A 72,089-nucleotide genomic window follows, 5' to 3' on the forward strand; every position below is an offset into this window, starting at 1 on the left:
AAAGAACACAGTTTGGAGAAACAGCCATACCTCGGGTATGGAGGATATAGCCTAAAGGAAGAGAATCATAGATGAGACGGTAATTTACAGATTTTGGAAGACTATCCACAAATGAAAGATGTAAAGTAAAGTTTAAAGTTAATGTGTGGATAGACTCGTTCAACTTTGTTTTCTGTAATTTTTGTAAGTAAGCACCCATAAAATTGTTTAAAATTGAAATTAAGAATGTCCACCAAAGGGGCCTGAACGGTAGATTCGAACAATTTCACTGCCTGAACACATTGTTGATAGTACAATGGAAGCGTCTCAGAGTGAGGAATGCGAAGTGATAAAAAGGAGGGACAGTACAACCGTAAGGATAACCCTACCCAATATTTTGCGAAATACGTCCATTTTGCTGAACTACTTTTTATTAAATTCCGAATATGTTTCAGTTGAAAACATTCTAATTTCGACTTGATATGAATAACACCAAGACCCCTATCCAAAATGTGCTTACAAACAGCAGAGTGTCTAATTGGTTCAGCATTGGACTGCCAAATAAATCTAAAAGTCTTTCTTTGAAAGAGATCAATTTAGTGATTTGAAACTGGTGTTACTGCTCCATGGTACCACAGTTTAGATAACCCCAAAACATTGTACAGTACAGTTTTACCAAAAATAGATAAAGTGCGTCCTTTACAACAATTTAGAACTGTACGAAATTTAGTAATTAAAGAATGGAATTGAACTTCCTCATTGACATTTTTGCCTGTTATAATTCCCACTATTTTTGACTGGTCTATCCACGAAATTCAATAAAAATACCTTTCGTCTTTGCCATATTTAATTATGACCCAGAAGCCTTTCCAAAATAATTATGTGTTTCTTAAAGATTTTTGACTGAACCATCTGATGTACTAAAACCAATACCATCATCAGCAAACGGGGATTTTTTTGCTGAGTCATCAGTACCCGGAATTTGTATAGCTTTTATGGTTTGATTTTTACGAATTTTATGAAGAAGAGGTTCCAGCGATAGTACATAGAGGGCTGGGGATAAACCGCAACCATGCCTGACTGACCTCGTAACCGGAAATGGTCGAGAAATGTGCTGATTGACAATTACACTGCTGGAAATGTCAGAATATAGAATTTTAACCCACTTTTTAAACTTTGGACCAAAGCCAAAAGCATCCAATACACGAAAAAAAAACCGCATTGTAGACCCTATCAAAGGCCTTTTATTGGTCTAAACTAATAAAAGCACATGGAATATCTTTTTGTTCCACATATTCATGCACATTACGAATTAGATGGCAATTATCCTGAATAGACCGACCTGGTATAGCGCAAGACTGGTCCAGATGAACATTATCACCAATAACTTGACCCAAATGAGTGCATAAAATTTTTTATATTAATTTGACATCAACATTTAGTAATGAAATAGGACGCCAATTCCGAACATTTTCCGAATTGTTGGCATCCTTACACAGAAGAGTAATATAGGAAGTTTTAGAAGATTCAGGCAATGAACCCTCAGAAAAACACAAATGGACAAGACGTAGTAAAACATCACCAAGTAAGTCGAAGGTAAACAAATAAAACTCCTTGGTAAGGCCATCGCGACCTGGAGATTTACTATTCTCCATATCATTAAGGGCTTTTAGATTTTCACTTTTTGATATCTCACCTTCTAGTAAGTCCGAATTAGTCGAATCAAGTTGAGGAAGACCAGTAAGAAATTCGTTACATATTTCATCATCAATGGGTTCTTCAGCCAAAAGATCAGAATAAAAATCAACAAAAACACCCATGACGTCATGAGAGGATTTTACTGAAGCGCCAGAAGGGTCTTTTACCTCTCTTGGTCTCGTTACATAAAAAATAACTAGAAGGCTTTTCTCCATTTTCAAGGTTTTTTCCTTTAGAGCAGATAACATGTCCTTGGAATTCCAATATTTCTAAATCATTAAGCTGTTTTTTGGTTTCACGAATTTGGTCAATATACAATCCCGGATGACAGGAATCTGCATGACATAGATTGCGATATTGGACCTCTAGGTCTTTACGAAGGGATAGCCGGTCAGATTTTCTTACAACTTGCACCAAATTTAAGAACTTTTGAATTTTGAGCTTGAAGGTATCCCACCATGCCAAGTCAATTTTTTCCAATGGGGGTATATGAGTTTTACAGAAGCCACGGAACATGTTTTTAAAAGACTCATTAAAAATGCTATTATTACATTTCCAATAGGAAGAACCGAAATCTATGCCTGCAAAATCCTTAATTCTTACCGACACATAGTCGTGGTCAGAGAATGAGCAGGGGGAGATTGTCGAAGTGTCGACAGCGGATAAGTAGAATCGATCAAGTCGAGACCCAACACCAGACGCATTACGCCAAGATACCGCCACCAAATCTGAAAAAGAAGAACGAAAAATATCAGTTAGAGAATAGTCAGAGACCCATTGTTTAATAATATTTCTACCAGCCTGATTACTATATTGATTCCCTCCGATTTTATCTAATCTAACATTAAGGACACAATTAAAATCCCCACCTATAACTAATAACCTACTGGTGACTAAAAATTTAGACAGTGAGTTATAAAATTCAACTCTATCAGCTGCGATGTTAGGGGCGTGTACGTTGATAAAACGTATTTTTTTTCCATGTATTGTTATGTCTAATAAAATAATCTCCCATCAACATCTAACCGAAATTGGTTTACAACAAAACTGACATGATTATTAATAATTATTCCTACTCCTCTACTTCTATTGTTTCCAAAGGACCAAAATCCTTTTCCTTTAAATTTTGATTCATAAAATGTTGCTAATTTTTGGTTATATACATGGGTCTCTTGGAGAAAAAGAACATCAATGCTTGAATTAAATTTTTGAGATAAAATGTTAATTTTTGATGGATCATCCAGCAATCCATTGCAGTTTATTGTGGTTATATTATACATATAGTGAGATATTATACATCAAATGTAATAAGAAAATACCTCCTCTTTGAGGATAGGTGTGAACGTTTGTATTGCCATTATTCTGTCTCATAGTCGAGGGGCGTTGCTTAAGTCGTTATAGGATTCTAGTTGAACAAGTTAGTCTATACTTCCCCCCCACCTGCGTCAGACACCACTTCTGAATAAGATTTTTCTTTTTCTTTTGCAGAGCTCCGGGTGTGCATACTGGGGGTTTGTGGACTCTGGCTCTTCCCCCTCCTGACTTTCCCATTGTCTTTCCTGCTACTTTGTGATCTATTTTTTCTCTTAACAGTTTCTGAAGGTGTGGCAAAGGAGGACATATTTGAATCAGTACTAGTGTCCATTTATTGGTGTATCTCAAGGACATTTTGGGAATCTTCTGTACTCATTTCTTATACAACCTGGCACTCATGAAGAGCAACCTCCTCGTGGTGAGTGCTGGGTAACGCTAATAGCTCTTCCCCCGTGTGGAACCGGGGTAGAATATTTCCACAGCCCCCCATTGCTGGTCGTATGAGGCGACTAAAATGGGCAACCTGTTTGCCGTGGGTTGCGTCCCTGTGTCGGCGGAGGACGGGAGTCTGGTGGTTGAGGGCACTGGTTCCAGGATTAGCGTTCCTTTGCCCAATACACCACTTCGACCCTTACTTCGCCTAGACGGGTGGTAGGATGGGCCCGGTCCTATCAATCGGCTGGTCATGCCGAGCCCTGTGCATTTATTGTATTTGCACAAATTATAATTTTGACTTGTATTTCCACTTTAGGTCTTGGCCAAATTTGTTTATAAAACACTTTTGATTTTGAACTACGTGTATATTTTGAATTGCCTAGAGTCTTATGCCCAGAAGGCGGTGGCTCATGGGCCAATCTGGTGGATTGATTAATTTTTAATTAGTCTGCTTGAGTATACCATCTCAGTATCCTTGGTGCTGCCAGCTGGAGATCCACTGGTATTTAGCATTGTCTTTATGATACTCCATGGTGGGTGGGGAGCTGGGATGGCGAACCTTCTATAATCAACCATGGCTCAACAAAAAAACAAAAAACGTGCATTGGATGAATGTTTGTCCTCTGATGAAGACAGTACATTGAACAGCTTTACTGATAGTTGGAGTAGATTTTTGGTGGTATCCTCAAATAATGGTGAACCTCTAAAACTAAACCCTTTTGCAACATCAAAAGCAATTTATGGTCTAGTTGGTGATGTACAAGCTGTTAAGAAAATTAGGTCTGGCTTCCTTCTCATAGAATGTAAAACAGCAAAGCAGTCTGCCACTCTATTAGCCACAAAACAACTCGCCAATACTGCAGTTTCGGTTTCACCACACAAGTCTTTGAACAGCAGTAAAGGCATCATTAGAGACAGGGACCGTTGGCTCTCTGAAATGAGTGTAACTGAAATTGAAGCTGAATTACAAGGTCAAGGCGTAACTAACGTCAAACGGTTTACTTCCAGGAGAAATGGTGACATTGTGAAAACAAATACCTATCTACTTTCTTTTTCACAGCCCAAACACCCTAAATCTATCAAGGCAGGATATTGTTATATCGAAGTGGAACAATATATTCCAAATCCACTTCGGTGTTTCAAATGCCAAAAGTTTGGCCATGGTGCCCAGTCATGTAGAAATCATATGACATGCTTCCGTTGTGGTGCAGCTGCCCACGACGGTACAGATTGCCTGACATCTCCCAAATGTGTCAATTGCTTTGGTGAACATATGTCTTCATCGAAGTCCTGTCCCATCTGGCAGCATGAATATGAGATTGTTAAACTCAAACTTCAACGCAATCTTACATACCATGAAGCAAAACTTGTACTAAAAGCATCCTCTCCACCAACAGCCGGTAAGTCATACTCTACAGTTGTTTCTCGCCCTTTAACCAAATCGGTAAAGTCTGTTACATGTCAGACCGATATCACCTGGGTTAATACAGAGACTTATTCAGTCACCACTCCAAGTTCACATGTAGAGAATAGTGTTTCATCAGAATCACAGACTGATCCTATACCAACAGAGTCATCTCCCAAAGTTAAAAATGCCAGTAAGAAAGTTGATTACTCGAAACAATCTGATCGAGTCCCCAAGGGTTTACGTGACCCTGTGCAGATATACAATAAATTCCAGTTACTGGAAGACATGGATGTTTCCCCTCATCCCCGTGCGCGCAACAGAAGTAAGTCGCCTCGGACAGGGAAAAGTAGATCCCCTGTACTTCCACCTCCTATAACATGAATAGTACAGACACACTAATTCAGTGGAATTGCAGAGGTCTAAGGACCAATCTTTCTGACATTCAATTATTGGTACAAGATTATAAACCATCAGCAATTTGTCTTCAGGAGACGTATCTCAAACAATCAAATACATTTGACCTCCGTCAGTACAGTTCATATCATTCATTTTCTCCCCCGGGTGTTAAGGCTACTGGAGGGTCTTCCATCCTGGTGCGACAGGGTGTGATTCACAGTCCTGTATCCCTTAATTCCAATCTCCAAGCTGTTGCAGTCTGACTCACTTTGCACGTTGCATTTACACTGTGCTCTCTATATATTACTCCTACTTCTACTCTTCAGCCCTCTGATCTACAATCTCTCTATGACCAGCTTCCTAGGCCGTGTATCATAATGGGTGATTTAAACGGTCATAATCCCTTATGGGGTAGCAACAATATTAATTCCAAAGGGAAGCTCCTTGAGGAATTTAACTAAAATCTGTGATACTCTAGTTATTGTACTGTCCTTTGTCGACAGGTTTTATAGTTCATTTTTTGTGTTTCATGACTATATAACTTGATTTAGTCACGATATGGCTGAAATATTGCCGATGTGACTATAAACCATAACTCACTCACTCACTTGAGGAATTTATTTCCAATAATAACTTTTTTTATTTTTAATGATGGTTCACATACGTATTTACATCCTGCTACTGGGACGTATTCTGCGTTAGATCTGTCACTATCAGATTCTAACTTGTTAAATGAATTTACTTGGTCAGTTCATGACGATTTGTGTGGAAGCGATCATTTCCCTACAGTTCTGAAAACAAATAACCCATCTGACGTTCCGCCCTCATTCCGGTGGAATTTTAATAAAGCCAACTGGTCTGTGTTTCAAAACCTCTGTACTGACAAGTTAACACGTGACATTTTCGAGAACGCTCCTGATCCTATTAAGTTGTTCTCAGATCAACTGAATGCAATTGCTGATGACACGATACCAAAGTCCTCTGCAAACCCACACATACGAAAACCATGGTTTGATCATACATGCAAACAAGCTAGAAAGATACGGAAAAAGGCAGAAAAATATTTTCGCCGAAACCCTACTGTTCATAATTTGAATCATGTTAAAATTACAAATGCTAAAGCACGACGCACTTTTAAACTGAATAAACGTGTGTCATGGAGAAATTATGTCTCAAGGATCAATTCCCGAACCCCTATGTCCAAGGTTTGGAATATGATTCAGAAGATTAAAGGAAAAGGTTCCAAATCTAGTATTCACCACCTAAAAGATGGTGATCATATCCTAACCAATAAAACTGATATCGCAAATAAATTCGGCGAAACACTTGCTAAACATTCTTCATCAACAAATTATGTTCCACAGTTTCAGAAATACCAGAAACTAGAGGAAAAGAAAACTATTAATTTTACCTCAGATAATGGTGAAGATTATAATGAAGTGTTTTCACTCCATGAGTTACATACTGCCCTTGGCCAAGCTCATGATACTGCGACAGGAGATGACAATATACACTATCAGCTCCTGAAGCATTTGCCTCAGTCCTGTCTTGAGATACTTTTAGACATTTTTGATCAGATTTGGACTTCGGGAAATTTTCCTCCATCATGGCACAATGCCATTGTAATCCCCATACCTAAACCTGGACGGGATCATTCTGATCCATCAAATTATAGACCAATATCATTAACTAGCTGTGTTTGTAAAACTATGGAACGCATTGTCAATAATCGTTTAATATGGTACCTGGAAACCAACAACCTCATTACAAATATTCAGTGTGGTTTCCGTAAAAATAGAAGTACCATTGATCATTTGGTACGTTTAGAATCGTACGTCAAAAATGCCATTGTCCACAAACAACATGCTGTATCGATCTTTTTAGATCTTGAAAAAGCATACGATACGACTTGGAAGCATGGTATTCTTAAAGGCCGGGATCCAAACATGAAAAAAACCCATGGGTTTCCAATTAGCATCTGATTGGCTACTTCTCTGCTGGGAAGATCTTATCTGCCTGTGACAGACAGGACTGTAACGGCTATTGGAGCCAGGCAGGGTCAAAGGTGAACCATGGAATTTACTACAAAAGTAAACACAAGTGATTCATAGTAAATTTTGAAATGTGAACTAAAGACTAAAATCCCATTTAAAGCATACAGCATTAAGGTTTTCAGTAAAAATGATAAGGCTAACACAAATCTCTGCAACATATCATCTTTTATATATTTAATACAACATATTAGAGACTATATACACTTTTTACATGAAATACCACACGTGAAATACCTCAGACCATATAATACATAAAACACTAACAAATGGATGTGTGGATATAGTATATGACCATACAAAGAAACATTTAAATATTTAATATTTATTAATTCAACTGTAACTCTCTCTGTAAAGGGGTTACCATCAATGTCAGGGACTAGTGTTCCGATGCTTCTCCCATCGTCAATAGTTGTAGAACTATGAATGCATTTTAAAACAATTCTCCACAGAGTACAACTGACAATAAATTACAATAGACAGCTGCCATAAGGATGGCAATAATTAAAAGTCTGACAATTAGAACAAATTTCCCACATAACGGCTCCAAATATTTCCTCGGTAGTGATAGGTGACAGATTTATAATTCTTCTTCTGCCTGGTTCGAAATCTTGGTGCCCCAGAGTTACTGGCATGCCATTGTGAGGTAAAGTCCCGGTCAACATTCTCATTCCAATGACACACGGCTAACTGAGAACGCATATTATAGATAGTGTCCGAAAATGATAATCTTTTGTCTTGGAAGACATTCATCACATTATTAAAACTTTCAACATAAAAGGTATCTTTTGCCAAATTGAAATCATCCGGATATTTGTAGACAACCGAATTTTCAATAACTCTCGTCAATAAAGCCACAGCTTTTTGACTGGTCAAGACAATCCGTGATGGTTCATAATTTTGATCCAATTTACATCTGGAAGATGCATCACAATCGGAATGATTGTTCTTGTAATGTTCCACAATATTTGATAGTGAAGACCTCAGTTTGGCACTGTCACCATTACAATTCCGCATTGCAAAATGAAAATGAGTGGTAATTGGTTTGACTTTGTCTGACAGCTGCTCATGCCAGGTGCTCCCATGTTTGTAGCGAGGCCCAGTGGATACAGCAGTCAACAATTTGGTAACAGATTTCACACCATGCCATAAGTCATTCTGGTTTGTCGTTGATCCAGTGTCTCGAACAAATTTATTAATTGACAAGTTCCGGTCATGGGTGTGCACATTTATTTGGACATCCTTTTCTTTCAAAAAGTTGTAAATTCTTTCAGTCCCAATGCGTTCATGTCTTTGAGATACTGGATCATGTTGTTTGGTGACATGCTCACACACTAATACTTTGTGACTAGCATCTCCAATAGCAACAACGCTGCTGTCCTTGGCATTCTTCCGCCAACCATGTCGGGCATCGGACATAATGTTAATACCATCTAAATGTTCATATCCAGCTACTTCTTCCAATAAGGCTGTGTCACGGGAATCTTCAAACTCAGACTGAACAATGTTCTTGTAAGAATTCAGTTGATCCTTCCTATATCTTTGTGAGAGACTTCCAATACCGGCAGCTGAACAAAATCTTTTATACTGGACAGGTATGAGACCACTGCTGTAAAATGCATGTCCAAGCTTCTCATTAACCAGGAATTTGTTGTTGGGAAGATAAGGTGACGATGCTAAACGGTACTGGTGTGACCTAGAACACCGCACTTTCATCGTTACAGCATGTCCTTTGTAGTTGGTCTGCTTCAGAGACAGTTTACTTGAACATTTACGCCCATGCTGCTCTGCTACATCTAGGCACATTTTCATGGATGACTCAGATATGATGAAAAACCTGTCATCAGTGTCCCCAGCTCCTGCTCTGAGGTGTGTCACTGGTGGATCTTGTGGGACAGTCAGGCAATGGTTTTGGAGGTAGTACGTCAAGACACGATCAAGGACAGCAGCATTATTGGCAGGCATATTAGTTTCTGCCCGCATATGTATCTTCACCTGTTTAATCTTTTGAAGAATGCCTCTCTTCACATCATCATTACCAGGTACTTCAATAGTAAAGCGCGCTGATCGCCCACTTGGATCCGCCATAGTAGATCACTTTTATCAGTTAGATAATTCAGAAACAAGAGATTTGTTGTCGAAGGTCAGTAGTCAGTTGAAAACAAAATGATAATGAAGTCAGTGACTAAGACAAGGCCTGGCCAGAGTCCACTTTTTAGAGGTAGGGGAGGAGATACATGGCAAAACAACCATGGTACAGAAAATGGTAATTAGAGTGTTGTCTAGAATCATCAGTGGTTGAACGTGGGGATTAAAGGAAATATTTACATTAAATTTACTGAAAGATGACCCAATACCAATAACAAATAATCTTGCACAACTGTCTCCACCCCCACTGATATAGAATGAAGGGTCCCCCAAAGTGTGCCATGCTATCATCACAGAGCGGGAGGTCAGTGCATGGGGGGTCAGTTTCACTCCCAGCTGGGAGAATGTAATGTGAAACCATGAATGAGATTCTCCCTTCCATCAAGGGAAGTTGCTATGGATACTCACCGCCCTCTGGCTGTCTGACTGACAGGAGGGAAATTCAAATTTGAATCACAAAGTTTATATTTTTTTTCTAAATGCAGACTTATTTGACTATCTGTACCGATGTTTTTCACAGTATGTATTCCTATCACCCTTGTGCATGGTCCTAACAATTATCATCTTGAAATATTAGATAGTATTCGAAATATTTCATAAAATGTATTTGAATGTTGCTCTGCTCTTAGCATTAAGACAGTTGGTGCCATACTGGGAGGACACACCCCCTGCCTCTTTTATACCCGCATGCCGGCCTTTAAAGATTTACATGATTTTGGTTTGAGAGGTCGTTTGCCTCAGTTTGTATCCAAGTTTTTAACAGGCAGACAGTTTCAAGTTCGTGTGGGTCATACCCTGTCTGACCATTATCATCAGGATCAGGGTGTCCCACAGGGCAGTATTCTGTCTGTTACTTTATTTAGCATAAAGATTAATAGCCTTTCCAAAGTTTTAAATGACACAATTGATGGGTCACTTTTTGTGGATGACTTCAATGTTTCATGTCGCGGCAAAAATATGCGTACTATAGAAAGACAACTACAGTTATGTCTTCATAAAATTCAGAAATGGTCACTTGAAAATGGCTTTAAATTTTCTAAAGCCAAGACCAACTGTATTCATTTTTGCAGGAAGTACAAGTTCCATAAAGATCCCGAACTGTTTTTGGATGGCACTCCTATCAAAGTTGTTGAGGAAGCCAAGTTCCTGGGACTTGTTTTTGATCGGCATTTGACTTTTCTGCCCCATATCAAATATCTTAAGACTAAATGCCTGAAGGCTCTGGACTTGCTGAAAGTCGTTGCAAATTCAAAGTGGGGTGGTGATAAGAAAACCCTCCTTCACTTGTATAGATCCTTGATCCGATCTAAATTGGATTATGGTTCTATTGTGTATGGTGGTGCTTGCAGAAGTAATTTAGAGAAATTAGATTCCATACACCATCAGGGATTAAGGCTCTGTCTTGGCGCATTTAGAACATCTCCCATTGATAGCCTATATGTGGAAGCTGATGAACCTTCTTTACAGCACCGTCGTATCAAGTTATCCCTTCAGTATGTTACTAAATTATACTCCAACCCATTAAACCCTGCTTACACCTGTGTTTTCAAACCTCCTTATGAAGAGTTGTTTCAAAATAAATCTACGCTGGTCCCACCTCTGGGAATTCGGATAAAACCCCACATTAATGCTGCTAATATTAATCTAGATCTTGTTTCTCCTTGTCGACTTTTGTCTTCTCCACCTTGGCAAATAGTTCGGCCGGAAGTTGATCTTACTCTTACTCAATTTAAAAAATCTGACACGAATCAATTGGTCTTTCAACAGGAATATCTACAATTGAGAGCAAAATATGAATCACATCGCTCAATATTTACAGATGGGTCCAAGGATGGTGACAAAGTAGCGTGTGCCACTGTCATTGGAGCAAAAATTATATCTTTCCGAATACCAGACTGTAGCTCAATTTTCACTGCTGAAGCAAAGGCTATTCTGACTGCCTTGGAATATGTGCGACATCAATCGAGATGTAAACAATTTGTTATCTTTTCAGATTCCCTGTCATGCCTTCAGGCACTAAAACATGTATCTTCCAATCATCCATATGTTCTTGACATTTTAGAATTGTATAATGATCTTTCTACTGCCCAATACGACATCGTTTTTTGTTGGTTACCGAGTCATGTCGGCATAACCGGAAACACACAAGCTTATGCTGCAGCTAAAGCAGCTCTGGATAAATCTCTCTCCCACCTACTGATACCGTATTCTGATTACAAACCTTATGTCAGCAATTATGTCAGGCGGTTAATGCAGACAAGGTGGAATACCCAGTTAGGTGCAAACAAACTTCACCAGATTAAACCAACTATAGGCTATACTTTCTTGGGTTGCCAGTCCAGGTATGATGAAGTTATTCTACAACGATGTCGCATTGGCCACAGTCGTTATACTCACGAGTATTTATTGAAAGGCGAAGATCCTCCCTTTTGCATCCCTTGTGATGAGAGAATCACTGTCAAGCACGTTTTGCTTGATTGTGTAGAGTTTTCTCTCACAAGGGATACTTTTTATCAAGTTTCAAATTTAAGGGATCTTTTTATCAATGTCAATTCTCATTTAATTATAGATTTTTTAAAGGAAATAGATCTGATAAGCAGCTTTTGAGTAAATGTGTTTTAACTTAGTTAGATGCAATTGATAACTTCTATTATTCTGGTTGTGGCATTTTATGGGGTTGAAGTACAGTAAAATTATTGTCCCCTGATAGTGACACATAAATCCGCATAATATTTAGTACATTGCTGAGAACTAGAATTTTAATACGTTTCCTATTTTGATTTGAATGTGTCTTAATTTATGGCTAGTATTGTCTACTCCTACCAGTGACTAAAGCTATGACTTAAATCCTGTTGGGGATTCATGCAGGTAGCTAAAGTACTGTAAGTCCCCATGATCCCCAATAAGGTGGTCTGGCTTTAGTTACTGGTGGTATATAGCTCGTATTTTAAAAATTAAAATAAAATGTAAAGTTGCTGTATATATGTTTGTTAGAGGTTTTAGAGTTGAATTTGTTAGTTTTTAGACTTCAATCTGTGATACCATGCTAAAGTTTTACTGTCCAGTGTGACAGATATTTATCTTTCAATTTGTTCTCGTCACTATATGGCTGAGATACTGCCGATGTGACGTAAAACTTTAACTCACTCACTCACTCACTCTTATACAACCTGTTCAATGTCCGAAGTATCCGGTGCACTAGATGTACTAGGGACCGGGTTTGATACTTCCTGAGGGACAGTTACCTGAGTATCTTCCATTGTTTCACCCTCATCGTCACTCCTCAACTCCTCACTCAGGTCCACACCACCATATACTGGCTCATTTTCCTTATCCCATATATCTGCGAGGGTTCCTCTTTCCTGTCTCTCCTCTGTGTTCTGTTTATTCCCCCTTTCTGACCTCTCATTGTCACTCCCTTTATTTCTTGTCCCCATATCCCTGGCCCTTCTCTGAATTACTTTGTTAAAGAATTCACTGGGATGTGCCATGCATGAATTTCTCATATGGCCTTTAAAGCCACATCTCAAGCACATGGGGACCTACCCATAATGGCCAGTAACATGGTCATACCATCCCCTAATCTCACAATGTGTGGTATTCATCAATAACCCCTTCATTTAGGATGATACGCACAGTGCGTACTCCCGTACGAATGATTGATTTATCTGGGAGGGTCATGGTGTCTCTACACACATTAATGATCTCGCCAAAATCTTTGAGAAAGTTCCTGATGAATGATTCCTTAACATCATCATGTAACCAATGAACCTTGATTTGATGAATCTTTTTCTCATATGCGCTAACATAAATGTCTACACCTTTGTAAATCATTTTTGTCCAGCGTCTATCAGCATACGGGCACGTCTTTTGTCCCTAAAGGTGACGTAGTAAGCCCCTCCTTGATTTGTATTCCATATGGAGATGATATCTTTGCCAGATATATTGTCAGAGTTTTGAGTTAAGGCATCATATAAAACTTCCCTAGTGAAATGTCTCACCTTACACTCAGCCTTGATCGTACAGGCGAAGCTGGACTCGTCCCTGCACATTCTGTTCACCGGTGTCATCACCGGTGCCGCAGCTTGGGCCATGGCTGGAGGAGGAAGTGGGGGGTGACCCCTGAAGGTCTAACTACCACAGTTAAAACTGTGGTAGACCCACCCGTAGACCTGTGAATGTGAAAAAACAGTTAGCACAAATAATCACCTGCTCCTTGAATGCACACCTCCTTGAATCCTCCTGGAAAACACAATAGTCCTCAGTAATCCTCTACACTGGCTAAGACACAGCACTTTGATCTTAGCCAAAAGGCCGAGAAGCGATGCCAGCTGCCGGCTTGCGCCGCCAAAGTACATCTACTGACACAACATACCATTTAGCTGCTGTTTATTTACATGAAGCGCTTAAAATCCTTGGCCAGCAATATTACATGCACACGAGTGCGACACCCGACTGCAAGACGTTTGTGAAGATATTCAGCGTCTTTGATCAATGTAAAAATAGTGTAAATAGACCCATTTTGCTATGTATAAAGAGTGCGCCGATAAAACATGGCCAGACGTTGGGTAAACGTCCTGCAGCGACCCAGTCCAACGTGAATACCGGCCGCGACATTAGGACTTAATGAGTGGAGTCTGGGAGGCAAGGGGAGACAGGCCAGCTTGAATTAGCTTGGGCCCGACTTTGACAGAGTCGCGCGTGGGTAAGAGTGACAATCCCATCCAAATTGCCCCAAGGTATTAAATAAACTAAAGGTAAAGATACTTAAGGTGTCCAGCAAACCGAAAAATGAATAAATTGTATGAAAAATTGCATTGAAGACGAAAAAGACGACTGAACTGTAATGAATATTTGAAAATAAACTCACTTGCACAAAGTGTAATGACGCATCAGGCGTGTGTGTAGTTCTTTAAACATCTATTTAGGGGGGATGCGACGTTGAAAACGTCTTGTAGTGACGAAGCAGACTGTTGTTGTGACAGAGTGATTGTCTAGACGTCATTTCCGGCGTGCGGCGTCATGGGCGACGGCCTTGGTTACGGGGGACTGTATGTAGCTGAAAGTTGAAAAATGCTACTTTTACAAACTTTTAGGGGTTGGTGTGGTTAAAGGACGGGCTGCACGTGTGAACAGGTATATTTCTAAGATTTCCGAAGTAATAAAATAGAGTATCTATTGAGAACTAAGGGCGAAAAACGGAGCGGCAATGCGAAATAAGACGAAGGTGGAGATGTAAGCTGAGAGTTCTAATTTTTGATTGAAATATGAGTGGTGGGCCATTCCCGGAGGTACTGCAATACCGGGTCAACCCGTGATGAGGGCGGAGCAAGCCCCGTGGCACCTCATCCCATTCTAAAAATCAGTTTAATATCGATGTCTCCATTAGGAGACGTATCGGATATTAAGCTGATAAGAACAGATACTTTTTTTCTTTTTTATAAAATTTATTTCCTAAATTGAATTTTGTACAGTCGCGTACAGCGCTGTTTGCTGCAGGGCCGCCTAAAATTATCACAGTTCTGGGCCCTGCAGCACTAACAGAGAGTCAGTAAAAGAAGAGACCAATTAAACCAAACAACCATAAGTAAAGCAGGCACATAAGAACACAGTGTACACGCAATAAAGTAACAACATCAATATGGACTAGGGACAGAGAGAGTGGGTCATACAACTAACACTAATTAACAGTAACAAGACTAATACAAACGTCGGCTGCCTGGTACCGACTACTGATGCATCAACGAAGGCATAAACGGACAGGGGGACAATCAACAGGGACATAGAAAGTACAAATGGACATCGAGAACATGAAATTACACTAACACTGACATGACAACCATAGAGAGACACATTATACGTGAAACACCAGTTTATGATTAGCATCAACTGAACAAAATAAAGAAGTAGATAGCCAGTAAGCAGAAAAGGTCGGAAATGAAAAACGAAAAAAGTCAACCCTGATACGTGTCCTAAGAAATGACAAAAAACGCAACATATCATTCCCATTCAATTTTTTGTGTTCAAATTTATTTAAATTTCGAACAAGCCAAATAGAATACTTTGCCAAACAGAGAAGGTATAGACACACAGATTTTCGATATGAATTTGGGATTTTCGGCACTAGAGTGAACCGAATTACCTCCTGACTTTTTTTCAATAATCCAAAAGAGAGATGACCCAAAAAGTTGAAAACGATATCCCACAAAACAGCAACACACGGGCAATAGATGAAAACATGATCAGAGTTCTCTATTGCCATACGACAAAGAGGACAGTTAGGAGTGACAGACATACCCCGGGCATAAAGAGCATACCCTAAAGGAAGTGAATCATAGATGAGACGATAATTGACAGATTTCGAAAGTGGATCCATGAAGTGATGATGTAGATTAAGCCAAACTTGCTGAAAAGGAATACGTGGATACAGCAACTCAACTTTATTTTCCAGAATTGGTTTCAAAAGACAATCATGAAATTGTTTAGATGTAAATTGATAAATATCAATCAGCGAATTAGAATTAACGGCTTCAAACCGTTTAACTGCCAAAAAACAATTTTGATAGAAAATAGGCATCGTTTCAGAATGAGGAAAAAGAAGAGAAGCAAAGGTAGAACAGTATTTACGTAGGGACATCCCTAACCAATACTTTGCAAAAAAGGTCCACTTAGCCGAGGAATTAGACAAGAGATTTTGAATGTGCCGTAAATAAAATGATTGTAATTTTGAATGGATGTGTACAACACCCAAACCCCCATCTAAAACAGGCTAATAACATACAGCACGCCGAATAGGTTCAGCAGTGGACTGCCAAATATACCGAAAAGTCTCCCTCTGAGAGAGTTCAACGTAATGTTTAGAATAAGGTGCTACCGCCCCTCGGTACCACAATTTAGATAGAGCCATGACATTGCACACAATAATTTTACCCAAAACAGAGATGACACGCCCTTTATTAACATTTAAGACCGACCGGAATTTAGATAGTATAGGATGAAATTGATCGTCAGCATTGACATTCCTGCCTGTCATAATTCCAACAATTTTAGAATGCTCAATCCAAGAGATACCGAAAGGGTGATCCGACCGACTCCGCCACTTACCAACGAAAATGCCATGAGTTTTTGTAAGATTCAATTTGGAGCCAGATGCTTTACCATAGAATGAATAAGTACTCAACAATTGACCAATAGAAGCGTCTGAAGTGCAAAATTTATCATTCTCCATAGACTTAAGGGTGGTTAGAATTTCATCACGAGTTATATCCCCTTCCAGTGAGGCCGAATCAACCAAATCAAGAGTAGGTAAATCAGCAAGGAATTCGGTACAAATTTCATCATCAATGGGTTCATAGCCAAATAGATTGCTATAAAAATCAACAAAAACACCCATGATCTCGCGAGAGGTAGATAATTTATTGCCATGAGGGTCTAAAATAGAAGAAATAGATTACCTTTTACCTCTCTGCGCTTCCTTGCGTAAAAAATAACTGGAAGGCCTTTCACCAATTTCGAGGTCTTTAGCCTTAGAACGAACTAAAGTACCCCTGAATTCCAAAATCTCATATCATGAAGTTGTTTTTGACAGCCGCAATTTGGTCAGAATACAGTCCAGGATGTAAAGATTCAGCTCGGCATAGAGTTCTATATTCAGACACCAAATCTGTGCGAAGGGATGCCCTATCGGATTTACGATCTTTTGCAAGTAATTGAAGAAATGTTTTGACTTTTAATTTAAAAGAATCCCACCAATCTAAAGTAATAGAAGCCAAAGGAGGAACATGGGCCAAACAAAATCCCCTAAACAAAAATTGAAAAGATTCATCAAATAAGGATTGCTTACATTTAAAATAGCCAGGACCAAAACTAATGCCAGCAAAATCCTTTAGCTTAAAAGACACGTAATCATGATCAGAAAAACTACATGGAGAGATAGCCGAAGAGACAAGAGTACAACGAAGGGAAGAAGATATATAGAATCGGTCCAGACGAGACCCGACACCAGCTGTATTGCACCATGACATCGTCTGGGAACCAGGAAATAAAGTATGATATACATCAAAAAGAGTAAAGTCAGAGACCCATTCCTTAACAATCTTTGACCAAGGTTGAGTAAAATCCCTACCACTTAACTTATCCAAATTTACATTAAGTACACAATTAAAATCCCCCCCTAAAAAAATAAGCCTATTAGTAACCAAAAACTTAGCAACTTTATGAAAAAAATCAATTCTATCGGCAGGATTATTAGGGGCAATGACATTTAGGAATCTTACACTATGCCCATCGATGGTTAAATCTATTACTAATAGCCTCCCCTCCATATCAAAATGAAAGTAATCCACAACAAAATTAACCCGAGACGAAACAAAAAATCCCACACCACGACTAAAATTACTCCCAAAACTCAAAAAAAGCCTTCCCCCTAAATTTTGACTCAAAAGATTTAGCAATATTTAAACAATATACATGGGTCTCTTGGAGAAAGAGAAAATCAACATCATTATTATGAAAAAAATGAGATAAAACATTTGACTTCGAAGAGTCATCTAACAGTCCATTACAATTAATGGAAACAAAATTATACATAATGAGGTTGTTTGGTCATGAATTAAACTACACAACGAGCAAAAATCAGCAAGTAAACAGGAAGTAACAACAATGAAAACATATACAATAAAACAACATATACCAATAAATAGTAAAGACAGGAGAAAATGACATAAAATAGGAAAAAAATGAACACCCCCCAAAAAAAGAAAACAACCAATACAACACCCCACCCACAAAAACAACCACCCTCCCCAAAACAGGCAACACAACACCAAAGCAAGAACCCCCCCCCCCCCCCCCCCCCCCCCCAACACAAACCCCAAAACAAAAAACAAAACACCAATACATTTCTACAGACAACCCAACCAGCCAAAGTAAGCAAAAGATACAACTCATAAATATGCACTCCCTCTGTGGGGAGGACCTGGCGGTCAAAACAAAGTCCATTAGGCAGATACGGACTCCAGGGACAAGCGGGGGTCAATAACAGTGAGCATCTGAATACGGGTTACATTTATGGAGGTTCATGTACAGTTACTTGCGTGATACGGCGCTTTGTTGATGGAGATCTGTCGACAGAGATGGATGCAGCATCCGCCACACCCTGGGGCATAGACGACCCCACCCTCTGTTTCTTGCGAGATCTAGGTCGGCCAGGATGAGGAGCCTGAAAATCCAGCGAGGGTTCATCATCAACTTCGCTGTTTATGTCTAATGGGGCCACAGCAGTCACTTCGGCAAATGTCTTGACTGGTGCCGTGGCACCTTGACCCTCCCCAGAAGGATGATCACAAGTCATCTCCTCAGGCATAGATTCAGAAGGCATGTCTAAAAGGGCCAAGTCACAGTCTTGGCTAAAGTCAAGAGCAGGCGACGCACTGGCAGACATAGCACCAGTCGCAACTACCTCTGGGACCACCTCCTGAGAAGTCACAACATCACTCGCACCGGGGACTGGCAACATATTCACTTCCTCTAATAAAGAGGCCTCCCGTGCTTTTCGATTCCTGAAACTGTCTGGACAGTCGGCCCTACTATGACCAAGTTTATAACATCTGAGGCATATTGGCATCCTGGGGCGGTTATGAGCATAGAAACCCTATCACCAAGGCGTACTATATACGGGTTGCGCTCTTTCCCCTCTTGGTTCAGTTTTAAGCGTAGTATGCGCACACCTGTCTAGAGGGGAACCCCATCAATAAGCACAGTTTCACTGTCAATATTCTAAATGTCCCCATATTTGCCAAAAAACGATCTCAAGAATTGATCTTTTACAACTCCATGGATCCAGTGAACCCTTAAATCCATAATTTCAACTTCATAGTTAGTAAAGTGAAGCGTTAAATTGTCAAGTCGCAAAATCTCTGATTGAAGTAACAGTCTAGCACGATTGTCTCTCACAAAGGTAACAAACTACACACCCATTTTATCTGTCTTCCATACGGATTCAAGTTCATTTCTCCGGAGCCCTTTGAATGCTAATTTTAAAATTCTTACTAAGTCCTCTCTGTCAACACGTCCTCCCTCCGTTTCAATACGAACAGTTCTCCTAGAGGCAGAGGCATCGTAATATCCACTGGCGATAGGAGGGGCGATGACGGCTCCAAGGAACGCCATGGTGACTTAAGGAGATGGGGGAGACCCGAAGGTCACACAGTTGCTAAAAAAACTGATGCCCAACCGTTGACCTGACAATAAAAAAACGGGGGGAGACCCGAAAGCCACACAGTTACAAAGCAACTGATCCCCCACCGTAGACCTGAGTAAATAGCACAAATGTTACACAGCATAAATAAATCATATAAACATGACAATAGCAACACTCTGAAAGAGTAAACGATCGCATCAACAAGCAAGTGAATAAACCAAACACCTGATCTTGGCTTAATTGACGAGAAGCGATGCCAGTTGCCGGCTTGCGCCGCCAAAGTACATCTACTGACACAACATACCATTTAGCTGCTGTTTATTAACATGAAGCGCTTAAAATCATTGGCCAGTAATATTACATGCACAAATCTGTAAAAATGTTGACAGCACACGATTGCGACACCCGACTGCAAGACGTTTGTGGAGATTTTCAGCGTCTTTGATGAATGTAAAAATGGAGTAAATAGACCCATTTTGCTATGTATAAAGAGAGCGCCGATAAAGCATGGCCAGACGTTGGGTAAACGTCCTGCAGCGACCCAGTCCAACGTGAATACCGGCCGCGACATTAGGACTTAATGAGTGGAGTCAGGGGGGGCAAGGGGAGAGGAGACGGCCTTGGTTACGGGGGACTGTATGTAGCTGAAAGTTGAAAAACGCTACTTTTACAAACTTTTAGGGGTTGGTGTGGTTAAAGGACGGGCTGCACGTGTGAACAGGTATATTTCTAAGGTTTCAAAGTAATAAAATAGAGTATCTATTGAGAAGTAAGGGCGAAAAACGGAGCGGCAGTGCCAAATAAGACGAATGTGAAGATGTAGGCAAAGCTGAGAGTTCTAATTTTTGACTGAAATATGAGTGGTGGGCCATTCCCGGAGGTACTGCAATACCGGGTCAACCCGTGATGAGGGCGGAGCAAGCCCCGTGGCACCTCATCCCATTCTAAAAATCAGTTTAATAGTGATGTCTCCATTAGGAGACGTATGAGATATTAAGCTGATAAGAACAGATACTTTTTTTTTTTTTTTGTTCTTTTTAATAAAAACGGTTTATTACAACATGAGAAACTGAAAATACAGAAAAAGACAGATAAGTCACTACCCACAAATAAAAACGCTATCACAGTGGTGGGGTAGTGACCATAACAAGAGAGAGCTAGAAGAAATAAGACACAAGAAGCAACATAATACAGCAATAAGAAGTAAACAAACACAGAACAGCCCTGCGAGGCACTGTTGTAACACTACAATGGACATGAAACTCAGAACAAATGAATACTGAACTAGAAACAGCAAACAACTGAGAAACATTAACAAAAGGGCAAGATGGGGACAGAGAGTGGGACACTAAAGGAACATGGACACGCAAGCAGACAAATAATGTCATTACACTAAATAGGAAGACAAGCCGATAACATAACACAATGCTCAAAACCAAAACACAAGAGCATATAAAAGAAGACATAAAGAGCACATCACACTGCTCAAGCAACAGTAAATATAACAACACAACATAACAATCAAAGCAGTGAAAACAAACAAATGGATAACGAAACATTATATATGAAAAACTAATTTTGATGAGGCATTGACATTGCAGAAAAAAGGCGAGGACAACCAGAATTGAGCAAAAGTAGAGGCAGATAGACGAAAGAAATTGACCCTAATACGTGTCTTTAGGAGAGCTAGAAAACGTAAGACAATATCATTCCCAGTAAGCCGTTTGTGTTCAAATTTATTAACATTCCTTATAATCCAAATGGAATATTTTGCCAAAGCCAAAAGCTAGACACAAACAGCAAATTTCCTAGGATTGGGAATTTTTGGTACCAATCCAAACATGACAACTTAGTGTGATTTTTTCAAAAGTCCAGAAGAGAGATTTACTAACCATGGGAAGACAACATTCCACAACACACAGGAGCAGGGACAGGAGATAAAAAGATGATCAGATGTTTCTATTGCTGATCGACAGAGAACACAGTCCGGAGAGACAGACAAGCCACGGGTATGAAGAATATACCCTAAAGGAAGGGAGTTATAGATGAGACGAAAATTAACGGATTTATGAAGACAGTCTACAAAAGAGTGATGTAAATTACGCCAAACAAGACCAAAAGGAACGTGTGGATACAATCGTTCTATTTTATTTTCAGTGATTTTTTTCAATAAACAATCATAAAACTGCTTTGCAGTACAATTCCTGATAGCTACCAGCGGATCCGAAACCAGAGATTCAAACAATTTAACAGATAAAAAACAATGCTGATAGAATATAGGTTTCGTCTCAGAGTGAGGGATACGGAGGGAAGTAAAGTCAGGTGAATACTTACGTAAGGATAAGCCTAACCAATATTTTGCAAAAAACGTCCACTTTGCTGAACAGCCTGTAAGCAAATTTTGAACATGTTTCAATTGGAAAGATTGCTATTTCGAAGTGATGTGCAGAGCACCAAGACCCCCCTCAAGAATGGCCTTATACAAAACGGAGCGCCGAATAGGTTCAGCCTTGGACTGCCAAATAAACCGAAACATCTCCCTCTGAAAGAGATCAATATAATGTTGTGAAACTATGGTAACAGCTCCACGATACCATAATTTAGATAAACCCATAACATTGCACAGAATAGTCTTACCAAACACCGAAACAGAGCGCCCTTTACAAGAATTTAGAACTAACCGGAATTTGGATAAAACAGAGTGAAATTGATCATCATCACTGACGTCCTGACCAACAACAATTCCAACAATTTTAGACTGGTCAATCCAAGAAATACCGAAAGGGTGATCAGACCTAGACTTCCATTTACCTACAAAAATTCCTTTTGTTTTAGACATATTCAATTTGGACCCAGATGCCCTGCCAAAGCGAGAATACGTTTCTAAAAGATGGTGAATAGAAGCATCTGTAGTACAGAATCCCAGCCCATCATCAGCATATGCAGATATTTTAGCTGAATCAGAACTACCTGGTAATGGGACTCCTTTAATCAATTGATTATTACGGATTTTTTGCAAAAGAGGTTCCAGTGACAAAACATACAAGGACGGGGACAAGCCACATCCTTGCCTGACAGACCTCGTAACAGGAAAAGACCGAGAAATGTGCTGATTAACAATTACGGAACTGGAGATGTCAGAATATAGAATTTTGACCCACTTTTTAAAATGAGGACCAAACCCAAATGCATCCAATACTTTAAACAAATAGTCATGGGAGACCCTATCAAATGCCTTTTCCTGATCTAAACTGATAAAAGCACAAGGTAGATCTTTCTGATCCACATAATCAAGCACATTGCGAATTAAATGACAATTGTCCTGAATAGACCGACCAGGTACAGCACAGGTTTGATCTAGATGAACAATATTCCCCATTACAGGGCCTAAACGTGTGCATAACACTTTGGAGATAATTTTGACATCAATAAAGAGATCGGACGCCAATTACGAACATTTTCTGCATTTTGAAAATCCTTACAAATAAGAGTAATGAGAGAGTTCTTAGATGAAGAAGGGAGTGTACCCTCAGAGAAACATAGATGAACGAGACGCAAAAAGACATCACCAAGAACATCAAAAGAAAACACATAAAACTCCTTAGTAAGTCCATCCGGACCTGGAGATTTGTCATTCTCCATGGCCTTAAGGGCTGAGAAAATTTCATCTTTTGATATAACACCTTCTAGAGTGGCCGCAACATCCGAATCAAGTTTAGGTAAATCAGCAAGGAAATCGTTACACATTTTCTGATCAATGGGTTCAGCAGCCAAAAGATCGGAATAGAAATCAACAAAAACACCCATGATGTCCTGAGAGGAGTTCAGAGAAACACCAGAAGGATCTAAAATAGAAGAGATAGTTTTTTGCTTACCCCTCTTAGCTTCCTTGTGAAAAAAATAACTAGAAGGCTTTTCACAATTTTCAAGGTCTTTAGCCTTACACCGGATAAGATGACCTTTAAATTCCATAGAATCCAAATCTTTAAGTTGTTTTTTTACTTCCAATTTCTGATCAACAAACTGTCCAGGATGAGAGGCTTCAGCATGGCATAGGTTTCGGTATTGGGCTTCTAAATCCTTACGGAGGGATACACTAGATCTACTTCTATCTTTTAAAACCAAACGAATGAATGCCTGAATTTGAATTTTGAAGCTATCCCACCAAGCAAGGGAAACTTTTTCTAAAGGAGGAATGTGACTACGACAAAAACCTGTAAACAACAATTTGAAAGCTGGATCGAAAATAGAACTATTACACTTCCAGTAGGAAGGCCCAAAATCTATACCCTCAAAATCCTTAAGACTTACCAACACATAATCATGATCGGAAAAAGCACAGGGAGTGATGGTCGAAGTGTCGACAGCAGGCAACAGATGAGAGGGGAAGTAAAACCGGTCAAGGCGAGAACCAACACCAGAAGTGTTAGACCAAGTTACAGCAACTAAATCTGGAAAGAGAAAACGAAAAACATCAGATAGTGAAAAGTCCGAGACCCATTGCTTAATAATACTAACCCCTTGCTGTACCGAATCTCGATTACCACCTACCTTATCCAATTTTTTATTAAGTACACAATTAAAATCCCCACCTAAGATAATGTGTCTATTAGTAACTAAATAATGAGCTATATGATTAAAAAAATCAACCCTTTCTGCGGGTACATTAGGTGCATAAACATTAATTAATCTAATTCTGGACGTACCAATGGAAATATCCACAACAATATATCGTCCATCAACATCATAATGGTAATTATCAATTACGAACCCACATTTATTACTAATAATCAAACCATCACCCCTGCTATTATTAGACCCAAAAGACCAGTAAGCTGTCCCATTAAACCTAACCTCAAAAAATCTAGCCAAAGCCAAAGAATGCACATGGGTCTCTTGGAGAAAGAGAAAGTCAATGCCAGTAGAATTAAATTTATGAGATAAAGTATTTAGTTTACTTGGGCTATTCAATAACCCATTACAATTAATAGTGAGAAAATTATACATGAAAACTGGACATAAGGAAATTGTCATCACAGATGTAAGTATGCCATGTTTCCGAACAGGTCGTTCCTGTGTGTAAGCAGTTCGCGCACACACTGCTTTACTTCGCGGAAATAGATCTAAAAAGCATGAAAAAAGCATGCATGTGTGCCACGTGTCGACAACCATGTTATTGTAATTCAGTTTGGCATTAGGATTAGGATAGGCAACATCGTTAGACAGAGTAGTCATTTAGTGATCAGGATAATAATAGAAATTTGAAATTTGAAAGAAACTTTGTAAATGTAAATTGAAGTACAACAGTAATTCTTGTCTGTAATAAAACCATCGTAAATAAATTAGTGTCTTTGCCTGTCTATTGCACTTCTTCTATTTCTGCTGACCAAAAATGGTAGCAGAGCGTGGTTAATTCGTTGTTACTCATGGTTACTGCCTGTTAGTGGATCATGGTGTTATTGGTGCAAGTTAGATTAGTTTGGATGCAGGAATAGTTCCAGTGCGAGACAGGTGAGTTAGTTCTTAGAAACAAAATGTGTTTATAAGACTTAGGTTCATACTACCAAACAGGAATAGTGTAAGGAAGAAAATGGCTGAACCTCAAAAAGCAACCTCAGACACTGTGCTTATGTTAAAATCTGAAACTATAATGTCGGACTTTGGTAAAAGTAATGAGTCAAAGCCAGCTGTGGAAGAGGTTTTGTTAAAACTCAAAAAACAAAAAGCCAGTGCAAAGACTGCATTTACGAAGGCGAAAAATAAACTCTACAATATGACAGAAGGTAAGGATGTCCCAACTCGAAGGTCTGTTCGAGATCAGATGGATCAGTTGTGCATTGTCCAAGAACAAGCAATGGAAGTAATGCTGATGTTGTCTGAAGAATACTCCAAAAACAATGATGTAGCAAATTCTAAAAAACTAAGCATTGAAATAACTAGACTTGGAAGATGAGACTGAAAGTGCACAGCAACATGCTCAACAGTACTTAGACTGTAGATCAGATGCTAGGTCTGTACTAAGTTTACGAACAGGGATGTCAATGTTGTTCAACCAGAAACAAGAACACAGTAAAAGTCAGAAACAAGAATGTCCCGGAGAACAAGGGAAGGACGTTGAACAGGCTCAGAATGAGTCCATAAAGACTTTTGTAAGAAGTGAACATGAATTAGGTCAACCAAAGGTCATGTTCACGGTTGGTAGGTCACATGTTGAACCCAGTTCTCTTTCGAATAAACCAGACAAAAGCGCGATTGGACATGACATGTGGAAGCAGCTGCAGAGAGTTTCTATTCCAGTGTTTGCAGGTGATGTCAGGTCTTATCAGAGCTGGAAGGCAGCATTCATTGCATGTATTGATAACTCACCAGCAACACCAGAATACAAGCTATTGCAATTGCGGCAGTATTTAGCAGGTGAAGCTCTTAGAGTGATTAGGGATTTGGGGCATAATGCAGTTGCTTATCAAGTAGCTCTTGAGAGATTAGAGAGGAAGTTTGGTGGCATGAGGCGCCAGATTGCTTTACATCTTGAAGAGTTGGACAATTTCAAACCCATTCACCCAGGTCATGCAAAAGATTTAGATAGATTTGCTGACATGCTGGATGTTGCTGTAGTTAACCTCCGTGAATCTGACAGAGTAGAAGAATTAGGAAATGGTCTTCTTTATATGAAGTTGCTAAAAAAGATGACTGAAGCCATGGTTACAGAGTATCAACGTTGGGTATTTGATAGACAAAGACAAGAGTCAGTTGAAACTCTGAGAGAATGGGTGCTCCAAGAAGCAGAATTTCAAACAATTGCAGCTGAAACCATTCATGGTGTCTGTGATAAGTCAATAAAATCTGAACATAAAAGAACTTCTCGTACATTCCTTGGGTATGACAGTAACCAGAAACCTGATGGGCATTATGCTGGAGTAAAGAGTTTGTGCATAGTATGCAAAGAACCACATGATGTTTGGAATTGTAGAAAGTTCACAACTTTAAAAGTGCAGGACAGATGGAACAAAGCAAAGGAGTTAAATCTTTGCTTTCGTTGCTTAGGAAGCAACCATCGTGGTAAACACTGTTGGCGAACAAGATTATGTGGCATGAATGGATGCAGAAGCAACCATAACAGGCTGCTACATGTGAATAGGGACAGGGTTGATTCAACTGCTGATGTTGAAAAAGCTTCAGTTCCATTTAACAAAATAGAACATACAGACAATAGATCAAAAGAACAAGCAGAACGATCACATGCAACTAACATGGCATTGAACGTTGCTTCAAAATCTTCATTCATTGGGCTAAGGACAGTGCCAGTAATCCTCAAACATGGGAATCGCAGAGTTACTGTTAATGCTTTGCTAGATGACGCCAGCACAAGGTCCTATATTAATGCAGACGTTGCTGCAGAGCTAGGACTGCAAGGTAAAACTAAACAAGTCACTGTGAATGTATTGAATGATGAGAAAGCCACATTTGAAACAATGCCAGTCGAATTTGGACTTGAAAGTAAAGATGGTGAGGTTGACGTTAATATTTCTGCTTTCACAACAACTAAGGTTACAGGTGATTTGCAGGTTGTTGACTGGCAGAAATGTGGAGTAGAGCTGGGATGCGCCCTAGAAAGTGGCTTTCAAATTCCCACCAAGTACTCAATCAGATACCTGTTGAAGACAGATTATCAGAAGTTCAGTTGAACAGTAGCTACTTACCTTCAGCAAAGACGCTCGGTCTCATGTGGATAGCTGAAAGAGATGTCTTTACTTTCACTTCCCACTTACCTGAAATGAACTCCACGATATCTAAAAGAATCTTTCTTCGTCAAATAGCAAAGCTATTTGATCCTTTAGGATTTCTTGCACCCTTTACTGTGAGGGCAAAGATCATTTTGCAAGAAATGTGGACAGCAGGATTAGATTGGGATGAAAAACTAGACAATAATCTGAAAAGGAAAGCATGTCAGTGGTTCATGGAACTGGAAGATCTTGCACATATCCAGGTACCAAGATGTTTGCGCTGTGGTCACGAGGTCAAAGAAACTACACTCCACAGCTTTGTAGATGCATCTGAGGATGCATATGGTGCTGTAGTGTATGCTGTGAATACTTACCAGAATGATGAAATCTCCAGTGTCATAATTGCTGCAAAAGGACGAGTAGCACCACTGAAAGCCATTAGCATTCCACGAATGGAATTAATGGCAGCTGTTACTGGACTCAGATTATCTGTTGCAATCACAAAGGCATTGGAAGTGTCAATAGACATCGTAACATTTTGGACAGACAGTTCAAATGCGTTGTCATGGATAAAGAACCATAGTCGAACATTCAAACCCGTTGTTGCAAACAGAGTCAGTGAAATTCAAGAGGTTACGAATCCATGTCAATGGCGGTATGTACCAACTGCTAAAAATCCAGCAGATATGTTGACCAGAGGAATAGCTGCATCAAAGTTGATTGATAATCAAAGTTGGTGGTCAGGACCCCCTTTCTTGACTAGAGATGAAGGTGAATGGCCCCAAAGGTTATCTGAAATAGAAAGTAAAAAGACATGTAAGCTAGAAAATGAAACTCTGAAAGAAAACAAGATCATTACAATGGTAGTGAACAAATCATCATGTGATGAATGGAGACTAAAAGCTACAAGATACTCAGATTGGAAAAGACTGGCAAGAATCCAAGCTTGGGTATACAGATTCTTGAACAACTGTGTTGCACAAAATCATCAAAGGATCTCCGGGGAACTAACAGCAGAAGAAATTGAAACTGCACAGTTCAAAATCATAGCACAAATGCAGAGAGAAGAATTTCCAGCTGAATACTCCTGCCTTGAGAATAGAAAACCATTGCCAACCAACAGTAAACTCTTAGGATTACAACCGAAGTTGGATGAATGTGGAGTGATGAGATCTGATGGACGATTGGCTTATGCTGAGCATCTATCTCCAGAGTCAAGGTTTCCAATCATCTTGCCACGCAGAAACTGGATCACAAGATTGATTGTGAAATCTTATCATGAGGAAGGACAGCATGTTACCGGAACCAATCAGACATTAGCAGCACTCTCAGCGAAGTTTTGGATCCTCTCTGGTAGAGAGGAAATTCGAGAATGGGAGCGGGTATGTTCACAATGTCGTAAACAGAAAGCAAAAGTGGCGCACCAGATCATGGCTCCTCTCCCAGAAATGAGACTAACACCTTCTCTACGTGCTTTCATACAGGCTGGACTTGACTTTGCTGGACCCTTCTTTACAGTACAGGGGAGAGGAAAAGCAAGGCAGAAGCGCTATCTTTGCCTCTTCACGTGTCTAGCTTCAAGAGCTGTGCATCTTGAAATCGCACATGGAATGGACACAAATTCATTTCTTAATGCCTTTTATCGCATGGCCAGTCGCAGAGGACATTGAGTGTGATAATGGGACAAACTTTGTTGGAGCAGAAAAGGAGCTAAAAGAACTGGTCTCATGTCTGGACAATGATGCTATTAAAAGAACATTAGCGAATCGTGGGACCAAGTGGAAGTTTAATCCTCCCTGTGCGCCCCATTTCGGAGGTGTGTTCGAGACCATGATCAAGGCAGCCAAGAAAGCTATCTCTGCTATATTAGGTCAAAGTGACGTAAATGATGAAGAGCTCATGACAGCGTTTATTGGAGCAGAAGCCTTGATCAATTCACGTCCACTCACCTATCAGACGTCACACCCTCAGGATGATGTACCCCTGACACCGAACCATTTACTCCATGGACAGTTTGGAGGTTCTTTTGCTCCGGAATCAGTGGATACAACACCCTTTAACCCAAGGAAACGCTGGAGACGGATACAGGATCTAATACGACACTTCTGGAGCCGATGGATGAAGGAGTGGATACCCAGTCTCAACCGAAGAAGGAAATGGCTCACTCACCAACCGGACATCAACGTGAATGACATCGTTTTGTTAATATCGCCCAACACTCCACGTGGACATTGGCCTATGGGAAAAGTTATCAAGACTCATCCAGGAAAAGATGGTTACACCAGAGTGGTTGACATACAGATTGGTCAATCTGTACTTACTAGACCAATGACGAAAGTGTGCCCTCTTGAAACAGACAGCATCAGTACTAGTGGATAAAGTACCAGATGTCACTGAACAAGACAATACAGGATTCTATGGATTCTATTGTGACATTCGAAGGATGAAAATGTGTGAAATTGATGGATTTAACATGAGCAACTAGCCAATGTGAGATATTCAATTTTGTGACAGAACCAAAAGAGTGTGTAATCTGCACATATTGTGGTGGTGTACTGTGAACTCAAAATGTGAATACTGTTTCATAAAAATGGATATATTGTGACATTGGATGTATTCAGTGCATTATTTGTTGAACTTTTCTATACATTTGTGGATGTGATCGAGGATATTATTTCGATCCTGGAAAGTTGGTTACTATTTTGTGTTGATAGACTCCGTTATATCAAGGAGGGGGAATATGGACATAAGGAAATTGTCATCACAGATGTAAGTATGCCATGTTTCCGAACAGGTCGTTCCTGTGTGTAACCAGTTCGCGCACACACTGCTTTACTTCGCGGAAATAGATCTAAAAAGCATGAAAAAAGCATGCATGTGTGCCACGTGTCGACAACCATGTTATTGTAATTCAGTTTGGCATTAGGATTAGGATAGGCAACATTGTTAGACAGAGTAGTCATTTAGTGATCAGGATAATAATAGAAATTTGAAATTTGAAAGAAACTTTGTAAATGTAAATTGAAGTACAACAGTAATTCTTGTCTGTAATAAAACCATCGTAAATAAATTAGTGTCTTTGCCTGTCTATTGCACTTCTTCTATTTCTGCTGACCAAAAACTATGGTTGGAGTGAAACGACATCAACAAACAGGTTAAATACAGACAATGCAAAAAAGACTCCCAAAGACGGGAGAAGTTAAATAAATTCGCCATCTGTCTCATAGTCCAAATTCATCATCAGAAACACAAAAAAGTACTTAACTTATGGAGGATCAGGCACCTCCACAACAGCCACAGTAGACCTTGTGATTCGGGAACGAGGAGGAGTAATGGCCGAGCATGCAGCCTGACTGACGTCACCCACAAGATGAGACTTGAACTTCTTTGGTCCTCCACCTCCCTCCGACCGTGACCTGGTCTTCCTCCTGACTGTCTGAAATTCATCATCATCAGCAGCTGTGGAAGCAAGGGGTAAAGCAGCTAAAGCCTCATCACCTTCCTGGGAAAACAGGTCGAGCACCTCACTCACAACGTTACCTTCATTCGTCTCCCCATCCACATGAACTTCTACGGTAGTTGTCTCCCCTGACACAGAAACCTGATCCTTTCTCCCGTCTGGAAATACTGTCGCCTCAGGATCCTCACCTTCCTGGACCTCCATCCGCTCACCACCACCCTCCACTTCCACTTCAATTACTGAATCCACCGCACGTTCCTCCGAATGGCCCTCCCCCACCACACTACCTTCCTCAGAACTGACCGGATCACTGGTCTCCACGCCCCTCTGCACCCCAACAGCAGATACCTGAGGAGTTTGAGGACGAACAACATCACTCTCACCTGTCTGTTGACTGGCTCTGGCAGGATCATCTCGAGCTTGTCCCTGTGGACACATGTACCTTTGATGTCCAGATTCACCACATCTTAGGCAGATAGGAGGGCGGCCCGGAGCAGTAATCAACATGGCCATGCCATTACCAATCTTCACAATATGCGGGAGAAGATTTCTTTCATTTTCAGATAGCTCTATGGTTATAAGGCGAACACCACTGCACACCTTAGCCCCATCAGGGAGAACACAGGAATCATAGGTCATATTAAGCACTTTACCATACCTGGAGAAATATTCACCAACATAACTCTCCCGCACAGTATGGTTCAACCAATGGACCCTCAGCGTGACGACCTGCCGCTGGTACATGGAGAAAAAGACACGGCCATTCTCATATGGTAACGATTGTGTCTGGAGCAATATGTCAGCTTTAGATTGATGATTAAAGGTTAGAAACCAGCAACCATTTCTTTCAGCTTTCCAGAATGCCTCTAAGTCCGTACCCGAAAAACCCGGCAAAGCATTCTTAATAACGTTGAAAAGTTTATCACGGGGGAAGTTCCTTACCGAGGTCTCCGCCTTGACTGTAAGTCGGGCCTTGAAGTCATTCAGCTGCGTATGGGACAGCGGACGCAGCTTGACGGCACTAGCCCATGCCATAATCCAGGAACACAAAAAAAAGAAAAAGTGGGGGGTGACCCGAAGGTCTACTTGATGCCGAAGCAACACCCGTAGACCTAGAGAGGAAAAAAGCACAAAAAGTTAATGTCACACACAAAAGTCCCTATAATAGTCACCACTGATGATGTCTCCGTCAAACGCTGTGTAGTAGAAATCCTCCTCCAGTCTTTGAGCTTAGCCAAAGGGCCGAGAAGCGATGCCGGCTGCCGGCTTGCGCCGCCAAAGTACATCTACTGACACAACATACCATTTAGGGGCTGTTTATTTACATGAAGCGCTTAAAATCATTGGCCAGCAATATTACGGGCACAAATCTGTAAAAATGTTGACAGCACACGATTGCGACACCCGACTGCAAGACGTTTGTGGAGATTTTCAGCGTCTTTGATGAATGTAAAAATGGAGTAAATAGACCCATTTTGCTATGTATAAAGAGTGCGCCGATAAAACATGACCAGACGTTGGGTAAACGTCCTGCAGCGACCCCTGTCCAACGTGAATACCGGCCGCGACATTAGGACTTAATGAGTGGAGTCGGGGAGGCAAGGGGAGAGGAGACAGACAGGCCAGCTTGAATTAGCTTGGGCCCGACTTTGACAGAGTCGCGCGTGGGTAAGAGTGACAATCCCATCCAAATTGCCCCAATGTATTAAATAAACTAAAGGTAAAGATACTTAAGGTGTCCAGCAAAGCGAAAAATGAATGAATTGTATGAAAAATTGCACTGAAGACGAAAAAAACGACTGAACTGTAATGAATATTGGAAAATGAACTCACTTGCACAAAGTGTAATGACGCATCAGGCGTGTGTGTAGTTCTTTAAACATCTGTTTAGGGGGGATGCGACGTTGAAAACCTCTTGTAGTGACGAAGCAGACTGTTGTTGTGACGGAGTGATTGTCTAGACGTCATATCCGGCGTGCGGCGTCATGGCCGACGGCCTTGGTTACGGGGGACTGTATGTAGCTGAAAGTTGAAAAATGCTACTTTTACAAACTTGTACGGGTTGGTGTGGTTAAAGGACGGGCTGCACGTGTGAACAGGTATATTTCTAAGGTTTCAAAGTAATAAAATAGAGTATCTATTGAGAACTAAGGGCGAAAAACGGAGCGGCAGTGCAAAATAAGACGAATGTGGAGATGTAGGCAAAGCTGAGAGTTCTAATTTTTGATTGAAATATGAGTGGTGGGCCATTCCCGGAGGTACTGCAATACCGGGTCAACCCGTGATGAGGGCGGAGCAAGCCCCGTGGCACCTCATCCCATTCTAAAAATCAGTTTAATATCGATGTCTCCATTAGGAGACGTATCAGATATTAAGCTGATAAGAACAGATACTTTTTTTTTTTCTTTTTTTTCTTTTTAATAAATTTAATGCACAGAAAATGGAAATACAAATGCGGACAGCGCAGAAAGCTTGCCACTCCACATTAAAAGAAATTATCACAAAAGGGCGTGGAGTGGCAGCTATAACAAAAGTAAACTATAGAAGAAATGAGATTACAATACTTGTTTGTCAGACATTAGTTAACACTTGCACAAGATGGAATTAATGAGTTCACTCGCCTACCCTTGAGAGGGACCTAATCTCAATTTCACTAAGATCCATCTGGTAGTCTCTATTCCTTTCAATGTCATAAAGCAGGTGTTTATTCCTGTGAATTTTCTCTGTTAGTATTAGACGAAGGGTTACTTTAAAGGCATCTGGATCCTCTGGGGCGAAAGCTCTGACACAGTTAGTAAGGTCGTACTTTTTTTCTGTAACCTTGTAATGTTGAGGCACTCGTGAAGAGCAACCTCCTCGTGGTGAGTGCTGGGTAACGCTAATAGCTCTTCCCCCGTGTGGAACCGGGGCAGAATATTTCCACAGCACCCCATTGCTTGTCGTATGAGGCGACAAAATTGGGCAACCTGTTTGCCGTGGGTTGCGCCCCTGTGTCGGTGGAGGACGGGATTCTGGTGGTTGAGGGCACTGGTTCCAGGATCAGTGTTCCTTTGCCCAACACACCACTTTGACCCTTACTTCACCTAGACGGGTGGTAGAATGGGCCCGATTCTATCAATCGGCTGGTCACGCCATGCCCTGTGCATGGAAAACTTGTCTTTAGTAATTTCATATAAAAAACTTGTTTATCATAATATGTGATAACGCTTTTGTTGCTGTTATATATTTTGCCTAGAGTCCTATGCCAGAAGGCGGTGGCTCATGGGCCAATCTGGTGATACAGACCTCTGAAATCTGTGGTTCTTGGGAATTGTGTCGTGGGCGGAACCAGCCTGACATCTATTCTTTTAGTTTTTATAGCTTTTCATGTCTCTATTTCTGGAGTATAACACCCCTGTAACCCTGGTGTTGCAAGCTGGCTTCCGCTGCAATATCGTCCATGTTGACACTCGATGGCGGGTGGGGATCAGGGGTGCCGAATCATATTCTCACACCATGGCTCAACCAATTGTAACTGGTTCTTCAAAGACAAATAAACGTAGACATGTGGATGTACTCTCATCTGATGAGGAGGTCCCTCCTGAGATTAACGATTCTTGGCCACGTTTCATTGTACTCGCTTCTGCTGATGGAAATCCCTTAAAACTTAACCCGTTCGCTATCTCATTGGGCATCAAAGGTGTCTGTGGTGATGTGAAAAATGTCACACGCCTGCGTGATGGTTCCCTACTTGTCGAATGTGCACGGAGGCAACAATCTGTCAATCTGTTGGGTTTACAACAGTTTGTTAATACTCAGGTTGTTGTCTCAGTGCACAAGACACTGAACTCGAGCAGAGGTATTGTGAGGGACTTAGCTCGTTGTCTGTCTGACATGAGTGAAGAAGAGATTGCCACTGAACTCAAAAACCAAGGCGTCACCAATGTAAAAAGATTCACAAGAAAAACACATGATGGCAACATTGTAAAAACGCATACATACTTGTTTACTTTTTCTCAACCCCAAATACCCAAATCGTTGAAAGCTGGATACTTCAACATCGGAGTAGAGGTTTATGTACCAAATCCTCTCCGATGTTTCAAATGTCAAAAGTTTGGTCATGGGGCCAAATTCTGCCGTGGCAAGGTGGTTATGTGCTGCCGTTGCAGTGGAGCGCATGACAGCTCTGAGTGCACAAATAACATCAAATGTGCCAACTGCAATGGTGAGCACTTGGCTTCCTCCAAAACATGTCCAACTTTTGCATTTGAGTCTAAAATCCTGAAAATTAAACACACAAATAATATTACCTATCTTGAAGCCAAAAAATTAGTTCCATCTGCAGCTCAATCTCTGACTACTAAAACATATTCAGCAGCAATCTCTTCTTCAACATCAGTTACTGCAGTTCAGACAACCTCTGTTTCCTGTCAAACTAGTATCTCCTGGGTCAAGGACGAGCGAGTTGTCCTTGAACATTCTTCTCTTTCATGTCAGAATGGTCATCTGTCAGCATCTTCCCAGACAGAACCTCCTCCTATTTCTAAAGAAGCTGAAAATCGTTCTGTGGGCAAGGCCCACTTAACTAATAAGGAAAAAAAGAAATTACAAAAAAGTACAAGGGCACTCCAACACTTGGAGATGCCTGCTGTTTCCACGCCAATTGAGGTTCATAACCCATATGAACCTCTGGTGATGGACGTCACCCCTACAGAGCCAGTCCATGGAAGTGGACGTACCTCCCGCTCAAGATCACCTGTTGAGCCGCCATGAGCAGCTCGAACAAAATCATTCAGTGGAATTGTAGAGGATTAAGGAATAATTTTATTGATCTCCAACTCTTACTACAAGACTTTACACCGTCAGCAGTATGTCTTCAGGAAACGTATTTGAAAAATACTGATCCAATAGACATCAGACGTTATAATTCTTACCATGTATATTCACCTCCAGGAGCAAAGGCCACTGGAGGTTCCACAGTGCTGGTGAGGCAGGGTGTTCTCCACAGCCCCGTTCCACTTAATACTACGCTTCAGGCTGTTGCAGTGCGTATAACTATGCACATTGTTTTCACTTTGTGCTCTCTATATGTTCCTCCATCATCTTCTCTTCAGCGGAGTGATCTTCAGGCACTTTATGACCAGCTTCCTACACCATGCATTATCATGGGTGATTTAAATGGTCATAACCCACTTTGGGGTAGTACCCACACAAATAACAAGGGCAAGACGTTGGAAGATTTTATTTCTGATAATGATTTGTGTATATTTAATGATGGTTCAAACACATATTTGCACCCTGGTACTGGTACGTACTCTACGATTGATTTGTCGATTACAGACTCAACAATACTGCCTGAATTTGAATGGTCAGTCCACGATGACCTAAGTGGAAGTGACCATTTTCCAACACTTCTCACACCTGTGACCCCTTCTGATGTTCTTCCATCATCAAGATGGAATTTTAGTAAAGCTAACTGGGCTTTATATGAGGCTCTTTGCACGCAAACACTTAAGCCTGATGTCTTTATTGACATTCCTGACCCTATCCAATGCTTTTCTGCTGAACTAAACAAAATTGCTGACATGTGTATTCCTAAATCCTCTGCAGTTCCTCACATACGTAAACCATGGTTTAATGATACTTGCAAACAAGCTAGGAAGGCACGGAAGAAAGCTGAACGTTTTTTCCGTCGCCATCCTATGGTCCATAATTTAAATAAATTCAAAATTGCAAATGCACAAGCACGGCGTACGTTTAAACAAAATAAACGTAAGTCTTGGCAAGCTTACGTTTCAAAAATCAATTCACGAACGCCGATGTCCAAGGTATGGAACATGATCCAGAAAATCAAAGGTAAGGGATCTAAATCTGGCATTCACCATCTTAAGCATGGGAATGAGTTATTAACTGATGAATCTGATATTGCAAATAAACTGGGTGAAACTTTGGCCAAACATTCTTCCTCTTCCAATTATGTGCCTCAATTTCAAAAATACCAAAAACAACAGGAAAAGAAACCAATTAATTTTAAATCAGATAATGGGGAAGATTACAATGAAATCTTTTCTATTCATGAACTACATACAGCCCTCGAACAATCCCACGATACTGCTACTGGAGCTGATAACATACATTATCAACTCCTGAAGCACTTACCAGCATCATGTTTAGAAACACTGTTGAATATTTTTGATGAAATTTGGACGTCAGGAAGTTTTCCACCTTCTTGGCGTGATGCCATAGTTATTCCAATACCTAAACCCGGGCGAGATCATACCGACCCTTCAAATTACCGACCAATTTCATTGACAAGCTGCGTTTGCAAGACCATGGAACGCATGATAAATAATCGTCTAGTTTGGTACTTAGAAACCAATCATCTCATATCAAATATTCAATGTGGTTTCCGTAAAAATAGAAGTACCATCGATCACTTAGTCCGTTTAGAATCATTTGTCAAAAACGCCATACTGAACAAACAACATGCAGTGTCTATCTTTTTCGATCTAGAAAAAGCATATGACACTACATGGAAACACGGGATTTTAAAGGATTTACATGATTTTGGATTGCGAGGCCGTTTGCCTCAATTTATATCAAACTTTTTAACAGACAGACAATTCCAAGTTCGTGTGGGATCCACCCTGTCTGATCATTATAATCAGGATCAGGGTGTCCCACAGGGCAGTATTTTGTCTGTCACATTGTTCAGTATCAAAATCAATAGCCTCTCTAGGGTTTTAAATGATTCAATTGATGGATCGCTTTTTGTGGATGACTTTAACCTCTCTTGTCGTGGTCCATGCAGGAAGCAAAGGTACTGTAAGTCCCCATGGTCCCTGGTGTGGTGATCTCCCTTTAGTTACTGACGATCTCTAGCCCATTTTTATATTGTGTTGTTCCTTAATACTTCATGATTTTAAATCTTCCGCAACTAGTTTTAAATCTTTTCTGTGATATTCTAGTTCTCATACTGTCCTTCGATGACAGATTTTTATAAAGTTTAAATATATGTATATTTCATGTCTAATTTCTCGTCACGATATGGCTGAAATATTGCCGATGTGACGTAAAGCATTACCTCACTCACTCACTCACTCTCTTGTCGTGGTAAAAATATGAATACTATAGAAAGACAATTGCAGTTATGTCTAAATAAAATTCAAAGATGGTGTCTCGAAAATGGCTTTAAATTTTCTAAATCAAAAACCAATTGTATTCACTTTTGTCGAAAATATAAGCCACATCAAGATCCAGAACTTTATTTGGATGGCACACCTATTAAAATTGTAAAAGAAGCCAAGTTCTTAGGACTTATTTTTGATAGCCACCTGACTTTTAAACCCCATATAAAATACCTTAAAGCCAAATGCCTGAAGGCGCTTGACTTATTAAAAGTCGTTTCAAATTCTAAGTGGGGAGATGATCAGAAGACCCTCCTCCAATTATATAGAGCTCTCATCCGTTCAAAACTTGATTACGGCTCCATCGTATATGGAGGAGCATGTACAAGCAATCTAAAAATACTGGATCCTATTCACCATCAAGGACTAAGGCTCTGTCTTGGATCCTTCAGAACATCTCCGATTGACAGTTTATATGTAGAGGCTGACGAGCCATCACTTACACTCCGACGTATAAAATTGTCGTTACAGTATATAACCAAATTATCTTCAAATCAGTCTAATCCAGCATACGATTGTGTTTTTCATCCACTTTATGAAGAACTCTACAAAACTAAGTCCTCTCTTATTCCCCCTCTTGGAATAAGGGTTAAAACTGCCATTTTTTCTGCAAATATACATCTTGAAAATATATCTCAGCACCGCCTTCTGTCTTCACCTCCTTGGCAACTGGTGAAGCCAGTGGTAGATCTGACTTTAACAACACTCAAGAAATCACAAACCAATCCACTAATATATCAACAAGAATATAACCAACTGCGCAATAAATATGACACATACAAATCTATATTTACTGATGGATCAAAGGATGGTGATGCAGTTGCTAGCGCTACTATCATTGGATCCAGAACTATCTCGTCCAGGTTACAACATGATAGTTCAATTTTCACCGCAGAATCACATGCCATCTTAACAGCCCTTAAATATATTCACAATCAATCTAAACATAAGCAGTTAATAATATTTTCAGACTCTCTTTCGTGTCTTCAGGCTATCAAAAATATGTCATGTACACATCCACTTTTACTCGAAATTATTGAATTATATAATGACCTTGCTACTGGCCAATATGACATCGTTTTCTGTTGGTTACCCAGTCATGTTGGCATAACTGGTAACACGATGGCCGATGCTGCTGCAAAAGCAGCCCTCAACAAATCTGTGACACCACTTCAAATTCCATACAGTGATTATAAACCAGTGATCGGATGTTACATCCGAAATCTGATGCAAAAGCAGTGGGACACCCAAGTAGGTATAAATAAATTACATGAAATTAAACCACATATCGGTTATACCTACTTGGGTTGTCAGTCCAGATTTGATGAGGTCATTATGCGACGATGTCGTATTGGCCATTCAAGATATACAAATGAATATATATTGAAAGGTGAGGATCCTCCATTCTGTATCCCTTGTGATGAAAGAATCACAGTCAAGCACGTCCTGCTTGACTGTATTGATTTTTCCATCACAAGGGATAAATATTTCAAAGTATCATCCATGAAGGATCTTTTTAATAGTATTGATTCTCGTTTAATTCTTGGTTTTTTAAAGGAAATAGAGTTGATTGAGAAATTTTGATTGATATGTGTCATAATATATGAATGTTTTAAAATTGGTCGATTAAATTAGCAACTGAGATTGTTTGTGGCAGTATCCTTGAAGGGGGTTAAAGTACTGTAAAATTATTGTCCCCCAGAGAGGATACATAAGATCCACATCGTTCGAAGTAAATTTAAGCCTACCACGATTTTAATCGTAGTATATTCGTTAGTTTTAATTGACGGCTAAACTTGCATATCATCGCCAGTGGCTGAAGGTATGATGTAAATCCTGCTGGGGTCCATGCAGGTAGCAAAGGTACTATAAGTCCCCATGGTCCCTAGTATGGTGATCTACCTTCACTTGCTGGCGATCTATAGCCTATTTTTACGTTGTATTGTTCTGTTTTATAATAACTTTTTATGACCATGTACTAGTTTTAAAAATATATATCTGTGATAAGTCTAGTAGTTCTACTGTCCTTTGATGACAGGTTTTACTATAATCTAAGCTGATGTTTTCTTAACGTATAAATTGCTTTAGTCACGATATGGCTGAAATATTGCCGATGTGACTATAATTATTTACTCACTCACTGTAATGTTGATGGTTTGCATCCCAGTACAGTTTGACATTAAATGTCCAATGTTTCTTCATTAAATGAAGCTCCTTTTTGTGTCGATCTTCCCACACACAATGTACATAGGGAGGTAGCCACGTGAGATCATAAGGGCTCATTTTCGAAGAAGACTGGGAATCCTTCTTGACGAGTTTAGGATGAACATCAACAGTGTCAACAGACCCAGAACTAACTGGGCACTGATATTCCTCTGGGACCTGGGCGAGTAGAATGTCCGTCTGTGACTGTTGCTCTGCCCAACTAGTGGATGCAGAACGATCCTCAGAATCACTGGCAACTTTTTTCCTCTTATCAACTTCATCAGGTAGATCCTGCGCGCACTGCTTCCTTTTTGGAGGTAAAACTTGTTCAGATACCATTGCTTCCTCCTCAGACTCAGATGAACCCATGTCAGAACCGGCTGATTGACTGTCCTCACTAGCAATGTCTTCAGGCACAGAAACCACATCTGTTGTTTGGTTATCCATCATATCAGTCACAGGCTCCGAATCAGAAACTCCACTAGCATGGCCATCAATCACGTCATCAGGTACTTTTTTCACCATGTCAGTATCGACTTCAACAATAACAGGGGCCACAGTAGGTTTTCCAGTAGAATGAGTGGGTATATCCGTACCTGGACAACGAGCACGCACATGTCCAACTGAGTGGCACTTCAGGCAGATAGGTAAGCGTCCCGGTGCAGTTACAAGCATGGGACCGCCTCCGTGGTCTTGTGGAAGAGCGTCCGCCTGGAGAGCGGAAGGTCCGGGGTTCGATCCCGGGCCGCGTCATACAAAAAGACGTTAAAAGATTGTACTTGTTGTTACCCTGTCTGGCGCTCGGCATTAAGGGGCTAAAACAAGGACTGGTCGGCTCGGAGTCAGTATACTGTGTCTGAGTGGGGTATTCGTGTTAAACTGCGGCATGGTATCTCAGTGAGCTAGCACTATAAATCGGCATCAGTCCGGACTAGTACAAGCAGCCACACACACACACATACACGTGCATGCACGTCGCTATATAAGTGCAATAATCTTGGACGCGACGTTAAACCCAATTTCACCTCACCTTACCTACAAGCATGGATTGCTTGTCACCAAACCGCACTATATGGGGTATGCACGTACGTTCAGACTCTGTCAGCTCCATCCTTACAATGCGAATTCCAGTGTATATATTCACTCCATCCACATCCACGAATTCTCGGAAAGCATCCAACACTTTGCCATAGCGGCTAAAAAAATCCTTCAAAAAATCACTGGTGACTGTGGCATGCAGCCAATGGATCCTTAATGGAATCTTAAAGACACCATACGCATAAAAGTACAGTTTTTCAGCACCATGGGTAACACAGTTCAAGTCCAACAGTTTCTTGGCCGTAGAAACAGATGTTAAGGTTACATATACTTGACCTGCACGTTCTGTTCTCCATATGGCCTGGCAATCCGGCAATGACAAGTCAGGAACAACAGTTGTCAGCAGTCGAGCAAAGTCCGGAACTGTAGTGAAACGAGCAGTGGAGTAAACCCTCACAGTCCTGGATTCAACCTCCTTGTCAACGAATTTGTCAGGGACTGGTCCAGCGTTGACAGACGAGTTGTAAGCCATGGTGAAGAGAGGTGAGGGGAGACCAGTAAAGATCACACAGCTTAGTAGCTGATTCCCACTCGTAGACCTGGTGAAGGGAAAAGTTGATTATGGCAAAGCACACATGAAAACATGGAAGCAACAAAGAACAGAGACTTTTTTTCTTTTTGATAAAATGCATTGCCTAAATGGAATTTCTTACAGACGCGTACAGCGCTGTCACTGCAGGGCCGCCTAAAATTGTCACAGTTGTGAGCCCTGCAGTGCTAACAGAGAAACACTAAAGAGGAAAACAGCAAGACTTATACAGAGACATGTGACACAAGTGTACAGAACAAGTAGGCAAAGCAAACTGGAAAATAACAAAACGTGTAACTACAAGGACTGGGGACAGAGATACAGGGACAGAAAACTAACCCTAACTAACAGAAACAAAACTAAAACTAATGCCGGCTGCCTAACACCGACAACGGCTACGGCTACGGACAACAAAAACATGAATATAAACATTGAACAAACAGGAAAACAGGGACATAAAGTCCATAACATGGCAATAAGCAAAGCAAATACAGAGCAAACAATGGAAGGAACACATTTATACATGGAATTTCAAAACATGATCAACATCAACAGAACAAAAGATAGAAGTAGAAAGCCAATAATCAGAAAAAGTAGGAAACGAAAAACGAGTGAAGTCAACCCTGATACGTGTCCTAAGAAATGACAAGAAACGCAACATGATATCATTCCCATTTAACTTTTTGTGATCAAACTTATTCAAATTTCGAACTAGCCAAATGGAATACTTTGCCAAAGATAAGAGATAAACACACACAGCTTTCCGAAATGAATTGGGTATTTTCGGCACCAATGTGAACCGAATAACCTCATTACTTTTTTTCAAGAACCCAAATGAAAGATGGCCCAACCAGTTGAAAATGATATCCCATAAAGCCACAACGCACGGGCAATAGATAAAGAGATGATCAGAGGTCTCTATTGCCATACGACAGAGAGGACAGTTTGGAGTAGCAGACATTCCTCGGGCATAAAGAGTATACCCTAAAGGGAGAGAATCATAGATGAGACGATAATTGACAGATTTAGAAAGAGGATCCACGAAGTGATGATGTAGATTAAGCCAAACTTGCCGAAAGGGAATACGTGGATACAACAACTCAACTTTATTTTCCAGAATAGGTTTCAAAAGACAACCATAAAATTGTGCACTTGTAAAACCAAATATATCTACCAGCGAATTTGAATCGACAACCTCAAAACGTTTAAGCGCCACAAAGCAATGCTGATAGAAAACGGGCATCGTCTCAGAATGAGGAAAGAGGAGTGAAGCAAAGTCAGAACAGTATTTACGTAAGGACATACCTAACCAATACTTAGCAAAAAAGGTCCACTTAGCTGAAGAATGACACAACAAATTTTGAAGATGTTTCAAATAAAAAGATTGCAATTTCGACTGGATGTGAATAACACCCAAACCCCCATCTAAAATAGACTTAAAACATACAACACGACGAATAGGTTCAGCAGTGGACTGCCAAATATACCGAAAAGTCTCCCTCTGAAAGAGTTCGACATAATGTTTAGAATAAGGTGTATTCGCCCCTCGGTACCACAATTTAGATAAGGCCATGACATTGCACCCAATAGTTCTACCAAAAATTGAAATACTGCGTCCTTTATTAACGTTTAAAACAGATTGGAATTTTGATAGTATAGGATGAAACTGATCGTCAGCACTAACATTCCTGCCTGTGATAATTCCAACAATTTTTGAATGCTCAATCCAAGATATGCCGAAAGGGTGATCCGACCTAGTACACCATTTACCAACAAAAACGCCGTGTGTTTTCGTCAGATTCAATTTGGAGCCAGACGTTTGACCGTAAAATGAATATGCTTTCAGCAAGTGACCAATAGAAGCGTCTGAGGTGCAAAATCCCAGTCCATCATCAGCAAAGGCAGATATTTTGGCTGAGTCATCTGTACCAGGTAATTTAACACCATGAATTTGAGAGTGATTCCGAATATACATTAATAGAGGTTCTAGTGCTAGTACATACAAGGATGGGGACAAACCACACCCCTGCCGAACAGACCTCAATATAGGAAACGGCTTTGAAATGTGCTGATTAATTATAACCGCACTAGAAATGTCCGTATAAAGAATTTTGACCCATTTTTTGAAATTAGGACCAAAGCCAAAAGCGTCCAATACTTTAAACAGAAACTGATGAGAGACGCTATCAAAAGCCTTCTCCTGGTCTAAACTAATAAAAGCACAAGGTAGATCTTTCTGATCCACATAATCCAGCACGTTTCGAATTAAATGACAATTATCGTGAATAGATCTGCCAGGGACAGCACAAGTTTGATCCAAGTGCACGATACTACCTATAACCTTGCCTAAACGTGTGCATAATAATTTAGAAATTAACTTCACATCAACATTTAATAATGAAATAGGACGCCAATTACGGACATTTTCCGCATTATTAATGTCCTTACACAGGAGAGAAATATAAGAAGTTTTGGAAGAAGAAGGAAGACTGTTTTGTTGAAAACACAGCTGAACAACACGTAGAAGCACATCACCAAGGAAAGCAAATGTAGATACATAAAATTCCTTAGAAAGCCCATCCGGACCTGGAGATTTATCATTCTCCATAGCCTTAAGGGTGTTTAGAATTTCGTCACGTGTAATATCACCTTCCAGAGAAGCCGAATCAGCCAAATCAAGTGTAGGTAAAGCAGCAAGGAATTGATCGCAAATTTCATCCTCAATGGGTTCATAACCAAACAGATCGCTATAAAAATCAACAAAATCACCCATGATCTCATGAGAGGTATTTAACTGATTACCATGAGGGTCTAAAATAGAAGAAATAGTTTTCCGTTTCCCTCTCTGAGCTTCCTTGCGTAAGAAATAACTGGAAGGTCTTTCACCAATTTCGAGGTCTTTAGCCTTAGAACGGACTAAGTTGCCTCTAAATTCCAAAATTTCTAAATCATAAAGTTGTTTTTTGACAGACGCAATTTGATCAGAATAAAGCCCAGGATGTAAGGATTCAGCTCGGCATAAAGTTCTATACTCGGACACCAAAGCCGTACGCAGGGATGCCCTATCTGATTTACGATCTTTTGCAAGTAATTTAAGAAATGAAGTTACTTTTGATTTGAAAGCATCCCACCAATCTAAAGTAATAGAGTCTAAAGGAGGAACATGAGTAAGACAAAAGCCTTTAAAAAAAAATTGAAAAGGAGCATCAAACAAAGAATTATTACATTTAAAATAGCCAGGACCAAAACTAATGCCAGCAAAATCCTTTAGCTTAAAAGACACGTAATCATGATCAGAAAAACTACATGGTGAGATAGCAGCAGAGACAAGAGAAGTACAAAGAGTTGAAGTGATATAAAAACGGTCGAGACGAGATCCGACACCGGCTGTATTGTGCCAAGATACCGCCACCGAACCAGGAAAGAGAGAGCGATACACATCAAAAAGAGAAAAATCAGAGACCCATTGCTTGATAATATTAGCCCCAGCCTGGATGTGATCCCTACCCCCCACCTTATCTAAAGGAGTGTGAAGAACACAATTAAAATCCCCGCCGAGAATAAGAAGTTTATTGGTGACAAAAAACTTTGCGACCCCTTTGAAAAAGGTAACCCTATCAGCAAGGATATTGGGCGCATAGACGTTTATAAAACGAGCACAATGCCCATCAATAGTCAAATCCACCACCAAGAGTCGACCCTCAATATCAAAATAAAAATAATCCACCACAAAATTGACCAAACGAGAAACAATAAAACCCACTAAAATTACTGCCAAAACTCCAAAAAGCCTTCCCATTAAAGTTAGATTCAAATTTTTTACCTAAAGTAACATTAGATACATGAGTCTCTTGAAGAAACAGAAAATCGATGCGATCAGAATTGAAACGATGAGACAACAAAGACAATTTACTAAAATCATTCAATAGACCATTACAGTTGAGAGAGACGAAACTATACATAGCGAATGGTTGGGGAAAGAAACATTAAACATATGACATAGATAATATGCAAAACACAACAAGCAGAAACAATATCAGGCAACAAAACATTCCAAGAAAAACAACCCTCAAAGGAGAAATAACAATAATATAACAACCCAATACAAAACCATAAGGTATAAGAGACTATAATAAATATATAATAAGGAGAAAAAAAACAGTATAAGGAAGAGGAAATTAAAACAAGCAAAAAAAAACAAATATAATGTAAATACACAAAACCAAAACAACAGGAACATCAATAACAATGGTGGGAAAAATTCAGTGCTATGATCAAGTTCACCCCCTCTATCACATTTCATCACCCACCCCATGGGAAAAGAAACCCCAAAACACCACCCCACCCAAAGAAATACACATCTAAAAAACAAACCACAAACTACACCCCCGCAACCCACCCAAAAACAAAACAATACACCCAAAGAGTCACACATCACAACACTCAACCCAGCCAAAAATGAGAAAAGGCAACACGAAACTACACCCAACCCAGCCGGATTATAGAAAAAAACAATAAGAAAAGACACCCAACCCAACCAGCATAGAAATACAAACATGACAATTTACTAGCAAACACTCCCAACAAAGGGAGAACCTGGCGGTCAAAACAAAGTCCATTAGTCAAAAGAATAGTCGGGGGACAAACAAAGGTCGATTCCAAGAGTCAGTCTAAACATATACATGCATTAGGGTGGTTCATGGGTAGCAGTTTGGGAAGAACGACGGGAGACAGTAGGAGACCTGTCTACGGAAGCCGAGGCAGCAGCCGCTACCCCCTCAGGCATTGAGGACCCCACCCTTTGTTTCTTGCGGGAGGACCCCTGAGAACCTTTATCCCTGGAAACGCTCCTACTAAGGGAGGTATGAGGCACAGCAGGAGAGTCGTCCATATCCTCACTAGAGTCAATTTCCAGGGCCGGCAGTTTAGCCACATGGGAATATGAGCGAGGGGTAACAAATCACCCCCCCCACCCACAGAACCCTCCTCAGTCACCCCATCTACATCCAAAATAGCCAAGTCACCTGACGCACTGAAAAGTTCCTGCTGGCTGGAACCAGCATCACGAGGAAGGTCATCCCCCACATCACCTGTACCAGGGACTGGCAACTGTGACACTTCACTAAGGCGGGCAGCCTCTTGAGCCTGTCTATTTCGAAAACTGTCTGGGCAGTTCTTTCTGTTGTGGCCCAGACAGTAACAACGGAGACAAATGGGCATACGCCCAGGAGCAGTTATTAACATGGAAATTCTGTCACCAAGTCGAACGATATAAGGGATTCGCTCCCTACCCTCATTATTGAGGCGGATGCGAATTATATGCACTCCTGTTCTGAGGTGGATCCCATTAATAAGGAATGTCTCAAAGTCTATATTTAAGATTTTTCCAAAACGCTGAAAATAGTTGACGAGAAAGGAATTTTTGATCACACCGTGAATCCAGTGAATCCTTAAATCCATTATTTCCTCCTCATATGCACTGAAGACCAGTGTTACAGCGCCATCTTGGACCTGACCTGCCGTGAGAAATAACTTGGCCCTGTGGTCCTTCTTTAAAGTCACGAACCAAACCCCAAACTTTTCCGTTTTCTATACCGACTCAAAGTCGACGGTACGCATAGTGGGAATCCCCTTAACCAGGATACTCACGATCTCCTCGCGGTCCAATCTAGCCCCAGATACTTCCACCCGGATGGTACGGCGGGAGGCAGCTTGATCAAAGTATTCCCCAGCAATGGGAGGGGCCACAACAGCACCATGATAGGCCATGTCCACAAGAAATAACACAAGGGGGGAGACCCGAAAGTCACACGGTTGCCTAGGCAACCGATGCCCCACCATCGACCTAAAAAGTTCAAAAAAGGTAAAAGGGGGGAGACCCGAAAGCCACACAGCTACTAATGTAACTGATGCCCCACCGTCGACCTGAAAAGTAGAAAAGGGGGGAGACTCAAGAGCCACACGGTTCAAGAACCGATACCACCCCGTAGACCTGAGAAAAGAACATGGTAAGCATACAATGACATCAATACAAACAACAATAAGAAACACTCTTAAGGAGTGAGCTAGGAACGCTTCCGGCTTAAACAACAGTTAAATTAAGAGAGATTAGCCAAAAGGCCGAGAAGCGATGCCAGCTGCCGGCTTGCGCCGCCAAAGTACATCTACTGACACAACATACCATTTAGGGGCTGTTTATTTACATGAAGCGCTTAAAATCATTGGCCAGCAATATTACAGGCGCCAATCTGTAAAAATGTTGACAGCACACGAGTGCGACACCCGACTGCAAGACGTTTGTGGAGATTTTCAGCGTCTTTGATGAATGTAAAAATGGAGTAAATAGACCCATTTTGCTATGTATAAAGAGAGCGCCGATAAAGCATGGCCAGACGTTGGGTAAACGTCCTGCAGCGACCCAGTCCAACGTGAATACCGGCCGCGACATTAGGACTTAATGAGTAGAGTCGGGGAGGCAAGGGGAGACAGGCCAACTTGAATTAGCTTGGGCCCGACTTTGACAGAGTCGCGCGTGGGTAAGAGTGACATTCCCATCCAAATTGCCCCAATGTAATAAATAAACTAAAGTTAAAGATACTTAAGGTGTCCAGCAAAGCTAAAAATGAATGAATTGCATGAAAAATTGCATTGAAGACAAAAAAACCGACTGAACTGTAATGAATATTGGAAAATGAACTCACTTGCACAAAGTGTAATGACGCGTCAGGCGTGTGTGTAGTTCTTTAAACATCTATTTAGGGGGGATGCGACGTTGAAAACGTCTTGTAGTGACGAAGCAGACTGTTGTTGTGACAGAGTGATTGTCTAGACGTCATATCCGGCGTGCGGCGTCATGGGCGACGGCCTTGGTTACGGGGGACTGTATGTAGCTGAAAGTTGAAAAAGGCTACTTTTACAAACTTGTAGGGGTTGGTGTGTTTAAGGGACGGACTGCACGTGTGAACAGGTATATGTCTAAGGTTTGGAAGTAATAAAATAGAGTATCTATTGAGAACTAAGGGCGAAAAACGGAGCGGCAGTGCCAAATAAGACGAATGTGAAGATGTAGGCAAAGCTGAGAGTTCTAATTTTTGATTGAAATATGAGTGGTGGGCCATTCCCGGAGGTACTGCAATACCGGGTCAACCCGTGATGAGGGCGGAGCAAGCCCCGTGGCACCTCATCCCATTCTAAAAATCAGTTTCATATCGATGTCTCCATTAGGAGACGTATCAGATATTAAGCTGATAAGAACAGATACTTTTTTTTCTTTTTCATAAAAACGGTTTATTACAACATGAGAAACTGAAAATACAGAAAACGACAGAGAAGTCACTACCCACAAAAAAAAACGCTATCACAGTGGTGGGGTAGTGACCATAACAAGAGACAGCTAGAAGAAATAAGACATAAGAAGCAACATAATACAGCAATAAAGAGTAAACAAACACAGAACAGCCCTGCGAGGCACTGTTGTAAAACTACAATGGACATGAAACTCGGAACAAATTAATACTGAACTAGAAACAGCAAATAACTGAGAAACATTAACAAAAGGGCAATATGGGGACAGAGAGGGGGACACTAATGGAACATGGACATGCAAGCAGACGAATAATGTCATTACACTAAATAGGAAGACAAGTCAATAACATAACACAATGCTCAAAACCAAATCACAAGAGCATATAAAAGAAGACATAAATAGCACATCACACTGCACAAGCAACAGTAAATATAACAAAACAAAACATAACAATCAAAGCAGTGAAAACAGACAAATGGATAATGAAACATTATATGTGAAAAACTAATTTTGATGAGGCATTGACATTGCAGAAAAAAGGCGAGGACAACCAGTATTGAGCAAAAGTAGAGGTAGATAGACGAAAGAAATCGACCCTAATACGTGTCTTTAGGAGAGCTAAAAAACGTAAGACAATATCATTCCCAGTAAGCCGTTTGTGTTCAAATTTATTAAGATTCCTTATAGTCCAAATAGAATATTTCGCCAAAGCCAAGAGATAGACACAAACAGCAAATTTCCTTGGATTGGGAATTTTCGGTACCAATCCAAATATGACAACTTCATGTGATTCTTTCAAAAGTCCAGAAGAGAGATTTACTAACCATGGGAAGACAACATTCCACAACACACAAGAGCAGGGACAGGAGATAAAAAGATGATCAGATGTTTCTATTGCTGATCGACAGAGAACACAGTCCGGAGAGACAGACAAGCCACGAGTATGAAGAATATACCCTAAAGGAAGGGAGTTATAGATGAGACGAAAATTAACGGATTTATGAAGACAGTCCACAAACGAATGATGTAAATTACGCCAAACCAGACCAAAAGGAACTTGTGGATACAATCGTTCTATTTTATTTTCAGTGATTTTTTTCAATAAACAATCATAAAACTGCTTGGCAGTAAAATTCCTGATAGCTACCAGCGGATCCGAAACCAGAGATTCAAACAATTTAACAGATAAAAAACAATGCTGATAGAATATAGGTTTCGTCTCAGAGTGAGGGATACGGAGGGAAGTAAAGTCAGGTGAATACTTACGTAAGGATAAACCTAACCAATATTTTGCAAAAAACGTCCACTTTGCTGAACAGCCTGTAAGCAATTTTTGAACATGTTTCAATTGGATAGATTGTAATTTCAAATTGATGTGCAGAGCACCAAGACCCCCCTCAAGAATGGCCTTATACAAAACGGAGCGCCGAATAGGTTCAGCCTTGGACTGCCAAATAAACCGAAACATCTCCCTCTGGAAGAGATCAATATAATGTTGTGAAACTATGGTAACAGCTCCACGATACCATAATTTAGATAGACCCAAAACATTGCACAGAATAGTCTTACCAAACACCGAAACAGAGCGCCCTTTACAAGAATTTAGAACTAACCGGAATTTGGATAAAACAGAGTGAAATTGATCATCATCACTGACGTCCTGACCAACAACAATTCCAACAATTTTAGACTGGTCAATCCAAGAAATACCGAAAGGGTGATCAGACCTAGACTTCCATTTACCTACAAAAAATCCTTTTGTTTTAGACATATTCAATTTGGACCCAGATGCCCTGCCAAAGCGAGAATACGTTTCTAAAAGATGGTGAATAGAAGCATCTGTAGTACAGAATCCCAGCCCATCATCAGCATACGCAGATATTTTAGCTGAATCAGAACTACCTGGTAATGGGACTCCTTTAATCAATTGATTATTACGGATTTTTTGCAAAAGAGGTTCCAGTGACAAAACATACAAGGACGGGGACAAGCCACATCCTTGCCTGACAGACCTCGTAACAGGAAAAGACCGAGAAATGTGCTGATTAACAATTACGGAACTGGAGATGTCAGAATATAGAATTTTGACCCACTTTTTAAAATGAGGACCAAACCCAAATGCATCCAATACTTTAAACAAATAGTCATGGGAGACCCTATCAAATGCCTTTTCCTGATCTAAACTGATAAAAGCACAAGGTAGATCTTTCTGATCCACATAATCAAGCACATTGCGAATTAAATGACAATTGTCCTGAATAGACCGACCAGGTACAGCACAGGTTTGATCTATATGAACAATATTCCCCATTACAGGGCCTAAACGTGTGCATAACACTTTGGAGATAATTTTGACATCAATATTTAATATAGAGATCGGACGCCAATTACGAACATTTTCTGCATTTTGAAAATCCTTACAAATAAGAGTAATGAGAGAGTTCTTAGATGAAGAAGGGAGTGTACCCTCAGAGAAACATAAATGAACGCGACGCAAAAAGACATCACCAAGAACATCAAAAGAAAACACATAAAACTCCTTAGTAAGTCCATCCGGACCTGGAGATTTGTCATTCTCCATGGCCTTAAGGGCTGAGAAAATTTCATCTTTTGATATAACACCTTCTAGAGTGGCCGCAACATCCGAATCAAGTTTAGGTAAATCAGCAAGGAAATCGTTACACATTTTCTCATCAAAGGGTTCAGCAGCCAAAAGATCGGAATAGAAATCAACAAAAACACCCATGATGTCCTGAGAGGAGTTCAGAGAAACACCAGAAGGATCTAAAATAGAAGAGATAGTTTTTTGCTTACCCCTCTTAGCTTCCTTGCGAAAAAAATAACTAGAAGGCTTTTCACTATTTTCAAGGTCTTTAGCCTTAGACCGGATAAGATGACCTTTAAATTCCATAGAATCCAAATCTTTAAGTTGTTTTTTTACTTCCAATTTCTGATCAACAAACTGTCCAGGATGAGAGGATTCAGCATGGCATAGGTTTCGGTATTGGGTTTCTAAATCCTTACGGAAGGATACACTAGATCTACTTCTATCTTTTAAAACCAAACGAATGAATGCCTGAATTTGAATTTTGAAGCTATCCCACCAAGCAAGCGAAACTTTTTCTAAAGGAGGAATGTGACTACGACAAAAACCTGTAAACAACAATTTGAAAGCTGGATCGAAAATAGAACTATTACACTTCCAGTAGGAAGGCCCAAAATCTATACCCTCAAAATCCTTAAGACTTACCGACACATAATCATTATCGGAAAAAGCACAGGGAGTGATGGTCGAAGTGTCGACAGCAGGCAACAGATGAGAGGAGAAGTAAAACCGGTCAAGGCGAGAACCAACACCAGAAGTGTTAGACCAAGTTACAGCAAGTAAATCTGGAAAGAGAAAACGAAAAACATCAGATAGTGAAAAGTCCGAGACCCATTGCTTAATAATAGTAACCCCTTGCTGTACCGAATCTCGATTACCACCTACCTTATCCAATTTTTTATTAAGTACACAATTAAAATCCCCACCTAAGATAATGTGTCTATTAGTAACTAAATAATGAGCTATATGATTAAAAAAATCAACCCTTTCTGCGGGTACATTAGGTGCATAAACATTAATTAATCTAATTCTGGACGTACCAATGGAAATATCCACAACAATATATCGTCCATCAACATCATAATGGTATTTATCAATTACGAACCCACATTTATTACTAATAATCAAACCAACACCCCTGCTATTATTAGACCCAAAAGACCAGTAAGCTGTCCCATTAAACCTAACCTCAAAAAATCTAGCCAAAGCCAAAGAATGCACATGGGTCTCTTGGAGAAAGAGAAAGTCAATGCCAGTAGAATTAAATTCATGAGATAAAGTATTTAGTTTACTTGGGCTATTCAATAACCCATTACAATTAATAGTGAGAAAATTATACATGAAAACTGGACATAAGGAAATTGTCATCACAGATTGATTGATTGATTAGTAAAAATATTTTATAGGTGTTCGGGCAACTAGGCCCATTTACACCTTGCCCATAATAAAGGTTTGCGAAGTACCTGGATATTTTATAAAGTATCAAAACTGCCACACGCTTTAATATAAGCGAGAATGACATTCTGAACATCATGGTGAACAATATTCCTAGAACAGAAAATACCAGACAATGAGAAGTCAATATTGAAAACTGTTAGTGCCTCCACCATTACCTTACGCTGATTAACATACTTTTGGCAATGCAATAAAAAATGAGCTACATTGTCAAGCTGATTACACACTGTACAATGTGCAGAAACGTCTTTATTAATAACATTTAGATAGGCTCCAAGACCACAATGCCCAAGACGAAGTCTGGTTAAGAGAACCTCCTCTCTCCGATTATTTCTAGATATGTGTAATTTAGTGATAACAGGATCGATGCCAAAGAGATGCCGTCCTTTTAAGGATGATGCCCATCTCTGCTGCCATTTTGTTTTAGCATGGGCCATACTGACGGTGCCTAACTCTGCAGGAGAAGGTAAAATTGCGTCATCCAGTTCGGAGTCATCAAAGTCTAGTGCAGCTTTAGCCAATTTATCAGCTTTCTCATTTCCAAATAATCCAATATGAGCGGGGATCCATGAAAATTCAACATCTAACAGATCTTTACTTAAGTCATTATAAAGGACGAGAATAATGTTGACCAAGTCCTGCCTTGCTGAGGAAGAACCTAGCCGAATTGCTTGTAATGCACTGACAGAGTCACTGAAAATTACCGCTGAAACAGGCCTTAAAAAAGTAATCCAACGCAATGCTTCAATGATTGCTCCTAGTTCAGCAGAAAATACTGATAAGTGATCAGCCAATCGGACAGAAAGTTCTCTCTTTTCATTAACAATGAATATACCAGCACCAACACGACCAGACACTGGGCACTTAGAGCCATCAGTGTAAATCTGCATAGCATTCAACCATTGTAGACTTCGGATATGTTCCTCAGCTATAGCTTTAACTCGAGGAGCTGGCTCACATTTATTTACCTGCTCCAGGACATCAAAATATACTGATGGTAGTCCAAGCAGCCATGGAGGCTTTTCAGGCAGAACAGTAGGGTCATCTATTGGAACATCACGCACAGTATGATTGAAAGCCGTTCTCTGAGATCGCATCCCATAAGGCCCCATACCATTTTTCCAAGTGTCATGAAAATATTCTATACAATCATTCAACACAGTTGACGTTGAGTGTTTTTTCCCAAAAGATTTCAATTTTAACATATATCTAACGTCTAACATTTCACGCCTGAGATCTAAAGGCATTTCACCAGATTCAACCTGTAAAGCCTCAACAGATGTGGTCCGGAACGCACCAAGACATAATCTTAGGGCTTTCGACTGAACAACATCAAGTCTTGCTTTTTGTGTAGCACATGCAGATCCATAGCCCTGGCAACCGAAATCAAGTCGAGATCTAATGAGGGCTCTATATAACATTAACATACACTTCCTGTCTGCACCCCATTTGGTACTGGAAATGCTTCTCAGAAGGTTCAGGACTTTATTGCATTTCTGAATCAGATAGTCAATATGTGGTTTCCAGGTGAGCCTCTTATCAAACCAGAGACCTAAAAACTTGACTTTGTCGACAAACTCCAATTCAGAACCGCACAAGACTAATTTGGAATCGTGAGGAATCTTTTTACGAGTAAAAATGATAGCAGAAGATTTAGAAGCTGAAATCTTAAAACCCCAATGAACACACCAATTCTGTACAAGATAGAGAGATTGTTGAACGACTTTGAATACAGTGTCAAAATTACCGGACCTTTTCCACAAAGCTCCATCATCGGCAAACTGTGATGTTTCAACCAGGATATTAATATTCTCAAACAAATCATTTATCATGACGTTAAATAATGTTGGGCTGATCACACTTCCTTGAGGAGTTCCATTCTCTAAAATATAAATATCTGACAGTGACGTTCCAATGCGAACTTGTATAGTTCTACCCGTTAAGAAAGCTTTTATCCAATCAAGCATACGTCCACAAACTCCAAGGTTATACAGTTTAATTACCAAACCTTCCCTCCACAACATGTCATATGCTTTTTCAATGTCCATGAAAACAGCCATTAAATATTCAGTGCTACCTAATGCCTTTTTAATGTCAGTTTCAAGTCGGACTAAATGATCAGCACAAGATCTATTTTTTCTAAATCCTGATTGAACTTCTGAAAACAGATGGTTCTTTTCCATGAAGTACACCAGCCGGTTATTTACCATTCTTTCAATTATTTTACACATGTTAGAGGTAAGAGCAATAGGTCTGTAGGATGTGGCTTCAGTAGGATCTTTACCAGGCTTTGGAATTGGAACTACAATTGCTTTTTTCCAAGAAGAGGGAAGTTTGCCTTCAAACCAAATATTATTAAACAGTAAAAGCATGGTGTCAAGGCTGATACGGGGAAGATGTTTAAACATATCATAGCATAATGAATCATCTCCTGGAGAAGTATTTTTCCGTCCAGAAATAGCATTCTTTAATTCCTGGAAACAAATAAGGAGTTGTAATCAGCAATATGAAATGTTGGACAATGTAAGATGTCCGAGAATTCAGATTCAAGTGTTTCTTTATAGCGGAGAAAATCGGAGTTAAAGTTATCTGTACTCGATACTTTTTGAAATGACTTAGCCAGTGCATTACTCTTGTCTATATTTGATGTTGCAGGCGTGACTTTACCAATAGACGGAAGAGCACGATGTGAACTTGAACTACCAGAAATCTTTTTCACTTTCCTCCATACTTGGGATAGAGGTGTATTGTTATTTATAGAACTGGTGTAATTGGACCATGACAAACGTTTTGCTTCAATAACAGTTCTTTTCAGTAATGCGGAAGTGTGCCTATACTCAATTAAATCACAAGGCAAAGCCGATCTTTCAACAATTTTCTTTGCCCTCTTCCTGGCATCATGTGCTGATTGACATTTATCAGTCCACCAACAAACAGGCGGTTTAAGCGGACGTGTACCAGAACTTCTGCCTATAAATCTTTTGGCAGCATCAATAATGTTAGAGACAAAGCATTTGGAAAACTGCTCCATATCAATTGAGTTTAGAGCAGGCGTGATTTGTCAGAGCACAAAGCAGTAAACGCAGACCAGTCAGCTTTAGAGAAAAGCCACCGCCGAGGGGTACCACTCAGATCAGCGATTGGGTCAAGTTGAAGGCTGGTAAACACAGGATAATGATCACTACCAAATGAATCCTGCAAATATACTTCCCAATCACAATGTGGAGCCAGTTGTGGACTGACAATGGTCAAATCCAGGGCCGAAAAAGAAGCAGAAGCCAAGTCATACCGAGTCATAGAACCATCATTAAGAAGGAAAAGATTCTTTTCATCAAGTAGTGTCTCAATGGCTTTACCTCCAGCATCTAACTTACTAGCTCCCCACAAAGGACTATGACTATTAAAATCACCACACACAACTGTAAGATTGGCTGACACGGTCAAAACAGAAATATAGTCATTATAGGTAGCAAGAGCATTATTATAGACATTAAAAATGGAGACGGATCTTTTGTCCTTCAAATGAATGGTGACTGCATTCGCTTCTAATTGGGATGGTGGCAACGTAAGTTCATTAAATGACAAAGTGTCCTTTATGAGTATAGCACAACCACCTCTTAAACCAACCTGACGATCTTTACGTAGGCAGACATAACCTTCCCAACGGAATTGCTGTTTAGGATTCAGGAACGTCTCCTGAAGACAAATAACATCAGGCATAGGATCAAGACTGTTAATAAAAACCTTGAATCCCGGACCATTAGCATTTACTGATCGAGCATTCCACTGAAGGATCAAGAGAGCCATAAGAAGGATTAAGACTGCCATTGTTGACCCTGAACCATGCTCGTCAAATCATCCGGGGACAAATGTAACCCCAAGAGGGACTGGGCAGCTGACGCTATCATCTGAAGACCATCAGTCTTGAATGCACGAGTAGTGCCAAGATTGGCAACTATACAAATAACAAAGTTGAGAAAATCAACAGGAGATACATTGTTTAAGAGAGGTGTGCAAGACGATTCAGGCAAGATGTCAACAACAGGATCAGTCTGACATTCAACTTCCAGAGACTCAGTCTGAGTACTAGCAGTCACCATGACTGGAGAAGACACAACATCAGAAATTGTAACAACCTGAGACAGTGGTGTAGCTGCAGAAGGTGGTTTAGCTGCAGAAGGTGGTTTAGCTGCAGAAGGTGGTTTAGGGACTGCTGGAACCTGAGCGACATTTAAATCTCCACGCACCTGTCGAACAGCCTGAGAATAAGACAACTTACCCTCCACTCGGACTTTCTGAATCTGGACTGCTTCCTGGTATTTAATGCAACCTTTGTAAGCCGCAGAGTGGGCACCACCACAGTTCTTACATTTAAGGGAACGTTCATTGCACTCCTCGTATTTGTGCTTCCCTCCACATTTAGTGCACACATGATGAGTGCTCCTACACTTAGCAGAGACATGCCCAAAAGACTGACACTTGAAGCATCGCAGAGCAGGAGGAACATACATCCGAATAGGAAATCTCTGGAAGAATATAACAACATGATCTGGTAAAGATTGGCCAGTAAACGTAAGTAGGACAGATTTGGTGGGAACTTTATCAGGCCCACGAGTCAGACGCACAGCAGAGCACAATAATGGTAACACAGGCTTTAACTCATCCTCAAGTTCATTCATCTCAATATCCAGATCAATACCATAGATGACTCCACGTGTTCTCATTAATGAATCAGGTTCATGTACGGTGACAAAATGTTCATCAAGTTCGGTGATCTGCAAAAGTTTTTTTGGCAGCCTCAACAGTTTTGGCTGTGACACTAACATCACCCCTGGCCATCCGCTTAACACTGACTATTTCTGTAGTGACCTTAGTCAAGGCTCGAGCCAAAGCACGCTGTGTCATAAGTTGACAGAGGGTCGTTGAACCATCATCATGTTCATCTACATCGGCTTTAAAGATGACAGTGGTTGATTTGACCTGCGCTGGATCATCAAATACAAAAGTAAGATCAGACCAAGCAGTAGGAGGTACAGTAGTAGGGGGCTTGGCAACACAGGCCTTTTTAGAAGTACCATCTGGAATACGACCAATTCGCTTCCTCCCTGAAGCCACCACTTTAAATCCGTCCTCACATTCCATTCTGTTGTCAGCCATTGCCGAGGACAATCCCCAACAACTGACTGTAACAAACAGCAAACACCAAATAAAAATGAAAAGTGTGAATGCAGTCCAACACAAGAGAAATCAAAACCAAAAGAACCAAAGAGGAAGGAACATAAACAGTCAAGTGTGGTGTAGAACACTAGACAAGTTGCTGAGAAGCAAAAGACGTCCGAACTCGACGGCTGTCAAGACCGAACCCCCTGTCATCACAGATTGATTGATTGATTAGTAAAAATATTTTATAGGTGTTCGGGCAACTAGGCCCATTTACACCTTGCCCATAATAAAGGTTTGCGAAGTACCTGGATATTTTATAAAGTATCAAAACTGCCACACGCTTTAATATAAGCGAGAATGACATTCTGAACATCATGGTGAACAATATTCCTAGAACAGAAAATACCAGACAATGAGAAGTCAATATTGAAAACTGTTAGTGCCTCCACCATGACCTTACGCTGATTAACATACTTTTGGCAATGCAATAAAAAATGAGCTACATTGTCAAGCTGATTACACACTGTACAATGTGCAGAAACGTCTTTATTAATAACATTTAGATAGGCTCCAAGACCACAATGCCCAAGACGAAGTCTGGTTAAGAGAACCTCCTCTCTCCGATTATTTCTAGTTATGTGTAATTTAGTGATAACAGGATCGATGCCAAAGAGATGCCGTCCTTTTAAGGATGATGCCCATCTCTGCTGCCATTTTGTTTTAGCATGGGCCATACTGACGGTGCCTAACTCTGCAGGAGAAGGTAAAATTGCGTCATCCAGTTCGGAGTCATCAAAGTCTAGTGCAGCTTTAGCCAATTTATCAGCTTTCTCATTTCCAAATAATCCAATATGAGCGGGGATCCATGAAAATTCTGTCATCACAGATGTAAGTATGCCATGTTTCCGAACAGGTCGTTCCTGTGTGTAAGCAGTTCGCGCACACACTGCTTTACTTCGCGGAAATAGATCTAAAAAGCATGAAAAAAGCATGCATGTGTGCCACGTGTCGACAACCATGTTATTGTAATTCAGTTTGGCATTAGGATTAGGATAGGCAACATCGTTAGACAGAGTAGTCATTTAGTGATCAGGATAATAATAGAAATTTGAAATTTGAAAGAAACTTTGTAAATGTAAATTGAAGTACAACAGTAATTCTTGTCTGTAATAAAACCATCGTAAATAAATTAGTGTCTTTGCCTGTCTATTGCACTTCTTCTATTTCTGCTGACCAAAAATGGTAGCAGAGCATGGTTAATTCGTTGTTACTCATGGTTACTGCCTGTTAGTGGATCATGGTGTTATTGGTGCAAGTTAGATTAGTTTGGATGCAGGAATAGTTCCAGTGCGAGACAGGTGAGTTAGTTCTTAGAAACAAAATGTGTTTATAAGACTTAGGTTCATACTACCAAACAGGAATAGTGTAAGGAAGAAAATGGCTGAACCTCAAAAAGCAACCTCAGACACTGTGCTTATGTTAAAATCTGAAACTATAATGTCGGACTTTGGTAAAAGTAATGAGTCAAAGCCAGCTGTGGAAGAGGTTTTGTTAAAACTCAAAAAACAAAAAGCCAGTGCAAAGACTGCATTTACGAAGGCGAAAAATAAACTCTACAATATGACAGAAGGTAAGGATGTCCCAACTCGAAGGTCTGTTCGAGATCAGATGGATCAGTTGTGCATTGTCCAAGAACAAGCAATGGAAGTAATGCTGATGATGTCTGAAGAATACTCCAAAAACAATGATGTAGCAAATTCTAAAACACTAAGCATTGAAATAACTAGACTTGAAGATGAGACTGAAAGTGCACAGCAACATGCTCAACAGTACTTAGACTGTAGATCAGATGCTAGGTCTGTACTAAGTTTACGAACAGGGATGTCAATGTTGTTCAACCAGAAACAAGAACACAGTAAAAGTCAGAAACAAGAATGTCCCGGAGAACAAGGGAAGGACGTTGAACAGGCTCAGAATGAGTCCATAAAGACTTTTGTAAGAAGTGAACATGAATTAGGTCAACCAAAGGTCATGTTCACGGTTGGTAGGTCACATGTTGAACCCAGTTCTCTTTCAAATAAACCAGACAAAAGCGCGATTGGACATGACATGTGGAAGCAGCTGTAGAGAGTTTCTATTCCAGTGTTTGCAGGTGATGTCAGATCTTATCAGAGCTGGAAGGCAGCATTCATTGCATGTATTGATAACTCACCAGCAACACCAGAATACAAGCTATTGCAATTGCGGCAGTATTTAGCAGGTGAAGCTCTTAGAGTGATTAGGGATTTGGGGCATAATGCAGTTGCTTATCAAGTAGCTCTTGAGAGATCAGAGAGGAAGTTTGGTGGCATGAGGCGCCAGATTGCTTTACATCTTGAAGAGTTGGACAATTTCAAACCCATTAGCCCAGGTCATGCAAAAGATTTAGATAGATTTGCTGACATGCTGGATGTTGCTGTAGTTAACCTCCGTGAATCTGACAGAGTAGAAGAATTAGGAAATGGTCTTCTTTATATGAAGTTCCTAAAAAAGATGACTGAAGCCATGGTTACAGAGTATCAACGTTGGGTATTTGATAGACAAAGACAAGAGTCAGTTGAAACTCTGAGAGAATGGGTGCTCCAAGAAGCAGAATTTCAAACAATTGCAGCTGAAACCATTCATGGTGTCTGTGATAAGTCAATAAAATCTGAACATAAAAGAACTTCTCGTACATTCCTTGGGTATGACAGTAACCAGAAACCTGATGGGCATTATGCTGGAGTAAAGAGTTTGTGCATAGTATGCAAAGAACCACATGATGTTTGGAATTGTAGAAAGTTCACAACTTTAAAAGTGCAGGACAGATGGAACAAAGCAAAGGAGTTAAATCTTTGCTTTCGTTGCTTAGGAAGCAACCATCGTGGTAAACACTGTTGGCAAACAAGATTATGTGGCATGAATGGATGCAGAAGCAACCATAACAGGCTGCTACATGTGGATAGGGACAGGGTTGATTCAACTGCTGATGTTGAAAAAGCTTCAGTTCCATTAAACAAAATAGAACATACAGACAATAGTTCAAAAGAACAAGCAGAACGATCACATGCAACTAACATGGCATTGAACGTTGCTTCAAAATCTTCATTCATTGGGCTAAGGACAGTGCCAGTAATCCTCAAACATGGGAATCGCAGAGTTACTGTTAACGCTTTGCTAGATGACACCAGCACAAGGTCCTATATTAATGCAGACGTTGCTGCAGAGCTAGGACTGCAAGGTAAAACTAAACAAGTCACTGTGAATGTATTGAATGATGAGAAAGCCACATTTGAAACAATGCCAGTCGAATTTGGACTTGAAAGTAAAGATGGTGAGGTTGACGTTAATATTTCTGCTTTCACAACAACTAAGGTTACAGGTGATTTGCAGGTTGTTGACTGGCAGAAATATGGAGTAGAGCTGGGATGCGCCCTAGAAAGTGTCTTTCAAATTCCCACCAAGTACTCAATCAGATACCTGTTGAAGACAGATTGTCAGAAGTTCAGTTGAACAGTAGCTACTTACCTTCAGCAAAGACGCTCGGTCTCATGTGGATAGCTGAAAGAGATGTCTTTACTTTCACTTCCCTGAAATGAACTCCACGATATCTAAAAGAACCTTTCTTCGTCAAATAGCAAAGCTATTTGATCCTTTAGGATTTCTTGCACCCTTTACTGTGAGGGCAAAGATCATTTTGCAAGAAATGTGGACAGCAGGATTAGATTGGGATGAAAAACTAGACAATAATCTGAAAAGGAAAGCATGTCAGTGGTTCATGGAACTGGAAGATCTTGCACATATCCAGGTACCAAGATGTTTGCGCTGTGGTCACGAGGTCAAAGAAACTACACTCCACAGCTTTGTAGATGCATCTGAGGATGCATATGGTGCTGTAGTGTATGCTGTGAATACTTACCAGAATGATGAAATCTCCAGTGTCATAATTGCTGCAAAAGGACGAGTAGCACCACTGAAAGCCATTAGCATTCCACGAATGGAATTAATGGCAGCTGTTACTGGACTCAGATTATCTGTTGCAATCACAAAGGCATTGGAAGTGTCAATAGACATCGTAACATTTTGGACAGACAGTTCAAATGCGTTGTCATGGATAAAGAACCATAGTCGAACATTCAAACCCGTTGTTGCAAACAGAGTCAGTGAAATTCAAGAGGTTACGAATCCATGTCAATGGCGGTATGTACCAACTGCTAAAAATCCAGCAGATATGTTGACCAGAGGAATAGCTGCATCAAAGTTGATTGATAATCAAAGTTGGTGGTCAGGACCCCCTTTCTTGACTAGAGATGAAGGTGAATGGCCCCAAAGGTTATCTGAAATAGAAAGTAAAAAGACATGTAAGCTAGAAAATGAAACTCTGAAAGAAAACAAGATCATTACAATGGTAGTGAACAAATCATCATGTGATGAATGGAGACTAAAAGCTACAAGATACTCAGATTTGAAAAGACTGGCAAGAATCCAAACTTGGGTATACAGATTCTTGAACAACTGTGTTGCACAAAATCATCAAAGGATCTCCGGGGAACTAACAGCAGAAGAAATTGAAACTGCACAGTTCAAAATCATAGCACAAATGCAGAGAGAAGAATTTCCAGCTGAATACTCCTGCCTTGAGAATAGAAAACCATTGCCAACCAACAGTAAACTCTTAGGATTACAACCGAAGTTGGATGAATGTGGAGTGATGAGATCTGATGGACGATTGGCTTATGCTGAGCATCTATCTCCAGAGTCAAGGTTTCCAATCATCTTGCCACGCAGAAACTGGATCACAAGATTGATTGTGAAATCTTATCATGAGGAAGGACAGCATGTTACCGGAACTAATCAGACATTAGCAGCACTCTCAGCGAAGTTTTGGATCCTCTCTGGTAGAGAGGAAATTCGAGAATGGGAGCGGGTATGTTCACAATGTCGTAAACAGAAAGCAAAAGTGGCGCACCAGATCATGGCTCCTCTCCCAGAAATGAGACTAACACCTCTACGTGCTTTCATACAGGCTGGACTTGACTTTGCTGGACCCTTCTTTACAGTACAGGGGAGAGGAAAAGCAAGGCAGAAGCGCTATCTTTGCCTCTTCACGTGTCTAGCTTCAAGAGCTGTGCATCTTGAAATCGCACATGGAATGGACACAAATTCATTTCTTAATGCCTTTTATCGCATGGCCAGTCGCAGAGGACATTGAGTGTGATAATGGGACAAACTTTGTTGGAGCAGAAAAGGAGCTAAAAGAACTGGTCTCATGTCTGGACAATGATGCTATTAAAAGAACATTAGCGAATCGTGGGACCAAGTGGAAGTTTAATCCTCCCTGTGCGCCCCATTTCGGAGGTGTGTTCGAGACCATGATCAAGGCAGCCAAGAAAGCTATCTCTGCTATATTAGGTCAAAGTGACGTAAATGATGAAGAGCTCATGACAGCGTTTATTGGAGCAGAAGCCTTGATCAATTCACGTCCACTCACCTATCAGACGTCACACCCTCAGGATGATGTACCCCTGACACCGAACCATTTACTCCATGGACAGTTTGGAGGTTCTTTTGCTCCGGAATCAGTGGATACAACACCCTTTAACCCAAGGAAACGCTGGAGACGGATACAGGATCTAATACGACACTTCTGGAGCCGATGGATGAAGGAGTGGATACCCAGTCTCAACCGAAGAAGGAAATGGCTCACTCACCAACCGGACATCAACGTGAATGACATCGTTTTGTTAATATCGCCCAACACTCCACGTGGACATTGGCCTATGGGAAAAGTTATCAAGACTCATCCAGGAAAAGATGGTTACACCAGAGTGGTTGACATACAGATTGGTCAATCTGTACTTACTAGACCAATGACGAAAGTGTGCCCTCTTGAAACAGACAGCATCAGTACTAGTGGATAAAGTACCAGATGTCACTGAACAAGACAATACAGGATTCTATGGATTCTATTGTGACATTCGAAGGATGAAAATGTGTGAAATTGATGGATTTAACATGAGCAACTAGCCAATGTGAGATATTCAATTTTGTGACAGAACCAAAAGAGTGTGTAATCTGCACATATTGTGGTGGTGTACTGTGAACTCAAAATGTGAATACTGTTTCATAAAAATGGATATATTGTGACATTGGATGTATTCAGTGCATTATTTGTTGAACTTTTCGATACATTTGTGGATGTGATCGAGGATATTATTTCGATTCTGGAAAGTCGGTTACTATTTTGTGTTGATAGACTCCGTTATATCAAGGAGGGGGAATATGGACATAAGGAAATTGTCATCACAGATGTAAGTATGCCATGTTTCCGAACAGGTCGTTCCTGTGTGTAAGCAGTTCGCGCACACACTGCTTTACTTCGCGGAAATAGATCTAAAAAGCATGAAAAAAGCATGCATGTGTGCCACGTGTCGACAACCATGTTATTGTAATTCAGTTTGGCATTAGGATTAGGATAGGCAACATCGTTAGACAGAGTAGTCATTTAGTGATCAGGATAATAATAGAAATTTGAAATTTGAAAGAAACTTTGTAAATGTAAATTGAAGTACAACAGTAATTCTTGTCTGTAATAAAACCATCGTAAATAAATTAGTGTCTTTGCCTGTCTACTGCACTTCTTCTATTTCTGCTGACCAAAAACTATGGTTGGAGTGAAACGACATCAACAAACAGGTTAAATACAGACAATGCAAAAAAGACTCCCAAAGACGGGAGAAGTTAAATAAATTCGCCATCTGTCTCATAGTCGAGGGACATGTCCAAATTCATCATCAGAAACACAAAAAAGTACTTAACTTATGGAGGATCAGGCACCTCCGCAACAGCCACAGTAGACCTTGTGATTCGGGAACGAGGAGGAGTAATGGCCGAGCATGCAGCCTGACTGACGTCACCCACAAGATGAGACTTGAACTTCTTTGGTCCTCCACCTCCCTCCGACCGTGACCTGGTCTTCCTCCTGACTGTCTGAAATTCATCATCATCATCAGCTGTGAAAGCAAGGGGTAAAGCAGCTAAAGCCTCATCACCTTCCTGTGAAAACAGGTCGAGCACCTCACTCACAACGTTACCTTCATTCGTCTCCCCATCCACATGAACTTCTACGGTAGTTGTCTCCTCTGACACAGAAACCTGATCCTTTCTCCCGTCTGGAAATACTGTCGCGTCAGGATCCTCACCTTCCTGGACCTCCATCCGCTCACCACCACCCTCCACTTCCACTTCAATTACTGAATCCACCGTACGTTCCTCCGAATGGCCCTCCCCCACCACACTACCTTCCTCAGAACTGACCGGATCACTGGTCTCCACGCCCTTCTGCACCCCAACAGCAGATACCTGAGGAGTTTGAGGACGAACAACATCACTCTCACCTGTCTGTTGACTGGCTCTGGCAGGATCATCTCGAGCTTGTCCCTGTGGACACATGTACCTTTGATGTCCAGATTCACCACATCTTAGGCAGATAGGAGGGCGGCCCGGAGCAGTAATCAACATGGCCATGCCATTACCAATCTTCACAATATGCGGGAGAAGATTTCTTTCATTTTCAGATAGCTCTATGGTAATAAGGCGAACACCACTGCACACCTTAGCCCCATCAGGGAGAACACAGGAATCATAAGTCATATTAAGCACTTTACCATACCTGGAGAAATATTCACCAACATAACTCTCCCGCACAGTATGGTTCAACCAATGGACCCTCAGCGTGACGACCTGTCGCTGGTACATGGAGAAAAAGACACGGCCATTCTCATATGGTAACGATTGTGTCTGGAGCAATATGTCAGCTTTAGATTGATGATTAAAGGTTAGAAACCAGCAACCATTTCTTTCAGCTTTCCAGAATGCCTCTAAGTCCGTACCCGAAAAACTCGGCAAAGCATTCTTAATAACGTTGAAAAGTTTATCACGGAGGAAGTTCCTTACCGAGGTCTCCGCCTTGACTGTAAGTCAGGCCTTGAAGTCATTCAGCTGCGTATGGGACAACGGACGCAGCTTGACGGCACTAGCCCATGCCATAATCCAGGAACACAATACAAAGAAAAAGTGGGGGGTGACCCGAAGGTCTACTTGCTGCCGAAGCAACAAGTCCCACCCGTAGACCTAGAGAGGAAAAAAGCACAAAAAGTTAATGTCACACACAAAAGTCCCTATAATAGTCACCACTGATGATGTCTCCGTCAAACGCTGTGTAGTAGAAATCCTCCTCCAGTCTTTGAGCTTAGCCAAAAGGCCGAGAAGCGATGCCGGCTGCCGGCTTGCGCCGCCAAAGTACATCTACTGACACAACATACCATTTAGGGGCTGTTTATTTACATGAAGCGCTTAAAATCATTGGCCAGCAATATTACAGGCACAAATCTGTAAAAATGTTGACAGCACACGAGTGCGACACCCGACTGCAAGACGTTTGTGGAGATATTCAGCGTCTTTGATGAATGTAAAAATGGAGTAAATAGACCCATTTTGCTATGTATAAAGAGTGCGCCGATAAAGCATGACCAGACGTTGGGTAAACGTCCTGCAGCGACCCAGTCCAACGTGAATACCGGCCGCGACATTAGGACTTAATGAGTGGAGTCGGGGAGGCAAGGGGAGAGGAGACAGACAGGCCAGCTTGAATTAGCTTGGGCCCGACTTTGACAGAGTCGCGCGTGGGTAAGAGTGACAATCCCATCCAAATTGCCCCAATGTATTAAATAAACTAAAGGTAAAGATACTTAAGGTGTCCAGCAAAGCGAAAAATGAATGAATTGTATGAAAAATTGCACTGAAGACGAAAAAAACGACTGAACTGTAATGAATATTGGAAAATGAACTCACTTGCACAAAGTGTAATGACGCATCAGGCGTGTGTGTAGTTCTTTAAACATCTGTTTAGGGGGTATGCGACGTTGAAAACTTCTTGTAGTGACGAAGCAGACTGTTGTTGTGACGGAATGATTGTCTAGACGTCATATCCGGCGTGCGGCGTCATGGCCGACGGCCTTGGTTACGGGGGACTGTATGTAGCTGAAAGTTGAAAAATGCTACTTTTACAAACTTGTACGGGTTAGTGTGGTTAAAGGACGGGCTGCACGTGTGAACAGGTATATTTCTAAGGTTTCAAAGTAGTAAAATAGAGTATCTATTGAGAACTAAGGGCGAAAAACGGAGCGGCAGTGCCAAATAAGACGAATGTGGAGATGTAGGCAAAGCTGAGAGTTCTAATATTTGATTGAAATATGAGTGGTGGGCCATTCCCGGAGGTACTGCAATACCGGGTCAACCCGTGATGAGGGCGGAGCAAGCCCCGTGGCACCTCATCCCATTCTAAAAATCAGTTTAATATCGATGTCTCCATTAGGAGACGTATCAGATATTAAGCTGATAAGAACAGATACTTTTTTTTTTTCTTTTTTTTCTTTTTAATAAATTTAATGCACAGAAAATGGGAATACAAATGCGGACAGCGCAGAAAGCTTGCCACTCCACATTAAAAGAAATTATCACAAAAGGGCGTGGAGTGGCAGCTATAACAAAAGTAAACTATAGAAGAAATGAGATTACAATACTTGTTTGTCAGACATTAGTTAACACTTGCACAAGATGGAATTAATGAGTTCACTCGCCTACCCTTGAGAGGGACCTAATCTCAATTTCACTAAGATCCATCTGGTAGTCTCTATTCCTTTCAATGTCATAAAGCAGGTGTTTATTCCTGTGAATTTTCTCTGTTAGTATTAGACGAAGGGTTACTTTAAAGGCATCTGGATCCTCTGGGGCGAAAGCTCTGACACAGTTAGTAAGGTCGTACTTTTTTTCTGTAACCTTGTAATGTTGATGGTTTGCATCCCAGTACAGTTTGACATTAAATGTCCAATGTTTCTTCATTAAATGAAGCTCCTTTTTGTGTCGATCTTCCCACACACAATGTACATAGGGAGGTAGCCACGTGAGATCATAAGGGCTCATTTTCGAAGAAGACTGGGAATCCTTCTTGACGAGTTTAGGATGAACATCAACAGTGTCAACAGACCCAGAACTAACTGGGCACTGATATTCCTCTGGGACCTGGGCGAGTAGAATGTCCGTCTGTGACTGTTGCTCTGCCCAACTAGTGGATGCAGAACGATCCTCAGAATCACTGGCAACTTTTTTCCTCTTATCAACTTCATCAGGTAGATCCTGCGCGCACTGCTTCCTTTTTGGAGGTAAAACTTGTTCAGATTCCATTGCTTCCTCCTCAGACTCAGATGAACCCATGTCAGAACCGGCTGATTGACTGTCCTCACTAGCAATGTCTTCAGGCACAGAAACCACATCTGTTGTTTGGTTATCCATCATATCAGTCACAGGCTCCGAATCAGAAACTCCACTAGCATGGCCATCAATCACGTCATCAGGTACTTTTTTCACCATGTCAGTATCGACTTCAACAATAACAGGGGCCACAGTAGGTTTTCCAGTAGAATGAGTGGGTATATCCGTACCTGGACAACGAGCACGCACATGTCCAACTGAGTGGCACTTCAGGCAGATAGGTAAGCGTCCCGGTGCAGTTACAAGCATGGATTGCTTGTCACCAAACCGCACTATATGGGGTATGCACGTACGTTCAGACTCTGTCAGCTCCATCCTTACAATGCGAATTCCAGTGTATATATTCACTCCATCCACATCCACGAATTCTCGGAAAGCATCCAACACTTTGCCATAGCGGCTAAAAAAATCCTTCAAAAAATCACTGGTGACTGTGGCATGCAGCCAATGGATCCTTAATGGAATCATAAAGACACCATACGCATAAAAGTACAGTTTTTCAGCACCATGGGTAACACAGTTCAAGTCCAAGAGTTTCTTGGCCGTAGACACAGATGTTAAGGTTACATATACTTGACCTGCACGTTCTGTTCTCCATATGGCCTGGCAATCAGGCAATGACAAGTCAGGAACAACAGTTGTCAGCAGTCGAGCAAAGTCCGGAACTGTAGTGAAACGAGCAGTGGAGTAAACCCTCACAGTCCTGGATTCAACCTCCTTGTCAACGAATTTGTCAGGGACTGGTCCAGCGTTGACAGACGAGTTGTAAGCCATGGTGAAGAGAGGTGAGGGGAGACCAGTAAAGATCACACAGCTTAGTAGCTGATTCCCACTCGTAGACCTGGTGAAGGGAAAAGTTGATTATGGCAAAGCACACATGAAAACATGGAAGCAACAAAGAACAGAGACTTTTTTTCTTTTTGATAAAATGCATTGCCTAAATGGAATTTCTTACAGACGCGTACAGCGCTGTCACTGCAGGGCCGCCTAAAATTGTCACAGTTGTGAGCCCTGCAGTGCTAACAGAGAAACACTAAAGAGGAAAACAGCAAGACTTATACAGAGACATGTGACACAAGTGTACAGAACAAGTAGGCAAAGCAAACTGGAAAATAACAAAACGTGTAACTACAAGGACTGGGGACAGAGATACAGGGACAGAAAACTAACCCTAACTAACAGAAACAAAACTAAAACTAATGCCGGCTGCCTAACACCGACAACGGCTACGGCTACGGACAACAAAAACATGAATATAAACATTGAACAAACAGGAAAACAGGGACATAAAGTCCATAACATGGCAATAAGCAAAGCAAATACAGAGCAAACAATGGAAGGAACACATTTATACATGGAATTTCAAAACATGATCAACATCAACAGAACAAAAGATAGAAGTAGAAAGCCAATAATCAGAAAAAGTAGGAAACGAAAAACGAGTGAAGTCAACCCTGATACGTGTCCTAAGAAATGACAAGAAACGCAACATGATATCATTCCCATTTAACTTTTTGTGATCAAACTTATTCAAATTTCGAACTAGCCAAATGGAATACTTTGCCAAAGATAAGAGATAAACACACACAGCTTTCCGAAATGAATTGGGTATTTTCGGCACCAATGTGAACCGAATAACCTCATTACTTTTTTTCAAGAACCCAAATGAAAGATGGCCCAACCAGTTGAAAATGATATCCCATAAAGCCACAACGCACGGGCAATAGATAAAGAGATGATCAGAGGTCTCTATTGCCATACGACAGAGAGGACAGTTTGGAGTAGCAGACATTCCTCGGGCATAAAGAGTATACCCTAAAGGGAGAGAATCATAGATGAGACGATAATTGACAGATTTAGAAAGAGGATCCACGAAGTGATGATGTAGATTAAGCCAAACTTGCCGAAAGGGAATACGTGGATACAACAACTCAACTTTATTTTCCAGAATAGGTTTCAAAAGACAACCATAAAATTGTGCACTTGTAAAACCAAATATATCTACCAGCGAATTTGAATCGACAACCTCAAAACGTTTAAGCGCCACAAAGCAATGCTGATAGAAAACGGGCATCGTCTCAGAATGAGGAAAGAGGAGTGAAGCAAAGTCAGAACAGTATTTACGTAAGGACATACCTAACCAATACTTAGCAAAAAAGGTCCACTTAGCTGAAGAATGACACAACAAATTTTGAAGATGTTTCAAATAAAAAGATTGCAATTTCGACTGGATGTGAATAACACCCAAACCCCCATCTAAAATAGACTTAAAACATACAACACGACGAATAGGTTCAGCAGTGGACTGCCAAATATACCGAAAAGTCTCCCTCTGAAAGAGTTCGACATAATGTTTAGAATAAGGTGTATTCGCCCCTCGGTACCACAATTTAGATAAGGCCATGACATTGCACCCAATAGTTCTACCAAAAATTGAAATACTGCGTCCTTTATTAACGTTTAAAACAGATTGGAATTTTGATAGTATAGGATGAAACTGATCGTCAGCACTAACATTCCTGCCTGTGATAATTCCAACAATTTTTGAATGCTCAATCCAAGATATGCCGAAAGGGTGATCCGACCTAGTACACCATTTACCAACAAAAACGCCGTGTGTTTTCGTCAGATTCAATTTGGAGCCAGACGTTTGACCGTAAAATGAATATGCTTTCAGCAAGTGACCAATAGAAGCGTCTGAGGTGCAAAATCCCAGTCCATCATCAGCAAAGGCAGATATTTTGGCTGAGTCATCTGTACCAGGTAATTTAACACCATGAATTTGAGAGTGATTCCGAATATACATTAATAGAGGTTCTAGTGCTAGTACATACAAGGATGGGGACAAACCACACCCCTGCCGAACAGACCTCAATATAGGAAACGGCTTTGAAATGTGCTGATTAATTATAACCGCACTAGAAATGTCCGTATAAAGAATTTTGACCCATTTTTTGAAATTAGGACCAAAGCCAAAAGCGTCCAATACTTTAAACAGAAACTGATGAGAGACGCTATCAAAAGCCTTCTCCTGGTCTAAACTAATAAAAGCACAAGGTAGATCTTTCTGATCCACATAATCCAGCACGTTTCGAATTAAATGACAATTATCGTGAATAGATCTGCCAGGGACAGCACAAGTTTGATCCAAGTGCACGATACTACCTATAACCTTGCCTAAACGTGTGCATAATAATTTAGAAATTAACTTCACATCAACATTTAATAATGAAATAGGACGCCAATTACGGACATTTTCCGCATTATTAATGTCCTTACACAGGAGAGAAATATAAGAAGTTTTGGAAGAAGAAGGAAGACTGTTTTGTTGAAAACACAGCTGAACAACACGTAGAAGCACATCACCAAGGAAAGCAAATGTAGATACATAAAATTCC

At 40.6% G+C, this 72,089-nt stretch overlaps 4 protein-coding genes, 1 non-coding gene and 4 pseudogenes across 5 annotated transcripts; 2 read left to right on the top strand and 7 right to left on the bottom strand.

Moving 5' to 3' along the window:
- Window positions 1–14,698: 14,698 nt before the first annotated feature.
- Window positions 14,699–14,880, bottom strand: LOC139441483 (U2 spliceosomal RNA; annotated as a pseudogene).
- Window positions 14,881–20,488: 5,608 nt separating this feature from the next.
- LOC139441485 (U2 spliceosomal RNA) lies at window positions 20,489–20,681 on the bottom strand. The gene has a single exon (XR_011651578.1). It is a non-coding gene; the product is annotated as a U2 spliceosomal RNA (small nuclear RNA).
- An 8,305-nt stretch (window positions 20,682–28,986) lies between these two features.
- Window positions 28,987–29,733, top strand: LOC139441426 (uncharacterized). Its single transcript, XM_071222339.1, has one exon. It carries the CDS (start codon window positions 28,987–28,989, stop codon window positions 29,731–29,733), a length of 747 nt encoding a protein of 248 aa, XP_071078440.1.
- A 3,317-nt stretch (window positions 29,734–33,050) lies between these two features.
- On the bottom strand, window positions 33,051–33,260 carry LOC139441477 (U2 spliceosomal RNA; annotated as a pseudogene).
- A 1,049-nt stretch (window positions 33,261–34,309) lies between these two features.
- Window positions 34,310–35,566, top strand: LOC139441427 (uncharacterized). The gene has a single exon (XM_071222340.1). The coding sequence runs from the start codon at window positions 34,310–34,312 to the stop codon at window positions 35,564–35,566; it is 1,257 nt and encodes a 418-aa protein (XP_071078441.1).
- Window positions 35,567–35,863: 297 nt separating this feature from the next.
- On the bottom strand, window positions 35,864–41,755 carry LOC139441428 (uncharacterized). The gene is made up of 3 exons (XM_071222341.1): window positions 41,221–41,755; window positions 40,228–40,868; window positions 35,864–35,941 (listed from the first exon to the last, which is right to left on the bottom strand). Exons 1-3 carry the CDS (start codon window positions 41,753–41,755, stop codon window positions 35,864–35,866), a joined length of 1,254 nt encoding a protein of 417 aa, XP_071078442.1.
- A 7,161-nt stretch (window positions 41,756–48,916) lies between these two features.
- LOC139441474 (U2 spliceosomal RNA) lies at window positions 48,917–49,099 on the bottom strand (annotated as a pseudogene).
- Window positions 49,100–67,615: 18,516 nt separating this feature from the next.
- Window positions 67,616–67,826, bottom strand: LOC139441478 (U2 spliceosomal RNA; annotated as a pseudogene).
- A 166-nt stretch (window positions 67,827–67,992) lies between these two features.
- Window positions 67,993–69,465, bottom strand: LOC139441430 (uncharacterized). The gene has a single exon (XM_071222342.1). It carries the CDS (start codon window positions 69,463–69,465, stop codon window positions 67,993–67,995), a length of 1,473 nt encoding a protein of 490 aa, XP_071078443.1.
- Between the last annotated feature and the right edge of the window lie 2,624 nt (window positions 69,466–72,089).

The sequence above is a fragment of the Haliotis cracherodii genome, unplaced genomic scaffold (genome assembly GCF_022045235.1).
Source record: "Haliotis cracherodii isolate W230 unplaced genomic scaffold, xgHalCrac1.p SCAF_40, whole genome shotgun sequence".
Classification (NCBI taxonomy): Eukaryota; Metazoa; Mollusca; class Gastropoda; order Lepetellida; family Haliotidae; genus Haliotis; species Haliotis cracherodii.

Bases quoted from the DNA above. Each gene is read 5' to 3' on its own strand.
- LOC139441426 (XM_071222339.1), top strand. From the start codon at position 28,987: ATGCCTTTTATCGCATGGCCAGTCGCAGAGGACATTGAGTGTGATAAT.
- LOC139441427 (XM_071222340.1), top strand. From the start codon at position 34,310: ATGGCTCAACCAATTGTAACTGGTTCTTCAAAGACAAATAAACGTAGA.
- LOC139441428 (XM_071222341.1), bottom strand. From the start codon at position 41,755: ATGGCTTACAACTCGTCTGTCAACGCTGGACCAGTCCCTGACAAATTC. The intron at 40,869-41,220 runs GTAAGGTGAGGT...AAGACCACGGAG, and splicing joins CAAGCAATCCATGCTTGTAG to GCGGTCCCATGCTTGTAACT. The intron at 35,942-40,227 runs GTACATTGTGTG...TGCATGGTGTAG, and splicing joins TCACGTGGCTACCTCCCTAT to GAAGCTGGTCATAAAGTGCC.
- LOC139441430 (XM_071222342.1), bottom strand. From the start codon at position 69,465: ATGGCTTACAACTCGTCTGTCAACGCTGGACCAGTCCCTGACAAATTC.